This window comes from Thamnophis elegans, chromosome 12 (genome assembly GCF_009769535.1).
Source record: "Thamnophis elegans isolate rThaEle1 chromosome 12, rThaEle1.pri, whole genome shotgun sequence".
NCBI classification, from domain to species: Eukaryota; Metazoa; Chordata; class Lepidosauria; order Squamata; family Colubridae; genus Thamnophis; species Thamnophis elegans.
The window spans coordinates 498,832-564,882 of NC_045552.1; the positions used below are offsets into that span (position 1 = coordinate 498,832).

The following is a 66,051-nucleotide window of genomic DNA, read 5'->3' on the forward strand; positions in this document are numbered from 1 at the left end:
AGGAGACCCTCCCGGGAGGGGAGGAGAGGAGAGGGGCGGCTCTGGCCTACCCCCTCCCCAATCCCGGGAGAGGCGAGAAAGGAGGTGAGGCAGGGGGAAAGAGCTGGCTGAGAGAGGGGCTTCAGGCAGGGAGGTCAGAACAGAAGCCCCTGGGGCAGAAAGGGAGAAGGGCGGGGTCCTTGCAGGGACTGAGGGAGGAGCCAGAGCCCCGAGGGGGGGGGTCTCTAATCGGGCAGAAAGAAGGGCCGGCGGCTGCCCAGGGCAGGGAGGACCTTTAGGTGCAGATGGGCAGGATTCACACTCCTGGCTGCGGGCTGGCTGAGTGAAGAAAAGGAGGGAGGTTCGCTTTTGGGGGGGCTCAGCTGGAGGAGCCTCTGGGGGGGGGGCTCCTCTGATGCAGTCCCACCCCCAAAAACCAGCTGGAAGAAGCTTCTCCCTGCACAACCTGGACTCTACCTCCCCCCCACCCCCACCCGGAGCGTTTGCAGCCACTGAGGCAGGACTGAGGCCCCCTCCCCACTAACCACTCTTGCTCTCCCCCCCCTCCCGCCCTCTGCACCCCCTTCACTCTGGCTTCTCTCTGTTTTCAGGGTCACTCTTGACCCCTCTAAGCGGCAGAATTCTAACAGGTGCGTCTCGGGTGCTTCAGTGCCTCAAGGATCTAAAATCAGTAAGTGGCTGCTCTCCCCCTCCTCCCCCCCTGCTGCTGCTGCCTTTCTCGCTGCCTCCCCCCCCCCCCCGCGCTCCCTCTTGCCTGGCTAGAGCCCTCAGGGACCCCCCCCCAGGGGATGCCTCTCACCTGTGCCCGGCTGCTCCAGAGCCTCCCCCCCCACTCCCACCTGGCCGGCCTTCCAGCACTTGGGACCCTCTTCCCTCCGTCGCAGGTGGGGCCGAAGCACTCGGGGCTCCCGGGCAGCCTTTGCAGCCGAGGGGGGTGGCCTTTCTGCCTGCGGGCGGTGTGGAAACCCCATAGCAGCCCAGCCTGCTCCCCGTCCTCTGCCAGGCAGTCAGCTGGTGCCCCTGTTGCCCTGAGCAATGAGCCCCCCCCCATAGAAAGGCTGCAGGTAAGGAAGGGGGCAGAGCTGTGGCCGAGCCCTGCCCCCCTTTCTCTGGCCCCAGGGACCCCCATTTTGCAGTTCTAAATGACCCTCTCCCAGGCGGCCCCTGCCCAGGTGCCCCCTCTCCCTCGTCTCCCTGAGGAGCTGGAGAGTGGAGGAGGAGGGGGGCTCCCCCAGATGACGCTCACGGCCGCCCCCCATCTCCCCCTGGCCTTCACTGCTCCTCCTGCCTTGCCTTCCAGGGTCGCAGACGAACCTGAGAGAATCAGGGGACCTGCGCTCACAAGGTGAGTCCCTGGGTGGGGCATCTGTGGGGCAGGCTGTGGGGAGAGCTGGGAAGGCCAAAGGGGCTGGGGGTGGAGGGTCGGCTTCCTCAGCCACAGCAGGAAACCTTTGCGAGAATTGCATTGATTTTGAACAGTCCAGTTGCAGGATTCAGCTGGGGGGGGGGCATGTGGGGGATTGGGCTGCGTACAATGTGTGGGTCTGGGGTCCAGCTCAGTTGGGGATGTGGGGGTTGCAGTTACCTCTGGGAACTGGTCCGTTGTCTCCAGAGCTTGTTCCCCTATTATCTCTACAGCCTGATGGGGTTCATTTCTATTTATTTATATTGCGCCTTTATTATTTCTATGAGTAACTCATGACAGCAAACATACTTAATCCTCCTCTTTTCCTGACAACAACCCTGTGAGGTGGGAGAGGCTGAGGGAGGGGGGGAACTAAGGCAAGGCTAGAATAATCATGACCGATGTAGGTTCCCCAAGCCTTAAGCCAGGGCCACAAACCCCGACCAAGCTAAACGTGCCCCCTTGGCACCTTGGCTGGACCGGGGTCCCTCTTCTGGGCCTTTGGGGGGCATCTGGTGCCGTCTGAACGGGCTCTTGGTCCTCCTCGCCCGCAGTTGCAATCTACCTTGGCATCAAAAGGAAGCAGAACCCCGGCTGCTCCGATTTACCTGGAATGTGAAGCTGACCAGCACCCGCTCTGCCGAGGCCATCCTGGCCGCCCTCTGCCAGGCCACGGACTCTGCCAACTGCTGCCGCCGCCAGACGGAGCCCTTCGTCCTCTCCTGCACCCACGGGAAGAGCGCCAGCGAGCACTTCTGCTGCTTCGAGGTGGAGGTCTGCCGGCTGCAGCGGCTGGGAGGGCTGCACGGAGTGCTCTTCCGGCGCCAGGCTGGCACCTCCCTGGCCTTCCGCAGCCTGGTGGCCAAAATCACAGACCAGCTGCAACTCTAGGGTGGCCCGGCCTGCTCCGGCACTGACTGACCCCCTGGCTGGGGGGGGGACATGGCCCCGGGGCCCTCCCAGCTTCCCTCCGGGGCCCAGCTGCTGCGCCGCCCTGGAAGGTCCCTGCCGGCCTGTCCGTGGTGCTAGGAGGGGTACAGGGGGAGGGCAGGAGGGAGGGGAGAGGAGGGGGGCTGGCGAGGAAGGGCACTGGCCCCACCTCCGGCCCCTAATTGGGTGGGGGAAAGGCTAGCCGGCCCTCCCTTTCCCGAGCCACGCGGGGGGCACTGCAGGCGAGGCTCCCCCTCCTCCATCTCTTGTGCAAAGGGAGCCCTGCTCATGCCCCCCTCCCTCATTGCCCCCCAAACTCCAGGAGCCAAAGCGCTTTCATTTCCCCAAATGGAGGGGGGGTTGGGGGGCTTGCCCATAGTGTCCCGCCTCCCTTTCCTGGCACCCACAAAGGCTGGCACTGTCCCCCCCCCCCACCATCCCTGGCTCGACTCTGCCTAGAGAGCTGGCGAGAGGAGCTGCCGCCGCCAGGGATTCGAACTTCCTCCAGGGCAAAGGGGGGCCAAGGCGGTCTGGGCCAGCGTGGGGGTGGGGGGTGGGCGGGAGAATAGAGCAGAGTAGTTCCATTGAGCTGGGAGGGCCCACCCGACTGGCAAAGGCACCCTGGGCCTCTGCAGCACCACATCCAGCCTTGCCTTCAGTGGCAGCGCCATTCTTACCCGACTGGGCGGGCAGCTTGGGCACCGGAGGCCCTCCTGCCCAAAGGCCTGCAGGCCAGAAGGTCCTGAGCAGCGGGCAGCAGGTGGCACCCTGGCGTCTCCGTGCAGACCTCGTGACCGGAGCCAAGCCCGGGGGAAATGGGGCTGGGGCCACGACCCCGCTTGGAAGGGGCTGGTCCTCCCGAGTGGGCGGAAGGGCTGGGATTCGGACACTGCTGGCCATCTCGCTGCGGTGGCCATGAGTTGGCGATGCCCAGGCAGCTCTGCTCCAGTGCCGCCGGAGGGCAGTGCTGGGTTGTGAGTTGGCACCTCTGAACCCTGAGACCCAGCAGTGGGAAGGAGCCGCGGAGGGGGGCTGGCACGGTGGCTGAGCTGCCAGACACCCTGGGCATGGGCTGAGGGTGGGGTGTTTGGCCAGGAGAAGCTTTGGGGGGCCTCGGCGGACGGGCCCAGAGACACAGCTGCTGATGGGAGAGTGGGCCCCTTGGGTGGGGAAAGCTGCAGTGCCCCCCTCCCCCCCTCCCGGCTTCCCTTTGTTTACTGGGTGCCCCTGCTGTGACTTCCCCCCTCCCCTCCCCCCTGGCCTCTTGGGTGCCCCCCACTCTGTACAGACCCCCTGTAAATACTAGTCCCTTAGCCCCGTATCACTGGGTAGAGATATTAAGCGCCACCTTTTCACCTCTGGACGATGTAAGTTATTCCGGCCCCAAACGATGGTAGTGTCCAACCCTCAATAAACGTAGAAACTCTCCTGGCTGCGTTTGCTCCCTGCGTCCCCCGTGGAGCTGAAGGGGGGGGGCTGGCAAGGCCCTGGGTGAGAGTCCTGCCAGCCTTGGGGGCTCCTGGGGCTGCCAAAACCTCCGGGTGGGCATTGGGGAGAGGACCCCCTCCAAGGGCAGCCCTGCATTGAGAGCCAGCCAGCCAGAGCAGCCCCCTGCTCTTGGGAGACCCCCAAAGGGAGGCAAAAGTAGCCCTCTGCTGATAAAGGTAGACTGTCCCTGTGGGTGGATGCTCGGTCTTCACGGCAGAGCTGGCGGGTGGGCTCGGATCCCTTCTGAGAAAAGCCCCTTCCCCACTTAGGAGCCAGGCCTTCATTTGGAGATGACGGGGGTCTGGGAAGGGGGTGGAGGGTGCAGAGGGGCCACTCCTGGAAGACCCAGGGGACTTGGGGGCCCTACGGGAACTCGCCAGTTGCTTTCCATGGGCAGCCCTGGGTTCAAGCGCTGGAGGGCCAGATGGAGGACCCCCCCTGTCCCCAAGCACGCACAGAGAGAAGAAAGGCACGGGGCACCGGGGGGGCAGACAAGGCCCTGGGGCCGAGCGTTTGCTTTATTAACTCCGTCCACAGGGGCTCCCCGGAGGAGGAGAGCGTCCCAGCTGGCAAAGGGCAGCCGCCCCTGGCCCTCGGAGCCCCTCGCGGGGGAGAGCCGAGCGCCAGGAGCTGCCGCTCCGAGTGGCAGGGTTGGGGTCACCCCGGAGTCCAGGCCCCAGGCTGCCCGGGGGGGTCAGTGGGGCCCCTCACTTCTGGGCAGGGATCATGTCGTCGATGGCCTGGCCCTTCTCCAGCTTCTTCTCCATCTCCACCATCAGCTTCACACCGTCCACCACCAGCTGCACCTGCTCCACCTCAGAGGAGCCCAGCCGGTCCGCGTTGGAGATGTCGAACACGGCACCCACGGCCTCGGTGTCCACGCCACCTGGGGGGAGGGGAACACAGCACGCATTCAGTCCGCTGACCGCCAGCAGAGGGCCAGGCCCTCCGGACCCCTAAGCACGCTGCCCGACAACTCCAGCGGCTGGAGGCCGAGTGGGCGCACCCGGACGGATTCCTGCCCAGGACAAGGGGCACATGAGCGCCCAGCACACATGGTGGGCAAATGCCAGTGGCCCTCATTCTTGACTGGGGAAAGGGGCTGCTTTGAAGACAGAAACGAGCCCCCTGGAAAGAAGGGGGGTGAGAAGCAAATTCCCTAGAGCTCCCACCCCAGGAGGAAAGGCAGGGGGTGCTGCAGAATGCCCCCCCCCGTCCCCTCTGGTGGCATCTTTCCTGCCTGTCTGAAGACAGTCGAGGGGCCAGGACTGGCGAGATGACCCTTTGCCCAAGCCGAACCCTGGGTCCCCTCCCTGCCCCCCCACCCACCTGTGCCGCGTTTCTGCAGGCGGAGACGCTTCAGGATCTCCTCGAACTTGGGGTGCTTGCTGAGGTGGGCCAGCTTGACGTGGACGCCGCCACGCAGGCCGGTGCCCAGGTTGGAGGGGCAGGTCAGGATGTAGCCCAGGTGCTCGTTCCAGCTGAAGGGGTGGCCGTCCTGCTTGAAGATCTCCTCGATCTTTGGGGGGGGGGAGCAGAGGTCGGCAGGGGTTCGTGGCAAAGCAGGTGGCACCCACCTCTCTTTTCCTGCCCCCCCCAAAGGGCTGTTTCTCCCAGGGGGGTCTTTATGCCACTGACATGGGTGGGGAGCTCCGTCCCCCTCCCCAGCCCTTTGAGGTCGTGGCAGAGAGAGAACAGGAGCAGCCGCGGTGGCCTGCTGCCCCCTCCCACCCACCCCCCCTGACTCCCCCTCACCTTCTGCAGCCCCACGCAGAAGCGCCGGAAGACTTCCTTCATGTTGCCCCCCTTCTGCATGGAGATGACCCTCAGGTGGTCCTCCTCGTTCACCCACACCAGGAAGGTCTTGTTGTCGTTGTGCCTGGTTGGGGGAGGGAGAGCAGAGGCCTCAGGCTCCGTCGGCGCTGGGCGGGGGACCCCAAAGGGCATCGAGCCGGCCCCTCGGCTGCCCCCTCCCCACTTGCCAAGCGGCTTTCGGCAGCTCTTCTGCTGCGGGGGAGGGGGGAGATGCAGGACCCGGGTGAGGAAAGCGGGGCAGCCGGAGCAGCCTTTGGGCCGGGGAGGCTCCGAGGGGGCCGGGCAGGAGCCGCTCACCAGATGCCGCGGGCGTCGGGCCAGTCGCGGCCCATGCCGGAGGCCAGCAGCAGCGGGGAGACGGGCTTGTCGAAGAGGAAGTGGTCGTCGATCAGCTGCTGCTGCTCCTTCTCGCTCATGCTCTTCAGCGGGTAGTATTTGCCCTTGAACTCCCCGGTCAGGCTGTTCAGGGCTGGGGGGGGGAGAGCGGGAGACCCTCAGCAAAGGCTGCGCCCCCTCCCCTCCCCCCCCCAAGGCTTCTCTACAGCCCCCCCCCCTCCGAGCGGGAGGGAGAGAGGTTTACCCTCCGCACCTCCTCAGCTTCCACCCCCAAGCCCCCCCCCCGGGCTCTCCTACTGGGGCGCCTTCCCGATGGGCGCCGGGAATGTTGGGGGCTGTAGCCCCAATCCCCCCCCCCCGGAGGAGCGGCGGGGCTAGCGCCACCTGGTGGATCAGCGGGGGAGCCTCCTGGCGGGACCCCGGGCGGCGCTGCCTTCAGCCGGCCAATGGGGGCGGGGCATTCGGGCAAAGAGGGCAGCTGAGCTCCTCCAAAGTTTGGGTGGAGACCTCCAATTCTGGGCAAAGCGGCTCCCCCCCCTTCTTCCCCTCTTACCTTTGATGGACAGCCTCTCTATGGCCCGGCGCTCGGCCCGGCTGCAGTGGGGAGGCAGGGTGTAGCCCTTGATGCTACGGCCGGTCCTCACGCGGCTGCTGAGCACGTAGTTGGGGTCCAGATCATCACCGCCCTGCGGGGAAGGAGAGCCGGGGGTCCTCTCTCTGCCCTGGCTGACCAGCCCCACGCCCAGCCCCTTGGGGGAACCCTGCAATCTCCCAGACACCCGCGCAGGTACGCCTGGGAGGCACCTGCCTGGGCTACACGGAGTCTCTCTCTCTCACACACACACACTTTGGTCTTTGCACCCTTCAACGGCAAGGGCTTCCCCTAAGTTCCTCCCCCTCCCCAGCAAAGCAAGCCCCGCCCCCGCCTGCACCTTCAGGTTTTCGTGGTTCAGGTCGGTCTTGTGCTTGTCGGTGGGCTTGTAGCCTCCGTGGCGGTCATGGATGACCACGTCGAAAAGCTCTTTGAAGGTGTGATAGCATTCTTCGTCACCAGCCACGCAGCCCACCGTCATGATGAAGGGGTGACCTGCAAGGACAGGGGGCTTCAGCGGGGAGGAGACCCAGCCCCCCCTCTGTCTTACACCCCCCTCCTATGAAATGTAAGCCGCCCTGAGTCCCCTTAGGGAAAAGGGCGGCCTATAAATGTCAATAAAATGAAAATGAAATGAAAATGAAAGACAAGGGGCCGGCACACCTGGAGGCCTCCGCTCACCCCTGCCTGGCACCGGTTCTCTCGGCTGCCCCAAACACATTTGGGACCAAGCTGGGGCAGATGGGGGGGTGGGGTAGAGGGGGGGCTTGCCCACTAACCCCCAGCAGAATGTCTGGCAGGGGTCAGTTGAAGGCCAGCTAGATTCCACCCCCAGAGGCTACCCAGGCCGATGCATTTGGCCCCCTTGGACCCTGGTGACATCTGGCAAGCCTAGTTTAGCAACGCTTCTTTCCAAGCAGGCCTTCGCCTCCCCGTTTGTTCCACTCCAAAATGTTTACAAATTCCAAGGAGTAAATTAAAACCAAAACAAAATCTCCCAGAATCCCCCTGCCAGCAGAGCGATTCATAGTGAACATCTACAGCACTGTTTCTCAACCTTGGCGACTTTAAGTCCTGTGGACTTCAACTCCCAGAATCCCCCAGCCAGCGCAGCTGCACTGGCTGGGGGATTCTGGGAGTTGAAGTCCACAGGACTTAAAGTCGCCAAGGTTGAGAAGCACTGATCTAGAGTCTAGACGGAACCAACTTTTTTTAGTCCATGTCAATAATAAGACTGAGAGAAGGGATTTGATTCTTTCACCTGCTTTAGCTCTCCCCTCCCCCATGCCCAGAAGTCCGCTGTGCGCATGGTGGGCAGCACACAAGTCAAATCGATTATCGATGGATTGAGTGGATTAGACAAACAGCTAGATAGCGGGACAGAGAGGTGATATAGATGAGAGAGAGAGGAAGAAGACAGGTAGGGAGGTAGATTGTCAGGGTGCCCACAGGTGGCTGAAGAAAGGAGGAGTGGTTGGTTGTTTGGGAAAGGGGGAAGAACTTTTACTTTTCATTAGGTGTAAATCACGTCCTTTGCAGTCGGTTGCCTTGATATAGACAATAAAACTCTTCTCTAAGGGAGTTTTTGTGGGCACATTACTTGGCACCCCAACATTAAACTGACTCTCCATTGTGGCAACCCTGGAGCCTAAGAACGGCCTCAGTCAGGCCAGCTCCAGAGTTGACACAGCGAGAGAGAGAGAGAGAGGGAGGGAGGGAAGGAGAGAGGGAGAAGAGAAGAGGAGAAGAAAAGTGGAAAAAGAAAAGTAAGCCAAGCTGGGCTCTGCTCTGCCTTCTTCACCCAAAGGCAACCAGCTGCCAACTTGCTCAATGCAATGCCAGGCCCCGCCAGAGGGGGGAGCGAGCCACAGGGGAGGAGGGGGCACCGCCTGGGACAGCTTGTGCTTCGCACAGAGGGCGAGGCCAGTGGCAGCCCCCTCCGGGGCTGCTGCCAATCAAAGGGTGACCTCCTCCGACTGCTGTAGCTGGGATGAGAGGAAACGGGCAGGGGGCACGGCCGCAGGGCCCACCTGGGTTGTCCACGCCGGTCTGGATGACGTCGTCCAGGGTGCAGCCGCTGGCCGTCTCCTTGTCCCTCAGCCTCTTGTACATGTCGAGGGTGATGGCCTTGGCCATGTGGTTGTTGTGCACGGAGAGGTCGGGGTACTCTTCCTCCGCGGGGAAGTTCAACTTGCACTTGTTGTGGGTGTTTCCAAAAGGCATGGTGGCGGCTGACGGCGGGTCCTGCCAGGGGAAGACGGGCAGAGGCTGAAGCGCTTGGCGCTGCAACAGATCCAGAGCCAGGCGGGAATTTCTGGGCAGCGAGACTTGAAAGGGGCTTGTGAAAATGTACCCAGAGACGGAGCCTTATGGGACTCGGTGCCCCCCCCCCCCGAAGAGGCTGCTGGGCTTAGAAAGACGGGGAGGGGTCTTAGGGTCACTGAGAGCCTGGGAAGCTTTCCTCCCCCAGAGGGAGAAGTGGATCGGACACGGGGGGGGGGAAGGGGGAGTCAGAGGTGATCAGTTCGGTCAGATTTCGAAAAGAAAACGAACCAGGACTTCACACTGTGCCAAACTCCACCCTTTCACTGCAGGACAGGCCTGGTTTGGGGCCACTTCCTCGCATTTGGGGTGTCAGATATTGAGTAACAGAAAACATTGGGGGGCAGTCAGACCCCTATCTTAAGATTCTAAAGCCAGAACTGGCCATCTCCCCAATGTGGGGCAGCAGACGGGACCCCCTCAACCTCTGGAGATCCGAAGAGTCCTCCTTCTTGCCATTCTTCAAAAACCTGTACCCCCCCTTTTAGGAGGGGGGTCTAGCTCGGCCACCATCCGAGAAGTCACCCCACTCGCTCCACCTGCTTGGGGGCCCTCAATACCAGAGGGTACCCAGGCCTGAGCCCCTCCAGGAAGCAATGGCTGGGGGCCCAGCTCTGCAGGAGGAAGCCCTTGGCAAGGCAGGGTTTGGAGACCCTCCTCAAGACAAGCCGTTATCCTTCCCCCTTGCTCACACCCCAAAAGGCTTCCCAGGTGGGAGAGTCTTAATCCCCAGTGGCCCTCAAACCGAAATGGGGTCCCCTTCTTGAGGGTCGCTGTCAAGGTCGAGCACTAGAGATGTCAGCTGACCCAGGGGGGCCGCAGCTGTGCAGAGCGTCTTGGGTGTGGGTGCCAAGTGGGTGGGAGAGTGGGGGGGGCACAGCCTCTGCCCCTCCCCTTCAGTCCCGCCCACAGAAGGCCGGGATAATTTTAGCCTCTCAGAGGGAAGTTTATTTATAGAGGGTTCTTTTTGTCCACAAAAGGGCCCCGGTCAGCGCCTCTCGCGGCTTCTGCGCAGGGCGGCATCTTGGCCAGCGGCATTCCAGGGGCGGCTTTCGACCACTGTCAGCACTCTCTGCAGCCACGAGAGAAGCCAGGCACCCGGCCTCTGGGGTGGGGGGAGCCAGGGAAGGGGGGGCGGTTGCAGGGGGTGGAGAGGTTGAGCCTCTGCAGAAGACGGGGCTCTGTCAGCCCCCCCCCCCCCGGTCTCCAGCCTCCCTTTACCCACCCTTGACCCCCACACACACACGGCAGGGAGAGCACAAGGTCACGGCCAGATCTGTGGCCACCCTCCCCATTCACCCCCACCCCCAAATACCCACTTGAAGAGCTGCCCCTGGAGGCAAACCCAGCCCTGATTTCACGGAGGGGGCTTTGCACGAAGGGCAGCATTTTCCAAAAAGGGCCATTTAATTTCCCCCCTAAGTTGCTAGCAAAAGTCCCCCACCTGTTCCTGTCAATTCTGCCCCCACCCCGGCTGCAGATCCAGATCAGAGGGGGGGGGGGGTGTTACCTGATCAGGAGAAGCGAAGCCTGCAGAGTCCCAGGGGCTGCCTTGTCTCACTCCGGCACAATAGGTGACCCAAGAGCCCGGGCTGGGGGCTTCGGCATATAAACCCTGGCCCTCGTCCCCATTGGCTGAGCCTGGGCCAGCTGCCCAGCTGTGATTGGATGCAGCACCCTCAGCTCAACTTGAAATTGGGTGGGAGTCTCCGCTCTGGGCACTGGGCACTTTCTGGATGGGGCAGCCCCAGCGCCCTCCCTTGCCCCCTGCGAGGACCTGCCAGGAAAGGTCTGATTGGGTGATGAGGGCTCTGCCAGAGAGCTGGTGCCACACAGTTCCTGAAGGAGCATCCAAGCAGAAAGAGAGGAAACTTTGCAAAATCTGCGTGCTCGGCTGGAAGAGGCCCTCAAGGTGCCTTGAAAGGAGACAAATGGGGTGCCGAGAGCAAGGTGGGGTGGGGGCTGCTATCAGGGGCCTGAACCATGCTAGAAGCACCCTAGAGAAAGGGGGGGCATTGTCTGTGGGAGAGGAGCCCCCCTTCAGCTGCTCCAGATACATGTTGCTCCATGCACACACACCCCAATGACTCCCAGCTGAACAGGTGCAGGGCCTCCAGCAGCTGCCCAAACCGGCCCCCTCCTCATCTCAGTGCGGTAACTGGAACCCTGGCGCTGCTGGGAGGAAATGTTCCCCCCTCCGCCAGGCATTCAGGTTAGGTAGGAAGGACAAGGGGCAGAGCAGAGCCCATCATGCAGTTCCCTCACTCTGGTAAAGGGCTTTGTAGTCCAACATATGGGACACCCAGTCACTGCCAGCCGCAGGAAGAGACCCGGACTGGTTTCGCAGCCTTCTGCGCAAGCTCAGAGGACTCTTTCCTTCTGCACCTCCTAGAGAAGTGGGGGGACCCGGATTAATCTCCATGGGGAAATTCTCTGGGGCCACAGTTAGAAACACGCTCCATCCAAGAGGGTCTCCTGCAAACTGGGCCTGCCTCAGCCCCCCCCACCTCCCAGCCAGAGTGGAATCAGGTTCCTCATTCCCAGCCCCCTTTCTCTAGGGAGAAGCCTCTGTCTACAGCAGCTGCCTCTTTGGAAGGATTTATGGGAATTTGATCTCACACTCCCCCCCCCCCTCCATGCCTGCCTCCCGTCCTACAGCCTGACCAGGTGCATAGAGCTGCCCCTTTGTCCAGACTGGGGGGAGGCAGCGCATTTACCAGCCCTGAAATGGGGGAGGGAGAAAGGCTGCAGGGACCTTCCCTCGCGGATTCCCAGGCACAGGAGACCCTCCTGTTTCTTCTCAGCATGGCTCCCATCCCCCCCTGGGTCTGGCTGTGACCCCCCTTCCCTCCCCCAGCCAGCAAGGCCCCACAAAGACCGAGCTGGCCTGGGGTCACAGGGGCCTTTCTGGTGGAAGAGGAAGACGTGTCCACTTAGGGGGAGTCTGGAAGGGACGCTTGACTTTCCGTCTGGGGCACCAAAGTATCTTGGCAGGCATGCCCCCCCCCAGAGGGCAGAGCTGACTCTGCAGGCAGGTCCTGGGTTCTGGGGGTGGGTGAGGAGGCTCCCAAGCACATCTGTTTCCAGTCAGAAGCTGGGAAGTTGCTCCTGAGGGGCACAGCATCTAGCCCCCCCCCCCTTTCACAAAGGAGAGACAATTTTAGGAAATCCTGCAGAGCCTCTTAGAAATAGTTCTGCTCCTGTCCCAGGAAGGACCCCAGAAATGGGGGCGGGGGGAGAAGTTTCAAAATGTCCCTCCCTCTCTCCCTTCTCTCTCTCTCTCTCTCTCTCTCTTTCTTTCTTTCTTTCTTTTTTGCCAACGTTTTCCTCTCCCATAAATTTACTCCTATTTAGCTCCATTTATGGAGAGTTATGATTCAGCCAAAGAGCCTGGGCATCTTCTGCCTCAGTGTCTCCTTCCCTGCATGCTTCTACCCGTTTCTGCCCTTAACCGATCCCAAGCATTTCTTCTTCCCACAAGATCTGGAGGCGGGGGGGGGGGGAAGGGGGGGGATGAGTGACTGAACATGGAGGAATAATCTGATCTTTCCCAGGTGTCCCAGGTGGCACCTGAGCGAAGGCCTGCTGGTCTTCGGGTTTTCAGGAATGAAGGATGCATCCACCCAGTTCAGAGGGCAGAGAGCTGCACAATTCCACCCCTGGAGCCCAGCAAAGCCCATCATCCCCAGCTCATGCGGATGCCACCAAGGACGGCCACCCCCCTCTCCCCTAGCCTGCTTTGCTGTGCTCGGCCTGGCAGAGAAATGCCCGTGTTTAAACTCCAAACCAGGTAGACGCTCAGCCCATGCTCAGAGGCAGCCTTGTGTCCACCCCGTCCTCCCTTCAGGCTTTGGACTGGCTCAATCTGGATTCCGGCCTCAGGAACGCCTTCCTGGCAGAGGAGGCGCCTTGTCTGCACGACCAAATTGGACTGCTGAGGAGGTGGAAATCTAGCCCTTGTTGGGGGGTGGGGGGGGAAGACACATTAGAAGGAAACATGTCAGCCAGTTGAGCAATTGACCTGCAGGTGAAGAGGGAGCCCCCCCCCCAACAAGACCATGTGATGCAATTCCTCTCTGGCACAAGCCTCCCCTCCCCCCCCCCCCCCGTGTGTCTCAAGCTTGGCCACTTTAAGCGATGTGGACTTCAACTCCCAGAATTCCCCAGCCAGCTTGCTGGGAGTTGAAGTCCCCATGGCTTAAAACGGCCCCAGGCTTTCCAAGAGGGATGGGAACCAGCCCCGGATGCCAAATGCCGACTCCCATCCTGATCAGATCCCAACGGGGCTCCTCATCCCGTAGCTTGGAGGGCCAAGTTCCACCCACTCCCCATCCAGGGGCTTGGCTGGCACTTCCTTGCTGGGAACCGGGCACCCCGTCTGACGTCAGCAACCGCTGGATCAGCTCACCCAGAGGAATTCTATCGCAGGCGACTGGGGGGGGGGAGGCGAGGGGAGCTTATTTTTAGAGCCCTCCTCTCCAACCGCAGCTGTCTCTGGTTTCACACCAAAGAGAGGAAGGAAAAAGCAGGGCTGCCCACCACCCTCTCTGCCCGAAGGCTCTTGGAGAGCCCCAATTTTTATAGCCAGCTCCCCACAGCTGTCTGTTGCTTGGGTGTGAAGGGAGGGCAGAGGGTAGAAGGAGGGGGGCAGCTGGGGCTGATTTGGGGCTCAAGGCTGGGCATTGCAAGCCCCCTGCAGGTGAGAGGCCTTGATACCTCCAGAAAGGGAAGAGGTCATGCCAGGCCAGTCCCTCCCATCAGGGTTACCCCTTGGCTGGGCACGGCGGACCCCGGACAGACAGGTTTTGGAGCAGGGCAGTGCCAAGGATGGTCCTGATCCCATGAATTGGGAGGAAGGCCGACTCTTCCAGATCAGACCAGACCAGGATTCATTGTGGCCCCATCTTCTCTTGGGGGGGGGGGAAACAAGAGGTTCCTGGGAAAACAGCATGCTGGATACGGAAGCCATGGTCAAGAGTCACCAACCTCCCTGCCCGGATGCCAGCAGCCACGTGGCCTCTGGCGATGACACAATTCTTTCCACTGAGTTAAGATTCTTTGTTTCCTTCAATTGATGGGCTGCCCGCCTCCAGTTGGGTTGCTTGCCCGCTGCTCTGGGGGGGGGGGCAGTTTAGGAGCCCAAAGGCAGAAGGGGTCTGGCCACAAGGGGCAAGTTTGAGCCCCAGGCTGAGGCTTTTAGGAATGGGCAGGTGCCCGATGAGGGTGTGGGTAGGAGTGAAGCCCTCCCATTATGGGAAAGGATGCTTGTAAAAGCTACCCATTCCCCTTCCTTCCTTCCTTCCTTCCTTCCTTTTCCTTCAAGGGGGTAGGAGAAATCCTGCCCTTTTGTGGGCCAGAGCGAGGACTCTGCAATCCTCTCAGCCAGCACTTTGCCAAAGCTCTAACAAGCCTGGGATGGCACACCTGAGGGGGGGAGGGCTGTGGGGGAGAATGGCCTGGCAGGCAGATGTCCTCCATGCTAGCAAAGGGCACCAAAAGGACAGCAACGCCTCCCTGGGCTCCTGTGGGTCAGTTGGAGAGAGCCCCCCTTCTTTCACCGTCTTTCACGGGGCTGCAGCAGCTGCCTTGCCCCCCCCTCCATTTCTCAGGCCACCACTACTCTGCTCCTGCCAGGGCACGCACAGGCTGCCCTAGCCTCCTCCCCCCCCCCCCCCGCAACACTTGGCAGTCCCACCTGTTGAAGGGTCGTGAGGGACAGATGACCATGTGTGGCCAGGGTGTGTGTGTGTGGGAAGCTTGACCCTCTGCCAGCAGCAGCTGGAGCTGAGCAACAGCTGGGCAGTGAAGTGTTTTTCCAAGGGTGATTTTCCCCAAAGCTCAGACTCGGTTGTGGAAGATAGGCAGAGATTACGCAAGGAACATTGTAAAGGCACTTTGCCCATGCTCAGAGGCCCGGCCTCAAGCTTTATGTGCTGAGTGCAGATGTGGAAAGTGGGTTCTAGAGCAGAGCTGCGTGGCATCTGTAGAGGAGCCTGTGCTGTTGGTATCATCCCTGCAGTGAAATTGCCAGCTTCCAAGGACCAAAAAGCACTCTTCACATGCTCTGAGCACTCTTGACAGACTCTTCCCCTCTGCCAAATAACAGCAACACCAAAACTCGCTTTTGTAGAAATGACAAGCAGACACACTGAAAGCACCAACACCATGTTGTATTTGCGGTTCATCCCTTGGAGTCCGGAGGTGCCCTCCTTGGGCCAGGCAGGAGAAGGAGGATGGAGGACGGATGGTTCAGTAATTAATGCCATCCTCTGGTTTAACCACAGGCCCCAGGAGAGTCCTCTGTGCCAGCAGGGCTCTGCCCCACTTTCAGGAGGCTTTCTGAAAAGAGGGGCAGGGTGCTGCCGATCCCCCCCCCCCCCACTTCGCTCCTTTGGCTGGAGGCTCTCCCCCCTCCTCCAAACTCAGCGACGCCTCCTTTAAACAGAACCTGTCACTGGATCCTGTTCGAAAAGGCAACTTCTGGGCCAGGGAAGGACAGGCAGAGGGCGGCTGTCTCTGCTCCTTATTTACAACTCCTGGGCAGGTTGCAGGTAAAGGTGCTATTGAGGGCAAATCCCTCCTTGGCACAAGAGGCAGAATCAACGGCCATGGATGGAAACTAATCAAGGAGAAAAAAGCCTCCTAGAACTAAGGAGGAAGCTGATGACAGGGAGAGGAATTACTCAGTGGAAGAACGTCAAGGACTGTGGAGTAAGCTACAGCTCTCCAACCTTGGCAATAAGACTTGTGGACTAAAACTCTCAGAATTCTGGGAGTTGAAGTGCACAAGTCTTAAAAGTTCCAAAATGGGAGGGCCCTGATACAGGCTCTCCTGTCGAGCAGGGGGTTAGACTAGAAGACCTCTAAGTTCTCTTCCAACTCTCTTATTCTGTTATTCAGGAGTTCAAAAGGAGTTCCCCCATTTGGGGAGCCCCCCAGATGCTTTTCCCACTGACCTCTGCCTGCAGGGTATGGGTCCCGTATCAAGAAGGCAGAGAGAAGCCGCATTGAGTGTCCCCTCCCCCCGGTCTCTCTCCACCCCACAGCTCCTCTCTGTATCCTAGAAAAGGTCTCTCTACCTGCTGTAGCTGCTTATGGGGCAGAAGCTTCAAGGTCTAAAAATATAGGAGGTTATCAAGAGGTCAAAATATCTCTGAGCAGCTGCAGGCTCTGGAAGGGCCTCTGGGCTCTGGGCAAGTCTGGCTCCCTGGGAGCAGGTGAAGGAAGATGCCCCCCTCCCACCACCTATGCCCATAGCCTGTGCCATCTCCCAGGCCCCAAAGAGTTCAAGTCCCTGGTTGTGCAGGGGAGAGCTTGCCCTGCTTCGTCCTGTCTTCTCCAGATCCTGGGGAGGGTCTTGCTTGCTCATTCTTCCCACCATCGGATGGATTCAGGAATCCTGGCCCTGGTGGGATCCACAGATCACCTCCAGAACTGGGGTTGGTGCAGGCAGCCCACTTTGGCCATTGGCGGGTTAAGGCAGGAACCGGCCTGGTTGACATATTGCGATCTCAGTCATTAAGGAAACCTCGTTGATTGGATGTGAGTAGCCCCTTCCTCAGAAAGAGGGGGGGCTGGCCCTGGGCACAGCAGGCTCTATCGGATGCTGCTGAGGGCACACAAGGGGCACCTGCCTGTCCTGGCAGAAACAGACACCGAGGCCCACTGTGCCAGATTCCAACTCCCATCATCCACTAGATCAATGGTTCTCAATGCCGCGACCCTTTAATGCAGTTCCTCATGCTGTGGTTGCCCCCAACCATCAAATTGGTGTCTCGGTTCCTTTGAAAATATGTGTTTTCCGGTGGTCTTAGGCGACCCCTGTGAAAAGGTCCTTCGACCCCCAAAGGGGTCCCGAGCACTACACGAGATCAACTTGTTTCAACCTTGATAACAGGAAGAGATGTGGACTTCAACTCCTAAAACTCGAGCAGAGCAGGATGTAGACTGGTTGGCAGGGGAACGATGGGAACGGGACCTCCACGAAGTTGGGAAATCAGAGCATCCCTGGAGGCAAATGGGTTGCAGCCCCCACCCCCAGCATCTCCCAGCCTGCAGAACCAGCTGGTCTTTTTACCGAAGCGGCCGTGGGCTGGCAAACCGAGCGATGTCCCCACCCCCCCAGCCACACGTGATGCGCCTCCTTGGGTGTCTTCATCTGGGGTCCTCCCATCGACGGGGGTCGCACCTTCGACCGGTCTCCGCCCTTCCGCTTCACTGTCTCCGAGCCGGCATCCCTCCAACCTCCCCCTGAAGCAGCGCCAGGACCCCCTGGGCAGGGAGGTTTTCCGGGCCCCAGACAGGGAGGGGCTGGGTGGGCACGCCGCTTGGAAGAGCTGCCCATTTCGGCCGCTGGCGGGTCCGGCGTGGAAGCGCAGCGCCCTCTGGTGGCTGCTTGCAGAGCCGTAGGGCTTGGGCACAGCGGATCCGGGTGCCAGCCTTCGCCCCGGGATGAAAGCCCACCAGGCAATGCCCGGGCCGATTTCTGAAGCCGGCCGAGGGTTCCTGAGCGAGACAGCTGGCCCGCCAAGAGGCCAGATGCGATGCAGAGCAGCCGAGAGGATTTGCTCAGAATTTGCAGCCGGGAGCGGCGGAGGGCGGGGGGCTTGGCAGCGCCTCTGCAGCTTTCAGCGCTTGGCAGAGGAGCCTCCTCGCCTTGCCATCTCTTAATCTGTGCCCCCCCCCGGAATAAATGCATTTATTAAAAGCGCTGACTGGGCGGCTCTGGCGCTCTGCTTTCTTCGCGCCCCAGGATCGTCCAGGGAACCGTCCTTGTTCGGCCCGCGAGCGGCAGGAGCGAAGGGAAGGCAGCGGGGGAGGCCGGGGGCCTTTACGCGAAGGGAGCCCCCGTGGCGAGCTGTCCGGCCGGCCGGGTTCTCCTGCCTTGCTTCGAAGGACGGAAGCCTCGCTCGGCAGGAAGACGGACCAGGCCCGCCTTTCCCGGGCTGAGGTTGAATCGGGATGGGGGACCACCAGGGAGGCCCCGGCTTTAACCAGAGGCCAGGGGACGCAACCAAGAGATCCCCGCCTCCGCCTCCTCGTGGCTCTGCGGCCCTTTGTTGGGTCCTGGCACCTTGGTTTCTGCCTCCCCAGAGACGCGCCTGGCGACCCGCGGCCCCCTTAGAAAGACCCCGTGCTGGAAGGGCTCCCCGATGGGACCCGGCTGAGAAGGCCCGACTCGCTGCTCGCCCGTGGCCGAGAGGATGCGCTGGCTTGGGCCTGCACAGGGCCCAGCTCCCCCTTTGCCTTTCCCCCTCCACCATCTCTACTGCCGGCCACTCTCGAGACTGGCGTTGCCGGCCCCCCCCCCCCCCCCCGGGAAGCAGCAACTGGCCTGGCTTTGGGCCAGCGCAGCTTTCCCTGAGCTAAGCAGGGAAGCGAAGCGCCTTCCGAGCGCTTCTTATACAATATTAAAGGAACTGGAAGAGGCTCCCCCCCCCCGGCCGCCTTCCTTTCCTGCCTCTCCCGACCACGAGCGGCCTGGCAGCCCTTGCCTGCCCCTCCCTCCCCCTCCCTCTGCTGCAAAGCCCCTCGCCCCCCCCCAACCAACAGCGTCGCTTTAGCTTAGCCTTGAAAGCAAAGGGCAGAGGCCGGGCGGGGACCCTTTATTTTTGGGTGGGGGTGGGTGGAGGGAATCTCCCCCTTGAGTCCCCGAGGCACAACGGGTAGGGGAAGAAACCTGGCCGATGCTCAGAGGCGCTCCGGTTTCACTCCGCGGTCAAAGAGAGTCCCCGGGATTTAATTTCTGCAATTCGAACTTGAAGTGATAGAAGCAGCCGAAGACACGGGACTGCGTTCACACAACCACCGCACTGAACCCAGCCATTTCATGGATCAACAGAAGACAGTGACCCGTAAAGGCCGCTTCAGAGGTCAGGCCGAGCCACCCACAACCAACTGAAGTTGGCAGAAGCTGATTAAACGCGTGCAGACCCGCAATCTTTGCCGTTAGACACGTGATTCCTTCCCGCGTTCACGGGAGCGGAGCGGAGGCCCGGCCTTCTCAGGTCCTGAGATTCTTGGCTTGCTTGATCCCGTCTCTTGGGGACGCCCTGCAAGCTGCTTTCCTGAGCGCAGAGATCCAATCTTGGCCGGAGGCTGCGAAGGTTACAGAGCGCAACTCCGGGGGCGGGATTGGGTGGGGGGGGGGACCATAGGGCAGGCCGAGGTCCGGCTTCTCCATCCTTCCAATCTCGCCCCCTCCCTCCAGCTAAGGACCGGCGGGGGAGGGGCAGGGCTCGTGGGGAGGGTCTGCATGGCACCGCTTTCCCGACGGCGCGGAGCCCTGCGGTAGTCTGAAGGCCAGGCGGGGAGGGGCCCCTTTCCAACCCCTTTCCTGCCAAAGAGCCCGGGGGCTCAGCGGGCGCAGGAGGATCTTTAAAGGAGCCCCCCCCCAGGGGTCGGGCGCAGGTGAGAGGCGGGCGGCGCAGAGACGGGGCTGAGCGGGGCGCTGGGCTCCTGCGTGGAAAGGAGGCTGCGGGGGCTTTAGGGGAAAGGCGGGGGACCCCGACAGAAACGGGGGCGACCTGCTTTTGGGTTTCGGGGCGGCGCAGGGGGAGGGGCGGGGCGCCTCTGGGCACGTGCAGAGCGCCTTCCAGTCGCGGCCCAGGTAAGCCGCGGCTCCACTGGGCGGGGCAGGAGCGCCCCTCCCTCCCAGCCAGGCGCTGTGCGGAGGCTGCCGGGGCGCGGCTGGCGGATTGGGGCGCGCGGCGCGGATTCCCTCCTCCGGGCCAGGCCGGCAGGGAGGCAGGTAAGGCAGCGGCGGGCCAGGCCCTGCCCGGGAGAATCGGGCCGCGTCTTCCTGGCTGCCGGAGCTGCCTCGGCGAAGGTGATGTCCGGGAGGGGCTGCTTGGGAGAGGGGGGAGAGGAGGGTCCGCAGGGGGCTTCGGGGGCCCCTCGGGAGCCACACAGACTCCATCCCGTCTCTTGGCCGAGCTGATGCTCCGGCGCAGCGGGATCGGGCCGGCCTGCTTCTCCCGGAGTTGCTTCTTTCAGCTGCGGAGGGGCGCGAGGAGAGCCGGCCCGACCTCCAGTCGGCACTGAACCGGCTCGCTGATCGGGGTCTCCGCCGAGGAGAAGGCAGCCGCAGTGAAGAGCCGGGAGGCGCTTGTGTGTGATGGACTTACGGGGCGGGGGGGGGGGGGCTTTACCCAGAATATCTAGTTTTGTGCAGAATATTTCCTCCCCACAGAAGGGGATTGCAATGAAGTTGATTTCTTCACCGGCTAAACAGGGCCCCTCTTAGGATGTTATATGTTATGTTAGATGTTTCCAGGCTTCTGAAGGGAAATCCAGGGATCGTGGCAGCAGCTAAAGGAGAGAATATATGCAGTTCCCTCTTGAACTAGTGGGGGGTGTGTGTGTCCTGGGGGCTCTCTGATCTTGGCTGCTTCCTTGAACAAGTTTCATTATCCCCCTAGCACTGAAGATGTTCCCTAGTTGGGTCATGAACTGTCTACAAGACAACAGCCATGCTCAGAGCGCCCCCAAAGTTGAAGGGGTTTTTATACCAGGCCTTGTTCTCAGAGACAGGCTTGAGGGGGAGGGGGGCTCCCCTGGGCCAGCACTGCAGCTGTTTCCAGAGGGGGGGGAGCCCTTCTGGAAAGCATCCACAAACCAACATCCTTGCCCTGATGGCTGCAGACGTGGGAAGAGCACCTCAGTTTGATGTGACAGATGTGCAACTTGACAGATGTGGCAAGAGAGAAATGCCCTTTTGCCAGACCATGAGGAGCTCTGATTACCAGACCTCCAAAATATGTATATGTTTTTATTTCTAAAAATGTTGCAAGAAAGCAAAAGGAAGGAAGCTGGAAAGAACATGAAGGCAGGGTCTGAACTGATGCAGGGGTGAATTTTGCTTGCTTGTTGCTGTGTTATTGGCTCTGTAAAGCGCTTAGAGAGGGCTGAGAAGCAAGGTATAAGTGTAAGAGCTACGAGAACCAGGCCTTCCCAGGGCAGCCGCTCTGTGGGAGGGGGGAATGAGAGCAAAGCGGGGGCCTCTTGCCCAGGAAATCCTGGTACAGGTTGGACCCATGGGAGAAGAGCGCTGAAAGGGGGTCGGGCCCAGAGAGAAGCCCCAGGCCCAGAGGGTGCACCAGCCACACCCACTTTCGGCAGAGGGAAGGGAGCATCAAGGAGGGCTCTTCCTTGTGGGTCTCAGCCTGGGCCCAGCCCCAGAAAGCCCTGCTGCCCGGCGGCCTGATGGCCCCCCCCTCCTGTGGGGAAGGCGAGGGAGCCTGGATCCCGGCCGAAGGAGACACGGCCCAGCTTCAAAGGAGGCAAAGCCAGGCGGGCGAGGAGGCTTCCTGGGGTGACTGCAGAGAGGCTCGGCCGAGGAGCATGTTGCTGCCTGCTTTCTGGTGGTGGCATCCAGCTGGAGAGACTGGTTTGGGATTCAGCCGTGGATCCAGCAGGAAGCCTTCCCAAAGGGCCTGGGCCAGCTGGGGCGGACTCCCGGCCCCACCTGGCTGCAGTCGAAGGGCTCCTGCAACATGGAGGGAGGCATTTTACCCGGGGCCAGAAATGTCAGGGTTTTCCCCATCAACTCCTCTCCCTGATGCTCCTTCTGATTAAGAGATCCTGGGTGGAAAAAGGGTTTGAAGACCTGAAATGCCTCTGAGCGCGTGCAGAGGGCTTGGATAACCTTTGTGCCTAGGATTAAAGCGGAGAACTCCAACCTTGGGAAGTTTTAAGACTTTTGAACTTCAACTCCCAGAATTCCCTAGCCAGCACTGGCTGGGGAATTCTGGGAGTTGAAGTCCACAAGTCTTAAAGTGGCCAAGGTTGGAGAGCCTGGACTAGAGGACACGCCCCCTTCCTTGGGATGCAACTGCCAGAGCGGCCCCTCCTCCTCTGCTTTCTAGGAGACCCCCAGGGGACGCCAGGGGCTTGGAGCCCTCCTTCCTTGGGGCCAGCGTGGCCTGCCATGTCCATCATGGTGGAGAGGATGGCAGGCGATGACATCATCCTCCAGACGCGCCAGGTGATGCAGGGCCTGGAAGCCCTGCGCAGCGAGAACCGGAGCATCCGCCGCCAGCTGCAGGAGGCTCTGCTGAAGGAGCGGCAGCTGATGGACGAGCGGGAGGAGCCCTTGGCGGCCACCGAGGCCCAGGCCCTGGAGCTCCTGGAGGAGAAGCAGGACCTCGTCTGCCGGAGCCTGGAAGGCATAGAGCTGGGCATTGCCGAAGGCCAGGTACTCCGAGGGCTCGGAGGGAGGGGGCCGGGAGCTGCTCGGCTGGCTGTGATGTCATGGAGCACAAGGAGCTTTTGGGGATTCCGTGGGGATCCTGGGAGGAGGGGCTAGCAGGGGGGGCCACCCTGGCCACCAGCTCCAACCGGAAAGGTTCAGGGGCTCCACTTGTGTTGCCTCGACTGCCTTCAAGTGATGGGTTTGGTTTTCAATGTTTTATTGGCTAAGGATGGGGGGGCTTCTACTCCCAAGGCCTGCTGAAGCAGGGAAACCTCCCCCATTTCAGCATCTTCTTCAAAGCCTCCAATGAGGGAAAACCCAGAACCTCTGGAGGCAAATTGTTCTTCCTCCTTGGTCCCACTTTGCTTCTCTCCCTAATTGGGTTTCCATCTGTTGCTTCCTCTCCTGCCTTCGGGGGCCTTGGAGAAGAGGTTGATCCAATTCCAATATATTGGAATTGAATATGATGCAGCAAACACAAGCAGTAGAACATATTAAATTTATCAAGAAATTATATATATAAATTAGTTTCTCAAAATATAAAAACGTTATCTTACTCTACTGGAAGTCAATGCCCCTTTTCCCCCTTCCCTCTCTGTTCCCTTCCTATTTCTGGGAGTCGCGTGTTGGGGCCCTGCAGAGCTCTCTCGGGGTCTCCTCGGGGGCAAAGGCTGCGATGGCTGGAGCTGCCCCCCTTCCTCTCTCCGCAGATGCTGATCGCCCTCTCCTCGCACATCGGGGCGCTGGAGGCCGAGAAGCAGAAGCTGCGTGCCCAGGTGAGGCGCCTGGGCCAGGAGAACCTCTGGCTGCGGGACGAGCTGGCCGGCACCCAGCTACGGCTGCAGCACAGCGCGGAGGCCGTGGCTCAGCTGGAGGAGGAGAACAAGCACCTGCGCTTCCTGAACCAGCTCAAGCAGTACGAGCCCCAGGAGGAGCAGGTGCGGCCGGAGGAGGGGGGAGGGGGGGCTTTCCTCAGGTTGGGGGCTGGGGGGGCTATTTGGGGTGAAAGAATCCACAATTTCGAAGGTTCCTATGAACCCATTGACCCCAATCTTCCAGGGCGCTCTGGCTCAGGATGATTGGAAGTGCAGGAGGAGGCGGGGAGGGCAACATGGACCCTGCATCCCTCTCTCCAAAGCCTGTGATTAGCGGAGAGCTTTCTAAAGGGAAACAGAGAGAAGGGGGGGGCTCCCTGACTTTCCCAGCTTCTCCTTGCAGGTGGACACGGAGGAATCCTTTCTCAGCACGGAGGACGCCCGAAGGACAGGTGTGTTTCCTTGGCTCTCTCAGCCAGCTCCCAAGCGGAGCTCGGCCTGGCCAACGGCTGCCTGTCTGCCTCAGTGAGGCTGAAGCCAAGGCCCAGCCGTGGGTGGCAAGGAGCCCCCGTCATCTCCGAGGGCAGCAGGAGAAGCCCCCGGCTGGGGACGTGGGTGGGGGGCTTCAGGAGGAGCCGCTGCTTCTACCCAGCCTGGCCCCCCCAGGCTCCCTTTTCACCAGCCGGCCGTTCTTGTGCCCTGCAGAGGGGCAGAGTGTGGGTGCAGCCGCCCTGGCAGCCCAGCACGGCGGGTACGAGATCCCTGCGCGCCTGCGGACGCTGCACAACCTGGTGATCCAGTACGCCTCTCAAGGGCGCTATGAGGTGGCTGTGCCCCTTTGCAAGCAGGCCCTGGAGGACCTGGAGAAGAGCTCCGGGCACAACCACCCAGATGTGGCCACCATGCTCAATATCCTGGCCCTGGTCTACCGGTAAGGTGCCCGAGGCGCCTGGACCTCCCCCCCCCTCCGGCAGGCGCTGCTTCTGGGGAACAGACGGAAAGAGCAGGGCGGGGGTGCGATTCCAGGGGACCCTTTCGTTCTCTGCTCCCACCCCTCCCCTGGAGGCCTTGGAGCTGCAGCTGCGTCCTGGGGTTGCCCTGGCATGGCCTGCAGGCTGCCCCCTGGCGCCCCCCCCCCAAGCTCCCTGCTTCTCCTCCTGCAGGGACCAGAACAAGTACCAGGAGGCCACGGAGCTGCTCAACGATGCCCTGGACATTCGTGAGCAGGCGCTGGGCATGGAACACCCTTCCGTGAGTGCCCGGGCTGTGCAGGGGGAGGGGCTGGGGTGGTAGGGGCTGTGTGGAGGCTCCGAGGAGGAGGGAGGGGCACCCAGTTTGGTCCCGTTTCATCCTGCTTCTGAGGGTCTCCAATCTCGTTAAGCCCCCCCCCCCCCATTGTCCCTGCCAGGTGGCTGCCACCCTGAACAACCTCTCTGTGCTGTACGGCAAGCGCGGGAAGTATCAGGACGCCGAGCCTCTGTGCCAGAGAGCCCTGGAGATCCGAGAGAAGGTAGACGCGAACCCACAGGGTCCCCCATTCCGAAAGGCCGGGTCCTCCTTCGCCTCTTGAAGTGGGCTGTTTATTCATTTGCTCCCTCGTTTATGAAGAAAGATTTATTGGCTGCCCATCTTAAGAGTAACTCCGGGCATCTTTCAATAAAAGATAAAAAAACTATCTGCACTAAAAACAGAAAGAAGTTAATACAAACCAAAGGCCACTGGAGAGTGGAAGATGGGGGGGGGACAGTGCTGAAACTCGCCCCCAGCTGAGCAGGGAGGGCACCCAAGCCCACACTCCCCTCCCCCCCTTGCAGGAAATCCTGGCTAATCCCCCTTCCCTGGGGAGAGCCGGTGGGTCCCTTTCCAGCTTCTCCCGCCTTGGTGCCTGTGGGTGGTGCTGAAAGGTTGAGACCCAGAGTGGGAGGAAGAACCCCCAACCGAACTCTTCTCTCTTACCCCCCCCCCAAGCAACCTTGGCCCAGGCAGGAACAGGAGGGGGGGGGGAGAAGTCCCGAAGGCCAGAAAGGGGGGGGGGGGGCTCTGAGCTGGGCCTGACAGCCAAAGGCTGCCTGAAGACGGAGACGCCACTTGGCGCCTTGCTATGCTGAGGAATTCTGGGAGTTGAAGTCCACAAGCCACTCAGGGGCCAAGGGTGGAGGCTGGTGCTTTAAACCAGCTGGTGCCTCCTGGGGAGACGCCCGGTTTTCAGGCCTGCAAGCGGAGAGAGGAGAGGGGCACGTGTGGCCCCACCGAGCGCTGCCCGGCTGTCCAAGCGGCACCTCAGCTGAGCACCGCTGCTGCCCTTCTCCCCGCAGGTGCTGGGCCCCAACCACCCAGATGTGGCCAAGCAGCTCAACAACCTGGCCCTCCTGTGCCAAAACCAGGGCAAGTTCAAAGAGGTGGAGCGGTATTACCAGCGGGCCCTTCGCATCTACCAGGCCCAGCCGGGCCCCGGCGACTGCAACGTGGCCAAGACCAAGAACAACCTGGTAGCCTTGGAGGGGGGGGCAGAAGGGGGGGGGCTGGGAGCTTCTGGGGCTTTGAGGGCGGCTGCTGGCTCAGCGGTTCAGCCGGGGTGAATCTCTTGGGCTGAAGCGTCTTTCAGGGAGGGCAACCGATGCCAATGACGAGGCTCCCACGGACCCATAAGCCAGGATCTGTTTCAACCCTGGTATCCCAGTGGCCGGATCTCTCCCCCCCCCCCCCCCCGACAGAATTACAAGCATCCTCCCCAAAGCGGTGGCTCTTTTCCTGGGGTGGATACCTAGTTTTCCCTTGGGGGGGGGGTTGGTCCTTGGGGGGACTGGCTGCTGCCCCCCTGGGGGTTGCGTATTGGAGGAGGGGAGGGGCTCACCGCCCCGTGTGCCTCCCTCCCTCTCTCCGGCCAGGCCTCGTGTTTCGTGAAACAGGGCAAGTTCCAGGAGGCTGAGCAGCTGTACAAGGAGATCCTGTCCCTGCAGGACCAGGAGCCGAGCCCCCCCAGGGGCGGTAAGAGCAGCCCTTTCCCGGGGGGGGGGAGGGGAGGCGCCAGGGTCCTCAGCATCTGGACTCACCCCTTGGAACCCCCTCCCCTCCCCTCCAGATTATAGCTGGACAGGAGCTGGCAACACCTGGGAAGGACAGGTGAGTCCTGGGCGCTTCTCCCGCAAGCAGCTTTGGAGAGAGCTGGGGAGGGATGATGAGCCGGGGGGGGGGGGGGGGGGGGCACAGAGGAGAAAATCTTTTAAGCCGCTTCACCCTGGCACCACGGCCTCCCCCAGGCCTTCTCAGCTGAGCCGACAGAGGCAGGTGAAGAGGCTACCCCCATCTTGGAGCGCAGGTGGTTGGGGGGGGGAGCCCCCCAGGTTTTGAGTGTGTACACCCCCCCCTTTTCTCTCCAGGAGGGGATGAGGCGCAGTAGCTCCTTTTCTCGCTTCCGGGAGTCGCTCAGACGCAGCAGTGAGAAGCTGGTCTCCAAGCTCCGGGGCCCAGCAGTGGGGCAGCCGAAGGACACGGCAGCCCCCAGGTGAGCCAGGACTCCCCGGAAGCTTCTGGGCCAACTCTGGGCTTGGGGAGGCTCAGCCAGGCCGAGCGTCACCGGGCCTCTCTTCCCCAGGATGACCAGGGCCACCTCCCTCAACACGCTGCCTTTGAACGAGGCTGCAGCCGTCTCAGCCCCAAAGGTGAGTTGGGGGCCCAGAAGGACCACCACGCTCAGCAGCAGAGCCCAGGCTGCGCACAGGGGCAACGGACGGAGGCCCCTGCCAGCCCCACGGGTGGCCCCCGGCAGCTAATGGGTGGCTTGGCCAGACCGGAGGGGGCCTATGGAGGCTCCGGCCCAAGCAATGCGGGAGGGGAAGGAGAGGCCGAGTTCACACAACCGGAGCCACCAGGGACCTTCGAGTAGGGCCGTGTCCGGCTCCCACTCAGCCGAGAGCCAGTCCGATCCAGGGGCTGGAAGCAGATGGACTAGCCCCGTTCTAGGCACCGACCCTGGGCCAGTCACTTCCTTTAGCCCTGGGGAGGAGGCAATGGCCAACCGCTTGTGGAAAGCCTTGCCACAAAAAATGGCACCCAAAACCCCCCCAAACCCTTCGCGGAAGCCAGGACGGCTGGTGGGCAGCGTCTGCCAAGGCAGCTCTCGCTCCATCATCCGCTTCGCTCCGCCTGTGGCTCAGACCGGGCAGAGCCCAAGGGAAGGAGGAGGAACCGGTGCAGAGAACGTGTGGTCCATAAATCAGCCCTTCCTCCAGCACAGCCTGAAGAGGGAGGCGGCTGAGGCCAGGCCTGAGGGACCCCTCCTCTTTCCCTCCTGCAGCCCACCCGGAACCTGAGCACCAGCATCCAGGACCTCACGCATCGCCCCGCCCACTAGCCCCCCCCCCCCGCCTTCACTCTCCCTGGGTCGCCTGCTGCTTCGAGCACTTCCACTGGCCCTCCCTGGACTGACCAGGAAAGTCCTCCTGGGGGGGGAGGGGGGGCGAGCGTCCCTGCCAGTTTACAAAGGAGTCTTTCTCAGGAATGGAGCAGCTGCTGCCGTCCCAAAGCATCGGGGGGGGGGGGGCAGGGCACTCCCCCCCCCGCTATTGCCTTAAACCCCTTGGGGCAGGAGCCCCCATCCCCACCCCGGCTCTTCTGAAGCCAATCCTCAGCTTATTTATGCATCTTATTTTTCCTTAAATAAAGTCTGTTGGAAATGGAGGACGACTCTTTATTTTGGAGCAGGGGAGGGGTCTCTGCAAGCTTCATACTCCCCCCCCCCCAAAAAAAATGGCTTTGGATGAAAAGGATTACAAGCTTCCCCTGGTTCTCTCTCTCTCTCTCTCTCACACACACAGAAAATCACTTGCGTAGCAGCCCAGTAATCCCCTTTATTAAAAACACAGCCCAGAAATCTAGGATTAGTGGGGCAGGGGGGGAATCCGAGGGGGGCCCTGGGCAGTTTCTCTTCTCTGCCCCCCCCCTGAGCTCCGCAGTGAGGATGGATGGATGGATGGATGGATGGATGGATGGCCAGCCGGGGTCCCCGCCCTGCAGAGCGCGCTGGCTGGCTGGCATCCTGGGGCGCCAGTCACACCTGGTGGGCGATGTCCCGCACTCTCCGCAGGGTCTCCTCCGACTGCAGCTGCTGCAGGGTGAGCAGGGAGAGGCCCAGCTGGTCTTCCTGGAGAGAGAGCGGGAGGGTCAGGAGGCCCCCTGGCAGGACAACCAGACCCACCTCTGCCCATTACAGAGTCGCTGGCCGGAGCCCTTTGGCACGGGTGGCACATATTTAACCACAAAATAAAAGATTAGCATGGCTGCCTGGGGAACTCTTAAAGGTGCCAACGTGGCAGCCTTCTGGGCACAAGACGCCCGTGCCTGGAGCCGCCTCTTCCCACCACCGCGCTCCCCCTGCCCACACCTTGCGGAAGGGCTGGGCCATCTGGCGCAGGAAGTGCTTGGCCACCTGCACGGCCTCGTCCAGCGTCAGGTTCAGGTTGGCGTCGGTGATGTGTTCCTGGATCCAGCGAGGAAGCTTCCCCCGCTTGTCCGCCCGTGCGAAGCGCTGCAGGGGAGAGAGGCGGGGTCAGGTGCTGCCCGGCTGTCCAGGCTGCAGCCAAGAGGACCCCCCCATCTCCCCCCCACTGGACACACCTTGTCGGCAAAGATCAGGAGGCCGTAGTCGGTCTTGCCGCGAATGGCCCGTCCCACGCACTGGGCCGCGTGCCGCATGGCGTCGAAGGTCAGGAAGTCGTTTTCACGGATCTGGAACTGGTTCCTCAGGTACTCCAGCCGGGCCTGGGATGGGGGAAGGGACGCTGAGGGTCTGCCCCCCCCAGCCCCTCCCCAAGAAATCAGCACAGGTGTGGCAACGCTATGCCAGGTGCACCAGAAGTGGGTGAGAAACAGCCGGGCCAACGGTGGGTGGGAAAATGGGCTATTTCTGTCTCACAGGAGGCCCCCCCCCCCCGCAACTGAGGAGAGGGGAGGGTCCCAGATCCCCCCCCCCCGAGGAAATGAAGTCTCTGCTGCCTGAGTGAAGCGGACAGGAATAATATGGTGAGGAGGAGGAGCAGCAGCAGTCGGGGGGGGGGGGCTCACCTTCAGGATTCGGCTTTGGGTGTAAACATAGGGGACGCCAAACATGATCACGGCCCTCCCGTAGTGGTGAACTGGGGAAGGGAGAGGCAGATGGGGAAGGGGGGGGGGAGGTCAACACTGCATGTCAACAGGTCTTTTCCCAGCGATTTCAAGAATTTAAGGCCAGGCACAAACTCTGCCCCCCCCCCGGCCAGTTTCTGCCCAGAAGAGATTCCCTGGGCCCAGATCCCCCTCAGAGCTTCTGAAGGGAGGGAGGGAGGGGGGGGCACTCACCAAAGTCGATCCCTTCGGAGACCTTCCCCCTGGCCACCGACAGCAGGATGGCTCCCCGGCCGTTCTCGCAGGCCTGGGGAGGAAACCAACCCGTCCTTTTATCGCCTGCAACGGCTTTTTACCCAAAATTCAGGGGGGAAAAGTCCACGCCCTGATTCCCCACCTCAGGACTCGGCTTGGAGGGAGGAAGGTACATGGGGGGGGGGGGGAACCTGCTCAACTGAGCCCCTCCCTCCTGCAGCCAGACCCCCCCTGCCCCCTCACCTCCTGGTATTTCTCCAGGGCCACACTGGTCTCGGCTCCGTCCTGCGTCTCGATGAAGATGAGCTTGTTCCGCTGGATGTTCTCCAGGATCCCCTGGAGGAGCCGGAGAGGACAGAGGTGGAGCCCCAGCTGTGCAAAGCCCACCGTGCAGAGCTCTGCTCCTCCGTCTCTATCCCACCCACCCCCGGGTCTTCTCAGAGCATGGAGGGCAGCTGGAGGGTTTCCTGGCCTCCTTGGTATTTCCACTCCCCCCCCCCCCCCCGAGGTCCTTGAGATGTGTCTTGCTTAATGACCACAGAGGGAACCTTTGGGATCAGCTATTGAGAGATGAAGGTGGGGTCAAATGCATTGTCCGTTTGGAATCCTTATGCGGCCACAAGCAACCTAAGTCCAATCCCACCCCCTTCTATCCCCCCTGTGGAACCAACTACCCGCAGAGATCTGGACCCTTACCACTCTCCCAGCCTTCTGTAAAGGCAAGCCTGGGGCTGTTGATTAATATCCAGCCCCTCTTGGACAGAATGGATGTTGTGTTAATTTTAATATTGTATTTCTTATTTTAAATTTTTTTTAAATGTTTTTATCTTGCCTGTAAGCCACCCAGAGTCCCAATGGGAGTGGGCGGCATACAAATTTCATTAAACTAAACTAAACTAAACTTCTGCGCCCCCACCCCCCGAATTGACTTTTATCTAGGGTCAATGTGCCTTGTGAGCAGAGCAGATTCCTGGCTGCTTTCAGCTCAGTTCCTGCATCTGGAGAAGGAGAGGAGGAGGAGGAGGAGCAGTGCAAGAGGAGCTGTGGAGGCTGCAGCTCATGAGGACGGGGGGGGGGGGGGGAGGGAAACCCCTCCCCCAAATAACACAGTGGTCAGGCTGCCCTTCCGCAGGTGGGACGGAGCGCTTGACCAAGACCAAGTGGGCCAATCTGGCCTTGGACGTCCCGTTTAGAAGCCTTTGAGAGTTTTCCCCCCTTGAAATCCTGAGGGGTTTCAGGCCCACCAGGAACCTCCCCTGTTTACCGCTTTGGCCAGAGCCCGCCAAAGGCCCCGCCGAAAGCAGCCCCCAGCAGAGCCGGCCTGGCCTACCTGCTCATACCAGGAGGCCACGATGTTCTCCATGTACTGGTAGCTGGTGAAGAAGGCCACGATGCCGTCAGGGACCACGGCCGACATCTCCAGCAGGAGGTTTCCATAGTTGCGGATCACCGCTGCCGGAGAAGCACATTCCCTTCAGGCTGCCAGGCTTCCCTGCCCCTCCCCACAGGGCCGGGTGGGGAGGGCAAGGCAGGGGTCGCCCCCACAAAATCCCCCCCCCCTTCAACTGCAAGCGGGCTCAGCACTCCCCTCCCCTCCGCTAGGCAGCCTGAACGGACCAGGGCACGGATGCCCCCGGCCCCTGGGAAGGGAGGAGGCTCCAGGCTCTGCTGCCCCCTCCCCATCACAGACACTCACCAATGTCCTCGCGGGTTTCGAACTTGGAGCTGATGGCCACTTGGTCGTTCCCACGGCCCACAATCTGGAAGGGAAGCCGAGGAGAGGAAGGGCCAGGGAGCCGGTTGAGGAGAGGCCGAAATGAGCCTGGTCCCCTGGGAAGGGAAGGGGAGGGCGGGCGTCTATTCCCGGCCTCTGGCACTCACCATCGGGCAGAGGCAGGTCCGCGCAAGGGTCATGGTGAACGTGGCCATGGTCACCGGCCGGAAGTCCAGGATTTGGGGGTACATGTCAAGCGGGGAAAGGGTCTGAATGCCAGGGAGGAAAAGAGCAGGTCAAGGGTGGCAGCTCCCCACCCCTCCAGCCCCACAGAGAGGGGGTCCTGCCGATGGCCGAGCACCCCCACTGCCCCCCCCCACTCACTCCTGAGGTGATGATGACCGTCTGGAAGCGCTCAAAGACGGGCTTGATGGCGATGGAGGCGTCCATGCAGCTGGAAGAGACAGCACCGAGTTCTCTGCCGGAGGCAACTGGAAGAGGAGGCGACACAGAGGGAGGGGCGCCTCCTCCCAGCCCAGACCCCCCCCCCACTTTAGAAGGAGGGCCGAGGCAGCCAGAGAGCCTCCGTCCTCTGAAGAGCAGAGCCACAGCCAGGATTCCCGGCCAGCCAGGCCCCGGAGCCCCTCCCTCACCTGAAGTGCAGGATGGGGTTGAGGATGGTGGGCGTCCTGTCGTCAAAGGGCTCGATGAGGATGGTGAACCCTGGGGCACAAAAAAGAGAAGGGGTGCTGACGGTGGGCACAGGGCTCCCCCCCGCAGGACACCTCCGAGAAGGGCCACAGCCGCTGCCCTCAGCCAGCAGGGGAGCCCCCACTGGGGAGCTCACGAGCGAGGAGCCTCGGCTTTCTGGAGATCCAAGCATGGGGTACCAACCCTCTCCCCACACTTGAGCTGTCTCCGGAGGGTCTCAGTCCAGTCATGGCTGCCCCAAAAGCTCTCTTGCAAAAGGCAACCGGACTTCCTTGTTTTCTTCCTTTGAAAACGTTTCGCTCCTTGTCCAGGAAGCTTCCTCGATTCCCATTTCTTCCTCCTGAAGCTTCTTGGAGGAGGAGCAAAACTTTTGGAACAAAATCAAGAAAGTCCAGTTGCCTTTTGCAAAAGCTCCTTTGGGACGTATTTGTGTTGACACCCAAAGACTCCAGTGTCCATCTAAGCCAGTGTTTCCCAACCTTGGCAACTTGAAGATGTCTGGACTTCAACTCCCAGAATTCCCCAGCCAGCGAATGCTGGCTGGGGAATTCTGGGAGTTGAAGTCCGGACATCTTCAAGTTGCCAAGGTTGGGAAACACTGATCTAAGCCACGATGGTTCTCCTTTGGCCAAGAGGGCTGCTGCCTGCTTATTTCCCTCGTCCTCAGCTGGCCTCCCTGCCGATTCCCGGAAGCAGACCTGAGACTCCCCCGAGGGCCTTCCGGGTCCCTCCCAGGTTCCGCCCTGCCCATTCCCAGGGGGTGAGGCGGGTGGGAAGGAATGACGACACCCGGGAGGCCCCGAGAGGCCGGCTGGCGGAAGAGCGGAGGCCTCCTTACCCTTGGAGTAAGTGCTGACCAAGGTGGCGAAGTTGGAGATGAGGGTGATGGGCGAGAAGTCCGCGATGTCCGCGATCTCCAGCGTGCGAAGGAGGCAGCGCAGCCGCTCGGCACAGAACCTGCGGGGACCCAGGAGCTGAGGCTGGTCTGAGGAGGACCCTGGACAGCCCACTGGACCCGGCCAGGCTCTTCCTCCGGGGCCCTCCCCCTGGCTCCCGTCCTTTCCAAGCAACGCATCAATGCTCAGCCACACAGGCCTGGAGGCGGGGGAAAGTAAGGGATGAGGACGGAGAGGGTCCCCCCCCGCCCGCACTCACCGGAGGGGCTTCCGCTCGATGCAGACCTTCTCGAAGATGTCCTTCAGGAAGGACGGGGGGCTCTCCTGGACCACGTGGTGGACGCGCAGACGGGACTTCAGGTACTCCAGGAGGCGCTTTAGGAAAGCCACGAAGTGTTCTGCCGTCCGGATGTTGCCTGGCACGGCCTCTGCACAGGGGGAGAGCCAGGCAGGGCAGGGGCTCAAAGGCAGGTCTCAGGGCTGCCCCCCCCCCCGGTTCAATGAGGCCACCCGAGAGCCTCCCTCCTAAGCAGGAGCAACTGATGCCCAACGGCAGAAGAGCAGGGAGGGCACAGCAGGCATCCCTCCCGTTCCCACCAGGAACCAAGCACCAGCCCCCCCCTCCCCTGCCCACAAAGGCCCCACGGACCCTGCAGGATCTCGTCCGGCAGCACCGGGTTGGCCAAATAGACGTCTGTTTCCCGGGCGACGTTGGCATCCCTTAACCCCTGGACCAGCTGCTGATATTCCTCCTTCAGCTTCTGCGCATCCGTTTCTTTGATCCTGGAAAGGGAGCAGGGGGGGGGAGGGAAGGGGAGAGGGCTGCAGGCTTCAGGACTGGAACTCGGAGCCTGCCAGCCGCCCCCACTCAGCCGCCTTAGCAAAGGGAGATCCCTGGCCACTTGTCCTGTTCTGAGGTTTGTGGCTACAGAAGCAGCAAAGCTGAATCTGAGGTTTTCCCACACAAGGAACACAAATTCTCCTCCTCCTCCTCCTCCTCCCCGGCCATCTCCCCATTGTCCCTCAAGGCCCAATCCTGTGCTTGTATATTGCTTAGGAAACAGAGGATCGGTTCCCAGCTCTGCGGTCCTCTCACATTTTGGCCGGGTTAGCTTGGCTTCCATCCCCCCACTTCTTCCTCCCTACATTCTAATTCCCCCCCTCCCGCCCCTTGCTGACGTCAGCTCATGAAACCTGGGTAGCAGAGAGGCAGCCATGACAGAGCTGAGCCCACGGACTGCCCCTTGAATGCGCCCGTCCCATAATATAACGCAGCCTGGCATAATTCGGGGGTCCAGGCAGTTCCTTAGAGGCAGAATAACAGAGTGGGAAGGGACCTTGGAGGTCTTCTAGTCCAACTCCCTGCTCAGGAGCCCAGATTCAGTTCCCTGAACCTCTCCGCTTTCAGAACTCAAAGCAAGTTTCTAGCCCGCATGAAGTTATGCGTGCAATGATAGGCAATGCCTGCTAAGACTCCAGAGAGGAAGCTGTGCCAGGAAAGAGACTTCTTGAGGATGGATGGAAACTAATCAAGGAGAGAAGCAACTTAGAACTAAGGAGGAATTTCCTGACAGTGAGAACAATGGAGCAGTGCGACAGCTTCCCTCCAGAGGTTCTGGGTGCTCCGTCAGTGGCGGCTTGTTCGAAAGGGTAGAATGAGGATTTCCTGCTTGAGCAGGGGGTTGGACTAGAAGACCCCCGAGGCCCCTTCCAATTCTGTGTAAGCGGCCCAGAAGGTCGTCCTTTGGGGAGAGCAAAAGGCCAGGAAGGGAAGAAGGAAGGAAGGAGCGAAGCCTTGCTCACTGCTGAATGGCGGCTTGGAGGGTGGCCACATTCCCCTGGCAGCGATCCAGGATCTTCCTTGTGATGTTGACCCCCATGGAGTCAATGCAGACGTTGTCTGTGGGCGAAGGAAAAGGAGGGGGGTCTCCAAAGAAGCCCACGGCAGCAGAGGTCGACCCCCTGCCTGGACCAGACAGAGCTGTCATTTTATGTTTTTAATCCGAGAAACTCTTAGCACTGACGGTTGCGATAGTCCTCAACTTACACCAGTTCATTTAGTGGCTGTTTAAAGTTACATCATCACTGAAAAATGTGACTTATGACCATTTTCACACTTACGACCATTGTAGCATCCTCAAAGTTACGTGATCAAAATTCAGAGTTTGGCAACTGACTCATATTTACGACGGTTACCATGCCGCGGGGGTCACGTGATCCCCCTTTGCGACCTTCTGAAAAGTGGATGGGGAAGCCGGATTCACTTAACAACCAGGTCACTAACTTAACAAGTGCAGCGATTCACTTAACGATTGTGGCAAAAAACATCAAAGTGGGGCAACATTCACTTAACAACTGTCTCATCTAGCAACAAAAAATTTAGGGTCATAAGTCAAGGAGTATCTGTAATTAAGAGGAGAAAAAAAAGAAACTTATTATAAACTAAGGATAAAAAAAATCTGAACCTAGTTTCCTTACAGGCAGTTTGGCCGAGTTCTCATCCACCCAAATTAAACCGAGGGAGAGCCGAGTTAATCTCTAAAGCCGTCTTTCCGGCTGGGGAATTCCGGGACTTGAATTCCACACATTTTAAAGTTGGAAAATTTGAGAAACTCTCCTCCTCTAAGGGAAGAAACTGGACCCCAACGTATTTTTCAGACAGCCCAATTCACCTCCTGGACCAGGCGGCTCCCCGGCCCTTCTCACACCTACCGATGTTATGAGCTTCATCAAAAACCACCACCGACTTCTTGGCCAGCTCCTTGGAGACCACGTCCGCAATTTTGGGATCGAGGAGATAGTGGTAACTGTAGACCACGATGTTGGCATGGAGGATCTGTTCCACGTGGGGAGAGAAAGCAGAGCAGAGCTTGTCCACTCACCTTGGCAAGGAGGAACTTCGAAACCCCCAAACGGGAATTGGGGGCTGGGCTCCTCAAGTCATGCAGGAAACCCCCCCCCCCCCCCAAGACTTCTGGGCTGGGATCTGTTTCTGTACGGAGACGTTTCTACTCTCCAGGAAAGGACGAAAGGATCAACCCCAGTTCTATCCAGGTGCTAATAATATGCAGGGAGTCCTTGACTGACAACCAGAATTCAGCCCAAAATTTCTCTTGCTAAGCGACACAGTCGTGCGTTTTGCGCCATTTTTACCACCTTTCTTGAATCAGTGCAGTTGTTAAGTTAGTTAAAACAGTTGTGAAGTGAACCTGGCTTCCCCATTCACCTTTCTTGCGAGAAGGTCACAAAAGTGGATCACATGACCCTGGGACACTGCAAGCGTCATAAATATGAGCCAGTTACCAATTCTGATCAGATGGCCATGGGGATGCTGCTACGGTCGTTAAGTGTGAAAACGGGTCATAAGTCACTTTCCAGTAACTCCATTGTAACTTGAGTGCCCACTAAACAAATTGTTGCAAGTCACAGGAATTATCCGCATTCTTATGCACAGAATGGACTGAAATGTACGTTTTCCTCAACTGCAAAGCTTCCCAGGCAGACTCTCTCAGGACACGAGGGAACAGTGGCATTGGGAGAGTCACAGGCAATTTGAATTCGGTGCTCAACAGCAGAGAGAAAAACGTTCTGAGAAACAGGCATGGATGGTGCTGAGTCTCCCGCTGATAGAACTGCTGGATTTAGCTCACTGTGGGAGGCACAAAGCCCCCGAAAGACCCACCTTACTCGGCCCCTGTGCAGCTTCCGAGGCTCAGCATGCACCGGCTACTTCAACCCCTACGGCTATTTTTGCAACAGCAGCAACTTTCTCCTTTTGCTTCCCCCGACAACAGCTAATCTAACCAGAGAGATCCCGTAAAGGAGGATAAACGGAGAGCCAACCCCCTCTCTCCTTACTAGCGTGGATGATGCTACCTGGAGTTTGGGTAATGAAAGGTCTGCCAGAAAGCCTCAGAGAGCACAAGGATCCTTCAAGGAGACCCCTTTTGCCCTAGAAAGAGGGGAGGGGGCTTGTCTCTGCAAACAGGCCAGCCAGCTGTCTTACCGAGTAGCGGGCAAGGAAGTAGGGGCACCAGCCCTTCTGCTGACCGTAGGCCTTCAGATCATCCAGGTTATAGACGCCGTAAGGAAGAGGCACCTGGCGACCGTGGGCATCGAATTCCTGCAGGGGATCAGAGCAGGGCTGAACGGATCTCCTTGCCCCGGCCTTACGAACAAGCCAGAATGGTTCCCGGCTGCCCACCCCCCTTGCGCACCTCACCCTTACCTCAAAGAAGCGGCAAGAGGGAAGGCTGCCATCCTGCTGGTGCTGAGCCCGGATGTACGAGGCGGTCAGGCTGAAGCACTTGCTGTCCACCTCCTTCCCGAAACGGAGGCTGCTCACCTACGACAAGGAGGGGTGTGTGTGCAAGGTCTGAGCAGAAGGGGCAGGGCGCCCACATCACCCTGCTTTCCCCGCCGCCAGGGGCAAACGCTCCGCAGAGAGAGAGCGGGCTTGGAGGAAGAGACCTCCCGGCCATCCTCGCTCCTGCCACCCAGGGTTATTGGGAAAGGGAGCCCCACTCCCCCCCCAACCCCCCGCAGTGCATCTGGCTGAAGGACGAGCGGTGGTGGCCAAGAGGGATTCCCTGAGCGTCGAACGCCCCACCCCACCCTCCGGCTGGCAGAGGCACCTCGGGGTGGATGCAGAGGTTCTTCCTGGAGCTGAGGGCCAAGCCCAGGAAGGGCAGCTTCTGCCCCGTCTGCTTCTCGTGGAAGTCCACCAGCCTCCGCAGCTCCTCGACCACCTGGTGGGGGAGGGGAGAAGCCCAGTGGCTGGCAGGGGGAGGCCCCCAGGAAGGCCCCTCCCTCCCCAGCCCTGCTTCCTGGCCCTCCCCCCCCCTTTCGCCTCCCCTCCCAGCTACCTTCTCGATCTCCGGGACGGTCCTGGAGCAGTAGATGAGCTTGGTGACCTCCAGCGGGTGAGCCTGGGGGAGAGGGCGGGCTTAGAGGGCTGGGCGTGGGAGGGGAGGGGGCTCCTGGAAGAAAAGCAGGCAGAGTCGGAGGGAGGGGTCGCCCAGCCCCCCCCCTCGCCCGCCTGCGGGGTCCCTGCAGCCCCCGCCGATGCCCCCTCCCCCCGGATACTCACGCGCTGGTAGGCCAGGATGAGCGCCAGGAGGGAGACGGTCTTCCCGGTGCCCGAGGGCATCTCCAGCACCCCGTGGCCCTGCGGGGAGAAGCAGAGAGCGGGGAGGGGCAGGAGCGGCGTCAGGCTCTGAGTTCCAGTCCTGCTCCCCACACACAGACATACAGGAGACCCCCGCCCGGCCCACCTTGGCGTCCAGCGTCCGCTTGAGCTCCAGCATGTAGGAGTACTGCTCGGGGTAGATGAAGTCATGGGGGAAGAGCACCAGCAGCCCGTCGATGTTCAGCCTGCGCGGAGGGAAGGAGTGAGTGGCGGAGAGTTCCCCGGGCACGCCGCCCCTGCGCCCCCCGCCCCCCAGGTGGTATCTCCCAGAGGGCGCCCCCCCCCCCCGCCGCCGCTCACTTCATGGTCTCGTCCGCGGCCGGAGCCGCGCTTCTGCGAAGTTCTCACTCCGGTCCTCTCCAAGGAAACCCGCTCCTTCGGCCGCCTCTCCGCTTCTTCTATGGCTCCCGACCCCATTGGCTCCCCACGTTCCCCGGCGAAGGCCTGAGTGGCTGGTGGGAAAAGAGCCCGCCTCCGCCCGCCATCAGGCTTTCTGCCCAGCGTTCGGCTGCGCGGCGCGCAGGCCTCACAAGCCGCTCAAAGTACGATCGTACGGCCTCCCTGCGACAGGCTGAAGAAGTCGAATCCAGAGAGGACGGATTTCGCTCTCCCTCCTAGGCTGGAGCCTCGCAGTGGTTTTGCGCGCCTGGATGCACGTGCGCAGGCTCCGGACTGCGGGAAGGTGGCCGCAATTCACGCCGCCTTCCTCACCTGCCTTCCTTCCTTATATGCCATTTAGATGCGCTGCGTTGCAATCACTACCCCCAAAGCTCCCCCCACTCCCCAGTTCCTTAGCCAGCAACCCAACCGGAGGTTCCCTATAGCAGTGTTTCTCAACCTTGGCAACTTGAAGATGTCCGGACTTCAATTCCCAGAATTCCCCAGCCAGCATTCGCTGGCTGGGGAATTCTGGGAATTGAAGTCCGGACATCTTCAAGTTGCCAAGGTTGAGAAACACTGCCCTATAGAAATGATCCCAGGAGGAAAGCTGCTTTGGCCGACTGAAGCCACGCGTGGAACTTGAGTCCCAAACTGCCCAGCCAGCTCAAAAAGTGACACCACCACCACCACCCCGAGACCCCTCTTTATGGTCCAGCAGCCCCAGTTCACCCCCCCCCCCGATGGGGGCATTTTGCTCTTTGCAAGGGAAGGCGGGGAGATGCAAGGGGCGGGGCTGCTGTAATGGGGGGGGGGGAGGCTGCTCCAGGCGGAACTTTCGGCATCCTGTCCCCTCAAACAAGCCCAGCGTGATTGCTGCAGGGCCGTTTTGAATCCAAAGCCGCAAATCCTAACTGAATTTGCCTCATGTCAGGCTGGCTTTTTCAAACAGGAAGGAATCAGATTTTTGGGTAACTTCTTGTGTTGGATGCACATGCACTAAACCAAAGGGAGATTTTGTTTTGTGACTGAGAGCCACGTGTCAACTTCTCCAAGGTGTTTTTTATTGCAGTTTTGTGGGAACCCAGGCACAAACTGTTGCCCTCTGATTGGGGCCAGCCTTGACAGTGTCCAGCCACTTCGCTCTTTGGCTGCCCAGCTCTTTCCGACATAAACGTTTTCTCCCTTCAATTCCCCTGCAAGAGGTGGCCAAAGAAACGGGACGCAATTTTGTCTTCTAGTGATGTGTCTGGTGTTATGCGCTCCGGTGCTTGCTTGTTGGGCACCTTTGCTGTCGAAGGAAGGGCATAGGAAGTTATCACCCAGCCCTCTCCCAGAAAAATGAAATATCCTAGGAAATATTGAAAAGGCAGAATGTTTCTCTGGATGTGAAAAGAAACAAACATATTTTATAAAGAGAGAATAGCTCCCTATACAGCTTCCTGCCCATCCCCACTTTGTCAATGGGCCATTAAGAAGGCCAAGCTAGTCCACTTTACATAATAAAGAGTTCTCCCCTTCAGCTCCAGAGTGATGGGATTAAGGCATGGTAATATTGGCCCTTTACCCAACTCGCCACATGGCATCTGAGAACTCAACCAAACCTGGATTCAAAACGCAGCCTAGAGTTGCCCCTGCATGGCCCCATGGGAGTCTGACAACCAATCAGAATTCAAGATCAAAGGCCAGAGAGGGCATAGAACCAGGGACTCGGCATCTCAGGCCTCCCTTCTCTTTTTCTCCAACATTGGAGCATGTGATCACCTTTTCTGTTCAGGGCTCAAGCCACGTGGTCCTGTCCAACAATAAACCATCTTTCCAAGCAGCCTCCATGTCTCCAGTGTCTTTTTCCCCACTTGGAGCCGAACCCAGAAGGACATTTCTTTAATCACTCTGAAGTCTTTACTCGGATCATCCAGTGGGTGGATGGCATTCCACTCCACAGCCAGATGTTTCCTCCTCGTGCAGAGGCGTTAGTACCCTCCCCTCCGCATTGAACACAGCCACCACATTTGTCCAGTTAGACCATTTTATTACGGAATGCTACATTTTCCAACTAGGGCTACCAACAATACCAGGAAGGGCCCACCTGGATCCCCAGAGACCCCCCTCCCTGGATCTGAAGCCCCAACTGAAGCAGCCTTCAGATGAGGAACCTGCAGGCCACGGACCCCCAACCTGCATGGAGCTATTCCTGAAAGGCCCCACCCACTTAAAAGGCACAAAGTCACACCCCAGAAGCCCTGGGACACACCCTGGCATTAAGGCACAGCGTGAAAGGAAGGGCCCCCTCGGCCGGACGAAGCTCCCAGAGTCCCCACACTGGCTTGGCAGAGGCAGGCACAGAAACCAAGCTTTGGCACGCAAGTTGCAGCTTCTGCCCAGGCGGGCAAAAAGAAGGCACTGAGCAGAGGGCAACATCCTCCCTCCCTCCCTCCCTCCCCCCCAGGTTAAGCAGCCGAGGGCCTTCCCTTCCGCCCTGGCAGAACATCAGCTGCAACCTCAGGGAATCCAGTCCACAACAGGGTTCAACTTTAGACAGGATTTGTAAAAATGGGGGGCTTCTCTGAGGGCGAAGAGTTGGCTGATCTGAATTCAGGGGACTCTGCACCGCATTCTTAACGTTGAATCAAGATGCCGCGGGGAGCAGATCCCAGCCGTGGCGTCGCTTGAGAGTTACGCAGAGAGGTGGCAACTTGGGATCCCTTAACTCGTTTCAAAATGACGGGGCGCTTGTCAGCCCTACATGCCTTGAGTGCGGCGAGAATTTCTGAGAAGGCACTGGAGCTGAGAATAGCCCATTGAAAACTAAGTGTAGACTTATGGAGCCCAAGACTTTGAGTTCAGCTCCTGGGGGCTGCGGCCTGCCCCCACCAGAGCCCCCCCCTTCTGCACTCTGTCCTTGCACAGAGGCAGCTCACTCTTTCTCCAGGTGCCCCAAAAGAAGACGCAGAAAGAGCCAGGGGGTGCCCCGTCTTTCGTCTTCCTGCACTGTTTTGGTGAGGGTAAAAAGAAAAGATGTTTAAAGTCCCACTGACTGAGTTGGGGGCAGCAGCACCGCTGGGACCCCAAGGATGAAGTCCGGGAGGCAGCACCCAAGGCAAACTCTGCTGGGGGCTCCAGAGGAAAGTCAGCAAAACTGGGGCAGAGGAGAACTGGAGCCCCCCAGTGCAGCCCAACTCCCGATGCACTGGGCCAATTTCCAAGCCTGCATTGGCTGCAGTGAAGGCACCAAGAGCTCTCCTCCAGGTTGGTGGGGTGGGGGATTCACATAGAGAAGCAAGAAAGGCGATGGGAGGAGGGGGGTAGCATGGAAGGGTTGAGTGCCACCCCTCCCCCTCCGTTTGCGCTCTCCTGAAAGCAGCGGGTGGCCAGCAGAAGCAGGGAAAGGGCCCCTTCCCTGCGTCTCTCCGCGTGCACCGACTCCTGCTCTCCCCCTCCGGCAGCCTTGCCGTTACGTCTTCTGTTGCTGGGGCCTCACTCTGGGGAACAGCTGGGGAAGGAAGGGGGCCGTGAGGAGCAAGAAAGGCTGCGGCTGAGCAGCCCCACATGGCTGGAAAGCAGGACACTCCCCCCCCCCCCGGCTGCTCTGCCCTCAGGTCCCCGAGACTCACCCCAAAGTAATTCTTGGGCACGTAGCCCTCCTGGCCGTAGAGAGAGGCCCACCACCAGTCCTGCTCCTCCTGGCCATCCCGGCGCAGCACAGTGACCATCTCGCCCTCGCGGAAGGAGAGCTCGTCGCCGAATTCAGCACTGTAGTCCCACAGGGCGTAGACCACCCCGTTATTCATCAGCCCCATGTTCTGCTCCACCTCTGTGGCAAGAGAGACCCCCCCCCAGGGCAAAGAGTGAGAAAGCAGCCGGCCCCCGGGCTTCTGTGGCCCAGAAACATCCGTGCCGCCAGCGGGTGCCACCTGAGGACTGAGGGAGCTGGGCAAGAGGGACCCGCTGGGTGCCACTGAGCAGACTCGAAGGGCTGCCCGGTCTTTCCTGCGTCCCTGGGTGCCCGGCCGGCCGGCCTCCCTCACCTGCCAGGTAGCTGAAGCACTCGTTGTAGCCTTCTCGATATGGGTCGCACTTCTCGATGGCCAGGCTCCCGTCGCTGAACGTGGTGGCAAAGATGGCGGCCCCGTGCTTCACCAGAGCCACGCAGATGGCCGTGTCGTTGCAAGAAGCTGCACAGTGCAGGGGGGTCCTGAAGGAAGGAGGCGGCTGGCTCAGGGGAGGCTCGCATCGTGTCCGGGCAACGGGCACCCAGGGCGCTCCCCTCCCCACAGGCAGGAAGCACCTTCCTGTCCCCAGGACTCACCAGCCGTGGCTGTCTGGGGAATTGACGTTGGCCCCGATGTTGATCAGGAAGTCCACAATGCTGTAGTTGGCCCCACAGATGGCATTGTGCAGGGCGGTGATGCCCTCGTCGTTCGGCTGGCTCGGGTCGTTCAGCTGTGGCAGGACAAGGCAGAGGCTGCATAAACTCAAGGGGCAGATTTACCCCGTCTGGCTGTAACTCCCACCCACCCCGTCATCCCCTGCAGAGCTCTTGGTGCTCCGAGCTTGGCGGATTGCTTGCAGTGCGGATGTGACCCACTCTGGTAAAGAAATGTCTGCAACGCCACCGCCAAGCTCAGAGAGCACCAAGGACCCCCCAGATTAGTCCAGCTGTGGAGCTTCAGTTCCACGAATCCCCTCCTATTCCAGCTCATCGCTCCGATTCTCACACTGGGGGAGTCGCGGTTTCTGAGTCCGTCCCGTCTCGCACAGCTGCCGTTTGCTTAAGGAGAGAACCACGAACCACACATCATACCCACCACCGCAGCCGTGCACCTTCAGTCAGGGGACGGTGCCCCGTCCGAGGGCTGCCAGGCGCCAGCTCACCTCCTTCACCGCCTCCTTGACCACCTCCAGCTCTCCTGTCAGGGCCGTGTCCAGCAGCAGCACCAGGGGGTTGAGCCGCGCTTTCTTGGTCGTCCGTTTCCGGGGGGAAGAGACCTTGCGCAGCGCCGAACGCTTCTCCTGCAGAGCAGCCCAAGGAGCGATTAGACCAACCCTCCTGTACACAGAAGCTCCCCTTCCCCGCTATCGGCCCCTGGGGGCCCCTTCCAAAGCCAGGAGGAGGAAGGAGCCATCAGGGGGCTCAAGTGGGCACCGTATGCCCCCTCCTCCTCAACCACGCGAGTTGCCCTCCTTCCAGGGGCTCCTGGGTCCTTTGAGGTGGGGGGGGGCCCTCAGAGCTGCACAGAATGGCCAAAGGGCAACCCAAGAGGGAGAATTTTGCTGAGCCCCTGAGGACCCCCAGAAGAGCCCGGCCAGGGCAGGTCGGGGTCCCCCAGTCCAGCCAGATGGTTTGGGGGCGGGGGGTTGACAAGCAGAAGGCGGAGCCATTCCCCCCTCGGCCTCCTCTCTATGGAGCCCCGGAGTCCCAAGCAAGGAGGAGCCTTTGGGGCGGCAAAGGCCCCTTTCTGCTGGAGGGGGGTGGGGGGCTCCCATCCTCAGGGAAGTGGGCAAAATGGCCACCAAACGCTCCACTTACCGGGCTGGGCATTGGAGAGAGAGTGGCCGGGCTCTCTGGTGCCGGCGGGGGGGTCATGGCAGGGCTGGCGGTTGGGGTGGCCGGGGCCCCCTTCTGCTCCGTGGCCTCAATGATGGGCGAGAGGTCCGGCTGGGAGGGGGGGTTCCCCACGGGCGCAGCCACCTCCTTGCGGGGCTGCTGGTGGAAGAGGCGGCTGATGATCTGCTGGTACTGTTTCTTGTGGGGGGGCAGCAGGGCCGGGCTGGGGTTCTGCTCCATGGAGCCCCGGCGCTTCAGGGGCCGAGGCATCTCCGCCAGCACCCGGGCCACTTCCTCGAACTCGGGCACCGTCTGGGCCTCGGGGGGCAGGACCGGCTGCAGCCGGGTGGGGCTGAGGGGCCGGGCCAGGTCCTCCATCTCGGCCGGCTCACTGCCCGGCAAGAGGCTCTCCAGCTCGGGCTCCGCTTCGCTCGGCGTCAGGAGGATGGGCACGATGCGCTCAGCTGGCATCGCCGTGGCTCTTGGGCTGGCACTGCCTGGAGGGAGGGAAGTGGGAAGGTGGCGCCTTCAGCAAAAGCATTCGTGTGTGCCTAGTCCTCGACTTATGACCAGAAAAAATTGTGTTGCTAACCAAGACAGTTGTTAAGTGAGTCACCCCTCATTTTACAACCTTTCTTGCCACAGTTGTTAAGCGAATCTGGCTTCCCCGTTGACTTTGCTTGACAGAAGGCTGCAAAAGGTGATCACGTAACCCCGGGACAATGCAACTGGCGCAAGTACATGCCAGTTGCCAAGCATTTGAATTTTGTTCATGTCACCATGGATTATGCAATGGTCATAAGTGTGAAACAACTGTCAGTGACACTGTAACTTTGAATGGTCAGTAAATGAACTGTTGTAGGTCGAGAACAACTTCTATTTACTACGGGGTTAACAGCTGCCTTGCAGTCACCCACGGGGGGCCTCCGGCTGTGGTGCCAGGGAGCCCTTCCCGTTGCCCGTTCCCTCCAGTGCCGCTCACCTTCGCTGCTGAGCTGCACCGGCCGGAAGGGCCCCTGTGCTGGGGCGAACGGCTGTTGCAGCAGCTTCTGTAGGGAGCGCAGGGCCAACGGAGACCCCACTGGCCCCGGGGGCAGCCCGAGTTTGCCGCCCGCTGCGCCGGACTCCCAGAAGGCATTCTGCAGCCGGAAGATCATGGAGAGGGGCAGCGGCTTGTGGCGCCTGGGGAGGATGCCGCCCTGTGGGGCAGGTGGGGGCATGGGAATGCGGGAGATGGGCTGCCAGTTGCGGGGCAAGGTGCCAGCCTGGTTGGCAGCCAGGGAGCGGCGGAAGGAGCTGTCAGGGCGCCTCTCGCCAGCCAGGGCCGAGACCTTGTAGTTCCTGGGCAAGGTGGCACTGTTCATCCCGTAATGCTCCTCCTGAAGGGGGAGGGAAGCCGAGAGAGAGGGTCATTTGCCACCCTCCGTCCCTCCTCCTCCTCCTCCCCCTCTCAGCCCAAGGGCCTCCGGGCAGGGACACTCACCTTGCCTGCCCAGCCCCCATCCAGGCTGGACTCCTTCCAGGGAGCCAGGGGCAGCCCAGCCGCGCTCTGGCGAAGGCTTGTGTGTGCATCCACACCTGGGGGGGGAGGAAGACCATCGTCAGGGGGACCGAGTCCCTGTCTGGCCCCTCCCTCTGCCGGGGGTCTCTCCTGTGCCCAGCGATTCTCCGACAGGCACCGACATGGGGAGGGGCTTCCGAGGGACCCTCAGTCAGCAGAAGCTCACAGCCGTCGCCTGCCAGCGGGATCCCTCCGGCACACAAGGCACCAACCCTTGCGGGATCTACCAGGGGGAATCCAGGTTCTTGCTCCAGGATCCTCTGGGAAAATCTGCCCGTGGCCAGAGGGGCATTGGAGAGCCTTCTGTTGGGGCAGCCGCCCTCCGGCATGTGCCCCCCCCCATGAGTGCCAGGTCTGCTCAGGGAATTCCAGCACCCCCCACCCACCCCCCGCGCAGACTCACGCTCGTAGCCCACAGGGTGCGGCGCCTTCTTTTCGTACGCCATGTCCAGATCCGTTTCGTTCCAGCTTTTCGGGGCCCTCCTGCGCATCGCCAGGTCGTCTGCGGAAAAGAAAGAGCCAGGGTGGCGTCAGAAGGGCTTCTCCAGGTGCCTCCATCCCTGACGAGGGGAAACACCTGTGGGAAGAGCCACGCCAGCCTCGGGGGCCACTCATGGCTAGACTGCAGCAGAACCCGGATTTTGGGGGACGCCTGAACAGCTTCTTGGAGAAAAAGGTGGCCTTTGCTCCTTTGCTCTGCTCGCCTCCTTTCCTTCTAGGGCAGCTTCAGCCCCCCCCCCCCCCAGCCCTCCAGACGTTGCAGGACTACAACCACCAGCACCTGCCAGGGGGTCCTTGCTGCTTAGAAGGGGGGGGCATGCACCCAGTCCAACTAGAGATCCCCAGGTGGGAAGGGCCCTTTTGCACAAACGCTCGACTTAAATTCTGCCATTTAAAAGCCAAACTTTTATCTTGTGAAACTCTCAAATTAAGAAAAGTGGGTGTGGGGGAGGGGGGCAGTTAAAAGGAGGATAAGGGAGACGGGGGTTGTTTGCTATGAAAACCCAGGAAGGGTCTGCACTCTACGGAGGAAATTCTGCAGGTTTTCACGCCCTTCGGACGTCTCCCCTCGTTTCCCTTCCGCTCTTCCATTCCTCTTTCAGCCGCACAAAGAGGGGAAGGGAAGATAGGAGCAACCCTGGCTCCCCTCCCCCCCCCAGAAACCTGGCCGAGCCAAGGTGGCCCCCAGCACCCCTCCAGTCCTGCCCAAACAGGCCTCGGCAGCCTCCTAGGAGCTGGAAACTTGATATCCGGAGCTCGGGTTCCTTGGGCGAGGACATTCCAGCCCCCCTCGGCTGACACACCCCGCTCCCTGCGCCCTGAATGCAGCCCATAATAAGCCTCTTGAGCAACACCTGGAGAGATCCAGGTGCTGTGCAGCTGCAGGGCAGCCTAAGGGTCTGGCAGGCACTTACCTTGGGCCCAGAAGGAGCCTGGTGCCGAAGGATACAGGCTGTGGCTCTCGTAGGGGGGCGGGAGAGGGGGGCGCGGAGAGGGTCCTCGCTCTGGGAAGAAGGCCTGGGACATGGCGCTTTCTCCGGGCAGCCGCGGAGAGCCGGCCCGGCCCCCCCACCCGCCGGTGGCAGCAAACGGACGGTAGTCAAACTGGCGCTCCGGAAGGCCGGCAGGTCGGAGGGAGCGAGGGGAGCCGCCGTGGGCCCCGGGGCCAGGCAGGCCCTCATAAGGGACGGCCATGACTTTGGGCCTGGAGGGGCTCCAGTCCACCTCTGACTGCAGGAAGAAGGAAGGCCGGGGGGAGGAGGGGCGCCCCAGGGTGGGCTTGGGGGCCAGAAGCTGGCTGGGCGAGGAGCTGTAGGGGGACAAGCTGGGCTCCGTGAGGTCCCAGGTGGGGCTCTTCCGCAGGTGCAGGGGGGAGGCAGCCCGGACGTCCATCGTCAGCAGGTCCGGGGAGGAGAGGGAGCTGTACCTGTCGGCCACCTGCCAAGCAAAGTGGGGGGAGAATCAGCCCTCCATGCCCCCTTCCAGGCAGAGGAAAGGCAGCCTTCAGGGGGGGGGCTTTGCCAAGGACTGCAGCCGTCTCCCTGGTGGCAGGGAGGGCCCCATCTCCCAGTCCCCGTCTTCCGACATGAAAGGACACGTCTGTTTATTCAAGGAGGAAAGGGAGGATTGGGAGACCCCCGGAGGGCTTCCGACTTCTCTGCCTGCGGAGAAGATCCAGGGAGCAGCCTGGCCACCCTCCAGAGGAAGGCTCAGCCCCTTCCCCAAAATTGCTTGGCACCGGAGGAGGCTGAGTGGAAGGACCAGTTTCCCATGAATAACACCCCCCGTTCGGCTCCCAGGACCTCCGAGCAATGCCCAGCTAACCTGGAAGTGCTTAATGGAGCCCCCTTGAACAGCCCGGCAGGCCCCGCCCTGCCCCACCCAAGCCCAGGTGGCCCTGCCCCCCTCCTCTGCCTCACCAGGGATGGCAGGACAGGCGGCCCGGGATGGTCCGTCCAGAGTGACTCCAGCTGCTTGGAGAGCTCGTCCACTTTGGCCGCGGCCGTGTCCAGCTCCAGCTGCTTGAGGTCCATGTGCTTGCAAGCCAGAGCTGTGGGGAAGAGCAGCAGGTGAGGAGGGGCAGGGCTCCCCCCTCCCACCCGGAGACCTTTAGGAGCAACCTCGACACCCATTATCCTTGGCCAGGATAGGATGATGGGAATCAAAGTCCAAGGCAAGGAACGGGAGCTCCCACGAGGAGCCCCTTTTCTGCCTCTGGGAATGAAGACGGAGAGCCCGGCTTTCTCTGGCTCCTTCTTGCATTGCAGCCAAAACTGGCCCTGGAAAGGATTCCTGCAGCTCAGGGGTCTCCAAGCTGAAGACCCTTTAGGCCTTGAGGAGTTCAACTCCCAGAATTCCCCAGCTAGCAGGATGGCAGGGGCCAAGGAAATGGGGGGGGAGTGAAACGGCTCCCCTTGGCCTTTCTCAAGAAGGGGAGTCTGCTCGAGGAAAGAAGAAAGTAGAGAAGGGAGGGAGGGGGAGAAAGGAAGAGAGGAGAGGAAGGGAAGGGAAGGAAGATAGAGAGGAGGAGAGGAAGATGGAAGGGAGAAGGAGAGAAAGAGAGAAGGAGAGAGGGTAGGAAGGGGAAGAGGAAGAGAGGAGGAGGGGAGAGGTAAGGGAAGAAGGAAGGGAAAGGAGGTTGACAAAGGCTGATCATGGATGGTTTAGGGAATCTGCTGCTGTCAAAACTGAGCTTGGGGAGGCCTCCAACACGGAGCTCAAACTCGGCTTTCTTGGAAGAACAAAGGGGGAGGGAGGGAGGGAGGGAGGGGTCCAAGCAGAGCTGCCCAGTGTGGCCCCTTCCAAAGCTCTCTCTCTCTCTCTCTCGCTGAGCCCATGCCTGCCCCCCTCCTGCCTCCCCTCAACTCACATTGGAAGGTGAGATCCAGGAGCTCCTGGGCGCTGCTGGTGAGGTCTTGGCTGGCCATGGCGAGCAACCTGGGTTTCCCCACTGGCAGCTACCAGCGCTCTGAGGGTCTCGGCGACCTGGGAAGAGGAAGCATCTCTGTAAATGGCACCCAGCAACTCCCCCTGCTGCCCTGCCCCAGGGTGGCACTTCCATGCCTACTGCTGGCACCCGTGCCCTGCCCAGGACAGCTCTGCAGCTGCCAAGGAATCAGCCCTCCCCGTCTCCTGCTAGCAAGTTGGCACCGGAGCAGCTTTTCCAGGGAGGGGCCAAGAACCAAGCAGAGCTCTTGATCCTGGCAGGACCTGGAAGGGCTGCACCATCACAGAGCCCAGCGTCAGAGGGTGGGTGGGGCCGAAAGCGGAGAAGCCCCAGGATTCCCCCCCAGTGTGGCCTCTTCCGGGCCAGGCCAGCTGGGAAGTAAACAGCTCCCCAAAACAAGCCTCTTGCTGGCTTGCAGGATCGTTCTGGGGCCTTAGCTTCAGGCTTGCACAGGGTTCTAGTCCTCATGAAGGGGCCAAAGTCATGTCAAGCAAAGAGGTAGGAGATTGGATGGACTCCCTTGCTCCTTCGCTCAGTGGTCAAAGCAGCCTTTTTAGAGCCAGCTTTGGAAAAAACGACACCAGGAATCCAATTAAGCAAGGAGAAAAATGCGTCTGACTTCCCTTCCTCCATCCAGGGAGCCCAGCAGAGGCCCTTTCACCACCCACTGCCCTCTAGGCCTGCTTGACCCACAGCTGGAGACTTCCATGGGGGGGGGGGGTAATTTATCCTCAGCCCTGCGTCCTCCCAGCCCCGAGCCTGCAAGGACGTCCTGTTCCTAGAAAAGGTGGTTTCCATCCTTCCTCAATGCCTCTGCATGCCCAAGAAGACCGAATCCCTCTTGCAAGGGAGTTCACCTCCTGCCAGCCTTAAGCCAGCTTCCCACGACTTTCTTTCCCAGCTTCCAGTTCCAGCTCAGGGAAAGAGCACAGCAGGACGGCATCCTCCCCTCCCCTCCCCCCCCTCTCCAGGCTCACGAGGGGCTTCGGTCTCCTTAACTCTGCCCCAAAGACCCCTGTAAACTTCCGTAGAGAGAGCCCCTTTTCAGGAAATGCCTGAAGAAGGAAGCCGCTTCCTTCTAGCCAGAAATATCCTGGGTTGGGCTGCCAATAAACCACGTTAAAGTGCTCCTGGAAGCTCCCTTCAGCTGCTTGGAGTTGCCTGGGCTGAGATCAGCTGTTTAGGCATTGGATGGGAGGCCACCCAGGATCCCAAGTCTCCCGGCAAGGCTGGGAAGCGAAACCAGACACAGGGAAGCAAACCAACCCCGCATTGTTAAGGAAATAACACAGGTTGTAAGTCACCAGGCATGACTTCACCCCACGGAATTCCTGCCCATTTCACAACGGGCCAGTTTCACAAGCGAAATGACCAGGTAAGAGCATTCAAGGCCAGGCCACTCACTGGTCAAGCTGCCAATTACCCCCTTGGAAACGAGAGCAAAGACTAAAAATATTTACCCTCATTTACATGCAGGATGCAATCCGCCCTTGCGAGGAACAGAGGGTGCCCTTCTGTCACCCTGCCAACCCAGACATGCCAGCCTCAACCCAGCCCTGCGGGGCAGGCGCCAACCCTTTGCCCGTGCCAAAAATACACTCCCTCCAAAGTGTCCCCAACAAGGATGAAGGGCACGAGGCCCCCGTGTGCCCTCTGCCTCGGCATCACCAAGCAAGAAGGCAAAAGCTCTCTGCTCATGCTCAGAGGCACTCCTCCCTCATTCTGAAGGGGGGGGCTGAGGCTGGGACCCCCAAAACATTGAGTTCAGATCACTTTAAGGTGCCATATTCAGCTGTAAGCCAGAAGATTCTTTCCCACTTTTTACTCTCAACAATCGAAGACAAAGCAAGGAATTTCTAAGCCAGGAGTGTCTGGGTCAATTTTTAAGACTTGTGGACTTCATTCCCCCCAAATTCCTTAGCCAGCTTTCCTGCCTGGGAATTCTGGGAGCTGGAAGTCCGCAGGTCTTAAAGTTGGCCTGCTCAAAGTTTTAAATAAAGGGCTGCAATGTAAATCAGACACACACACACACACACCAGTGCATTTTAAACAGCCAGTGGCTCAACAGGCATTTTTCCAGCCCTGCCATGGGCTACGAGAATAATCTTGGGGAGAAGACGGCCAAGGAAAGATGAAGAGAAATCGGGATCCAAAGGAGGGAGAGGATTCAGAAGGGAGCCCCTCCCCATATTCTCTGGGAAGCAGAGGCGGGGAGGAGGGAAGGCTCCCAGGCTTGCAAAGGCTGACGTCAGATGTTTGAGCTAGTCCAGGCAGGAAACCAAAACGGTGGCGATTAACTCTACCTTTATTGTAAGACTCTTGCAAGTCTGGAGTCCTTGCCCTGCGGAAGAGTAAACAAGAAGGAGTTTCTGAGCATGAGCAGAGTTTGTGGAACCAATAAGGAGCAGCTCTCTCAGCATCTGCAGCCACTTCAGCCTAGCGGTTAGGGCACCAGGCCAGGAAGCGGAAGGCCATGAGTTCAAGTCCTGCCTTAGACATGAAAGCCAGACGGGTGACTTTGGGCCAGTTACGCTCTCTCAGCCTAACCCACCTTTCAGGGTTGTTGTTGTGGGGAAGGGAGGAGGAGGAGGAGGAGGAGGAGGAAGGTCCCCTGGCTATGTTTGCTGCCTTGAATTATTTTTAAAACTCATAAAGGAAGGATGCAGATCAAAACCAAAACCCCTGAGCCTTTGATTCAAACGCCATGGATCCCTGGCAGAGCCCCACAGCAGGGTGGGGCCACGGGACCCTCCTCCCAGTCCACATCCATTGGGCCGATGATGGGAGTTGGAGTCCAGCACATCTGGATGGCACTAGGCTGGGGAAGGCCAGTCTACGCACTTCTGCCTCCTCTTCCTCAGAAGGGTGCAGAAAAGGCGGTGAGCAGGAAGCCCCACGCAGGAAATCCTCAACTTACGGCCCAGAATTTCTGCTGCTAAGCAAGACAGTTGTTAAATGGGCTTTGCCCCACTTTATAACCTTTCCTACCACAGTTGGTAAGTGAATAACTGCCATTAAGTGAGTCCCATGGCTAAGTGACTCTCCATTGACTTTGCTTGTCAGAAGGTCGCAAAAGTGGATCACTGATCCCCAGACACGGCAGCCGTCGTAAATACATGCCAGTTGTCAAGTGATCTTAAAGGATCTTAAGTTGCTCCAGCCTGGAAGCTAAAATGAGTTCCTCTCAATCCCGACTTCTCAAACTGAGCAAGGAGAAAAATGACTTTTCCTCCCATGCCACATGTTGCCTCTGCATCTGTACAGGATGGTTGCGGGGCCCATCCCAGTTTTTCCCAACCAGGCCCAGCACAACTGGTTAGACTGGGTGTTTCTCAACATCCGTCACTTTAAGACAGATGGACTCCAACTCCCAGAATTCCCTGGCCTGCCGACTGAGGAATTCTGGGAGTTGAAGCCCCCCCCCCCAATCTTAAAGTGGCTGAGGTGGAGTTAGCTTAAAATCCCCCACCAGCCCAAACAGGCTCCAGTTGTGAGGAAACGGCAGCACATCTGGAAGGCAACAGTTTCACAAAACAACCCAGTTTACTCCGAGTGGGAAGCATTGTGTAACATTGTCACGGCAACTTCTCATTTATCCTATTTTGCAAGGAAGCCGAAAGCCACCTATTAAGCCACCCAACCACATTTTTCCCTAATCCATTATTGACATGATTAATACAATAACTTCTTTTCTTTTTGCTCCCGGACCAAGAAGCAGCACAAGAACGTCGGTTCAAACTCCCCTGCACTTAGGAGCCACCATAGAGAGTGGTTAGACTTAAATCCATTTTTCAAATGTTAAATGGATCTTTGGCAATTTCCAAAGTTCGTCTTAAAAGTCTCAGATGGAGACTTTATTTATTCCCAAGGGGCAAACAGTTCTGCTCCTTCAGGGCTGCCCCTAATGGTTTGAAGCAGAATCTGGATTCCTCTCTTAGCTGGTCAGCATTAATCACCCTGTAAGCCACTGATGACACGTCTATTAGGAGGCAAAAAGCCATAAATAAATAGCCACATCTCTGCACTTGGTGCTGGTTTTTTCCACATTATAATTGCACGGGAAGAGAGCAAAACCCAAAAGATTAACAGGCTTCATTTCATTCTATCTGGGCAGCTCTTTGGCTCAATGGCTGGCACAGAAGGTTGTTGCAGGAGCCCAACAGTGCCAGGATGTGCAGCCTTCCAGAGGTTGCAGCCCCAACACCCGGGACCAATGGGATCCTGGGATCCTTGGATCTGCAGTTCAGGAATATCCAGAGAGCTACGGGTCACATACACCTGATCTCAGGCGGTTCTGGCTGAAAGAGCAAAAGGCGACCACTGGCGCTTGAGAGATTTTGGGAGACCAAAAGCGGACTGGCCCAGGGCATCAGCAGGGGCCCTCGGGGCCTGGCTCAGGGGCTTTTCCCCAATAGCACTCTGGCTGCTCCAGAGGCCAACTAGCAGCTGGCCCAGAAGGTGCCCGGAGTGCCAATGGTCTCAGCCGATGCAGGAAGCAGCCAGGCACCTTGTGTGGCCGTGAGCCTGAGGGGAGGAACCTGCTCCACCCCAAAGACTTCCCACCCAGGGACAGGCAGGCAGACAAACAGCCGTGGCAAAGAGCCTGGAATAGCTGCAGGCTGACGTGTTGATGGTTGGGCTGAAAAGGTCGCCTGATAAAGCAGGGCAGGTTTAGCAGAAGTGCATTCTCTCTCGCTGGCTCACTCATCCCCTTTCAAGCTGTTCCCCCCCCCCACAGACACACACACCCCAAAGGCTCCCAGAGAGCTGGAGAGGCTGAGCCAGCTGTGGAAGGGCCATCCAGCAGCAGCCCCTGGCCAGGAGAGCAGTGGAGCCTCCCTGAACAGGAGCAGCGTATCTCTGGATACTGGGGATCAGGAAGAAGGGGAAGGTGGCCTTTGAGTGGGTGTCCTGCTAGAATCAGCGGCAGAGATGGAGGCAGCTGCTCCAGGCAAGGGCCTGCGGGGCATCCAGCTCCCTAGAGATGGGGGGGGAGGCCCTCCCTGCCCTCCCGCCTGGCTCCTTCCAGGAGGAGATGCCCGTGGGGTCTGCAGGGGGAGGCAGACAAGGGCCACCGCGGGCGCTGCCGGCTGAGGCTGACATTCTGGCCCGCAGCGCAAGGCCTCCAGACCCCTCCCCTGCTCTGGCTCCCACACCGGCCTCCGCTGGGAAGGATCGCAGCTCCCATAATGCTCCGCCAGGGAGGGGCTGGCACTGCCCTCGGGCTTCTCTGGAGGGTGGGGGGGGCTCTTCGAGGGGCCGCAATCCTGGCTTCCCCGGAAAGGCCACGAACCCCCGACCCCCCCCCGGGGAAGACCCAGCTGCGCGAGGGGAGGGGCGCCCACGCGGACCTGCTCAGGGGCTTCGCTCGCCGCTTCTGCCGCCGGGAAGGGAGCGGAGCCGAGCCCAGCTCTTCGCTCGCACCGGAGGGCAGGCGGGCGGGCGCCGACCCCGAACGCCGCCCTCACAGCCAGCTCCCCTCGCCGGAGCGTGGCTGCTCCCCGGGCAGCCGCTCGGCCTCCGCGGGCTCCTCGGCGAAGCCCCTCGCGCCCCCAGCCGGGACCCAGGACCTCCCCGCCCCTCCTCCGCCTGCCCGGCACCCACCTGCGGGGAGCTGAGCTGCGGCCGCGCCTGCCGGGACCCTCCGCTCCGCCGCTGCTCTGCCTCCGCTAGACTTGCCGCCGCCGCCGAGCCCCGCCCCGCCCGCAGGTAGCCGCGCTGCCCCCTGGGAGCTGCAGTCCGCGCCGCCTCCGCGCCAGAGCCCGCCCCCCAGCCAGGTGAGCCGGCGCCTGGTGCGGGCGGCGCTGGGAAGCTGCTCCGCCAGCGCCGTCGCGGCTTCCGCCTGGGCGATCGGTCGGGGACCGCCGTGGCCTCGGAAGGGACCCGAAGCGGAGCCGGCTCGGAAGGGGCGCGCGGGGGAAAGCGGGGCGCGCACCTGGAGCGGGGATGGCGCCGCACTACAACTCCCGGCGGCCCCCGCGCTCCCCGCGTGACGCACCTCTCTGGAATGCCCCCCCCGCCCCGCCCCTCCTTTGCCCGCCGCCCCTGCCTCGCCCTGCCCCAGAGCGGAGTGGCGGCCTCTGAGCCGGTGCAGAGTGCAGTGACCGAGCGACTCCGCCCCGCCTCCTTCCCCCCTCCCCGGGTGCCACCCCCCCCCCGCCCTTTTTCCGAGCCGGCCCCGAAGGCTGGGCTGCGTCTGGAGGGGGGGAACGGGACTGAAGGCGCCACTAGGGGGCAGCACTCGAGGATCCGCCGGGGGAGGGGGGGACGCTGGATGGTGGGGCGGGGGGGGGGACTGAATGGGTTTCGCCTTTGTCGCTGGGATGCCAAGTAAACCGAGATACGTCCGATCCGCTAATTCCCGCCCTTCAAGTCCGAGGATTTCGGGCGGCTCTGCTTGCAACCCACGAGGACATCCAGACGTTCCTCTGAAGGGCGGCGGCCCCGCTGCAAGAGTACAGGGAGTCCTCGACTTACAACGGTTCCTTTGGAGACCGTTCATAGTTACAGCGGCATTGGAGAAAGTGGCTTACGGCCGCTTTTCAGAGTTACGGCCTTTGCAGCAGCCTCTTGATCACACGATCAAAATTCAGAGCCTTGGCAACTGGCTCATACTTACGACGGTTGCTGGGTCCCAAGGTCACGTGGCTCCCTTTTGCAACCACCTGATGAGCAAAGTCAATGGGGAGATTCATTTAACAACGGTGTTACTAACTTATCAGCTGCAGTGATTCACTGAACAGCCCTTGCAAGAAAGGTCATAACATGGGGACAGACTCATTCAACAACTGTCTCACTTAACAGAAATTTGGGCTCAATTGCAGTCGGAAGTCGAGCACTACCTGTACAATGTTCAAACGTGCAGACGCATTCTCACGTGAAAGCTTTGAAGCACATAATGCCCCTCGGTGGAACCATTTGAAACCCTCTAAGCCAGTGTTTCTCAACCTTGGCCACTTGAAGATGTCCGGACTTCAACTCCCAGAATTCCCCAGCCAGCATTCGCTGGCTGGGGAATTCTGGGAGTTGAAGTCCGGACATCTTCAAGTGGCCAAGGTTGAGAAACTCTGTCCTAAGTACATAAACTGGGCTCTGGGTTCAAGCCTTGTAGGTTAAGAACACGCTTAAGAACTGGCAATCCTTATAGAACAGCGCCACCTGTTGTACATTGAGAGGAAAGCAAGGAAGCCGCATGCGTTTTACTCCGTTTATTCCAAGGCTCTGTAAAAACCACGCAGATCCAGACGGGGCTAAAAGACATAATTCTGCATTCTTTAAAAGAAGCTAAATGTTTTTCCCCCCCAGATCCCCTGATGGGGCGCCAGGAGAAGTACTATTATAGAGACTAACTTGATTTTGTATTTAATAACGGCAGAAAGACTGTTGGTGGCGCAATACTGGAAGAAGAAAGATTTGCCTACTATTCAAGAATGGACATTAAAAGTAACAAACCTAGCAGAGATGGCTAAAATATCAGCATATCTTAAGGACCACTCAAATGAGAGATATAAACTGGAGTGGAGAAGATGGATTGACTATACTCAAAATAAATACGGGACTAAGAAATTCCAGATAGTTTATGACTGAAGAAACAAGGAATGATATAATCTGTTTAGAGTTAGCCTAACAAAGAGGAGTTAAAGCTCAAATGAAAGAGGATATTAATCTTTTTTTAAAGTTTGTTTTAGAATACCTTTGTTAAAGATTTATACCCTGTATTTGTTCTGGGAAGTGGGGTGGGGGGAGGTTGGGGGGTTTGGGTGGGGAGGGAAGGGAAGGGGGGAGGTAAATATTTGCAAAAGTTTTTTTCTTTCTAAAAATTTTCAATAAAAAAAAGAGATGACTGGGGGATTTTTTGTGGGGGGGGGCGGTGTGGTTGGAAGAAATCTGTGTGGTCACTAAGCATCGGCTCTGACTTGATAACCCATCATCCAGAGCGTTTGAGGATGAGTGATCTTGATGTGGATGGGAAGGCTGAAGCTCCAGGTATCCCACCCTCCTCCATCTGTCCTTTAAGCCTGTGCAAAGGTTGATTTACAGGATGGGCCCAGCCTTTCCCAGGAAACAGCAGCTGGAGCTGGGGAAAATGATGGGAGAGAAAAGGCTTCACAGGCCGTTCTGCACAGGGCTGAGGAAGGGGAAGTCTGAGGCCACGTGATGAAGTGCAGGAAGAGGAACAGAATGAGAGAGTTGGAGGGGCTTCTGGTCCAACCCTCTGCTCAAGCAGGAGACCCTAGACCAGGGGTGTCCAACCTTGCTACTCTAGGACTTCTAGACTTCAACTCCCAGGAGCTGGCTGGGGAATTCTGGGAGTCAAAGACCGCAAGTCTTAAAAGTTCCCAAGTTGGACATCCAGAGTCTACAGATGAAATGTAACTCTGCAGAAGTCGGAGGGAGGGCGAGATGGGCAGAGGTGGCAAAGGCAGCTGACCACCTGACCACGCCTGGGAAGATGGAAGACCAGACTCAGCCAGGTGCCTCTCACCCTGTCTGGGCAGTAGGGTGGCCTTTGCACCAGCCCTGGGAACCCCCCAAAGCCCCATCAGCTGTTGGGGTTTCCCAGGGCTGCGGGAGGACATGTGTGTCTCCCCCATTTGAGATGGGGTCCCCCATTTGCTGGTCTTGATTTCCCAGCCCTGGTCCTTCTACCTTCCTTTCTACAAAATCCAAAAAGTGACCAATGGTCGTTTTCACACTTATGACCATTGCAGCATCTCCATGGTCACGTGATTTGCATTTGGATGCTTAGCAACTGACTCCCTTTATGACAGGATCTTCTTCAAACATTATGGGGAGAGAGAAAGGGGGGAGAGAGGGGGAAGGGGGGAGAGGGGGAGAGAGAGAGGGGGGGGGAATTAAAATGTTTTGGTCTTTGGTTGTGTGACAAAAGGAGACCCTTATTAAAAACACCTTTGTTTAATGAAATATAAATGAAACTAAATAAAAAATCACTTTTTGACATCTATTTATTCTTGGTCTGCCTCTTTTTTTACGACATGGCCGTAACACAAAGTCTTTGTCTACAAAATTGTGCTTTTTTGCTTTAGAGATGGATAGATAAAGGTAGATTAGATAGATTAGATGTAGACAGGAGAGGGAGGGAGGGAGGGAAGGAGAGGTTGCAACTTTCTGCCAAGCAAAGTCAATGGGGAAGCCCGATTCACTTAACAACCGTGTTATTTAAGAACTGCAGTGATTTACTTAACAAATTTTGGCCTAATTGTGGTTGTAAGTTGAGGACTATACTGTACTATAGTATAAAGATGATTTTCAGGGTCCATGGTTTCTCTCTCTCACACACACACAAACACAAAGACACACACACACGAGAGAGGAAGCGTCCTTGTCCTGGGCATTCTGCTTGGCGGGCATCCAGATTTCTCCAGCGCTGCCCGCTTCTCCACAGCCCCCTCCCCGTCTTGGAAGCGGCCCGTACCCTCCGGCAAAGTGGCTCCCCTCCATGGCTTCCTTCATGCTGGAGCGCCTGGGCTGCCCGAGGGCACAGCTGTCCGTTCCGGCCTCCAAAGGGCCGCTTTGCGGAGCGCCTTCCCTCCCCCGATTTCTCCAAAAGGCTCGGACCGCATCGCCCACAGCCAGCCGTGCATTCCCATGCTCAGAAGGCCAGGCCTCCGGGGAGCCGGGCGGACAGTAATTCACACGACACGAACTGGAGGGAGGAGACCCGAGTTTGCCTCGCTCTCCGGCCGCCTGACAAGGAAAGGGTGCGAAGGGAGGCCGGGCCCTGCCCGTCGACGGCCTCCGGGTAGACTGCCCCTACCCAAGGAGGCTCTGTGCGGCATGACGCGGCTGACGTTCCTGGCGCTGCTTTTTTTAGCTCCCCGGACCAGCTGGGCGACGGGCACCGACGCCACCAGCCCCTCCTCGGCCGAGGTCGGCTTTTACCTCACCGGTGACTCATCCGAGACCGGGAGGCGTGTTCTCCGCGTCACTTGTGAATGTACCCGGGGGGGGCGGGGGGGGCGGGCGGAGAGACGTGCGCGCCTCCACGCTGAGATGCGCGTGAAGCCGGAGCGCGGCCGGGCGGCGCAAGGCAGGAGGGGCGGCGCAATGCCGTCAGCCGCGGCGGCGGCGGCGGACTCGATCCGGCGGGCTCCTCGGGCGAGCGCGCGCGCCAGGCGCAGGGCTATGAATAGCGCGGCTGACGCGCGGCGCGCAAGAGGGAGCAGCGCCCTATTTTTAGAGCCGCCGCTCCAGAAATAGCATCCTCGGGAGCCGCGGCCCGGCCTGGATGACGCGGGCGCCGGCGCAGCGGCTGAATCAGAGGCCGGCGGGGCTCAGGCGGCCCGGAATGGCCCGGCAGCCTCTGCCCCCCGCGGGTCGGGGCTAGCGAGGACGCCACAGCCGGAGCAGAGCCCCGGGACCCTCGACCCGAAGACCCGCGTCCTTCGCCCGCCGCCTTCCGCGAGGAGGACTCGCTCCTTCCCCGCCGAGCCCTCGGCAACCGCGCGGCCGGAGGGAAGAGAGGCTTGCGCGCTTGGTCCGAGGGCTCCGTCGCCCTTCTGCAGCCGCTCCGACCGGAGCCGACGTCTCCGCCAGAGGACGCCCCAGGCCCGCGCTCCTCCGACCCAGCTGAACGCCCGAAGGAATGCGCGGCGAGGGTCAGCCACATATGTCGCTGCTGACTGCTCGGTGGGACTCTGGAGCAGCTCTCCGAGAAGGCTCCTGCGGGGGCTCCGAGCCCCTCAGCCCCCTCCCCGTTCCCTGCCCTTAGCTCGGCCCCTTCGGGCATCCCATGGCCTGTTGAGCTTTGCCTACTGACCATCCCGAAGGAGCGGCCAGAACAAGGACTGACTCTCCCTACAGTCCACAGGACTCGGCCTCAGGACACCCCCCTCCCCCCCAGGAAGTGTTGCAAAAGTGGGCTGATGGAGGGGGCCTGCACAGGGAAGAGCACCACACTTAGGAATGGCAGCTTTTGAAGCACACACAGGACACACGGTGTGGTCCAAACCTCACTGCCTGCTGGAAGCCGCCTCAACAGGAAGCCACAAGGAACATCCATCCTTCCCTTCCCCACCATCCAGTCAGAGCTGAAGAAGCTTCTTGGAAGAGAAGCAAAACATCTTCAAAGAAAAACAAAGTCCAGTTGCCTCTTTGGGACCTGAATAGAAAGGGTTTTGGGGGGGAGGGGTGTTGAGGGAAGTTCTGATACCCAGAGAGACACAGCCAGGCGGCCCCTTTGCAGGCAGCATAACCCCCTGCCCCCAAATTGCAGTTTGCTGCCAGCTAATCCCTCCAGCCAAGCCTTCCAATCACTATCCTGGGTCTCCTACTGGCCCCATCAATGCCTTTGCAGGTCTGGCTCAGGACAAAGCTGCTCACACACACACACACACCACACACAGGACGTGTTGGCGGCTTCCCTGAGCCTGCCTGCACCTCTGAGCAGCACTGCAACCCTCGGGCCCAGTCCCCCCCCCTCCTGGGAGTAGAAGGCCCACTCTGCCTGAAGATAAATTCCCTCTTTTGCTCCCTCTTTCCTAGCAGATGTGCTTCCTTTGGGGACTCAGGAAGAAATCCAGCCACAGCTGTAGAAAATGGAACCACCGATGCCTGGTTGGGGAGGGATGAATGCCTTTCTCCCACGTGCTGCCCATTGCAGGTCCTGGAAAGGGAAAAGGGAGAGAGAGCAGGTGGGTGGGAGCACTGGGTGGTCTTCTGAATGTCCGGAAGGCACAGCTCTCGCTAACCGGGGTGTCTGGAGGGGCCTCCTTGGAAGGACCAGGCTACAGTTCAGGGGCCAGCCTGCTATCGGCTCTGAAATCTTCTTTTCAAAACAATACCTGGGTATGTGGTGTGGCTGGGATTTTGCTTCCTCACAGCTGACTGAAATCCTGACCATGTGACCTTGGACTGGGGAAGGTGGTTCTATTGTTCCTTTTCCCTGTTTTTTGCCTTCTTTTCTGAAAAGGGGCTTCAGCTGCCTATTGGCTCTTTTTCTGCAACTTTTGGGCTGCGCAGTATCTTCCCCCTTCCTTACAGAGACACCGCAGGACAGCTGGAAACTTTGAGACAAAGGGATGCCGATTTGCAATTGCTTGTAAAATCCCCCCATCCCTGCAGCCAGAGACCCACTTCCTCTTGCTGGTCCTAACGATTTAGCAGCTGTCGAGATCGACAGCACGTCGATTCCCCAAACGAGAGAGGAATGAAAATGAATTAAAATGAGATGTTATGAGGGGGGGGGGAATTAGGGAAAGCTGGGGGTTAGCTCTGGGAACCTCAAACTCCCCACCCACCCCGCCTCGTGCAAATCAGGCATTTTGCTCACCACCATTCTCCATCAGATCAAGATCCTAGTCCTCATCGTGCACCCAGCATTCTCAAACGTGGCAGTGCCAGGCTGAGGCCAGGAATCTATTTCTGGGGGCCCAGGTGGCTCTCCACGGAGGGTCCTTCCCTGGGCCGGAGCTTTGCAATCATAACATGCAGGTAAAGGTTTCTCCTTTCTTGCCATGCCTAACACTGGGGGGACGTTGCTTCCTGACCGAGGGAGCCAGCATTGTCCGAAGACACTTTCCATGGTCACGTGGCCAGCATGGCTGTACGCTGAGGCACGTGGCACCAACTTATCCACTTGGGTTCCACCACAAAACCGCGTTCGACTAAAGCGCGCTCGACGAAACCGCGTAGCTGACATCAACAGGGCGACAACAGTGCGGAGACAGCACGCTGTAAACGCTAAACCTAAAATTAACCCCTAAACCTAACCCCCCTAAACCTAATCCTAACCCTTAACCTAACCCTAAACCTTAACCTAACCCTAAAGCTAACCCTTACCTTAAGTTGAATCGGCTTGCTTTCAAAGCGCTATTTAAAGCGCCCTTCTTTCTCCGCGCTGGCTGTTGTCGCCCTGTTGATGACGTCAGCGACACGGTTTAATCAGGCACGGCTTAGTCGAGCGTGGTTTTGTCGTGCCATGATCCACTTGAACTGCTAGGTGGGCAGGAGCTGGAGCAAGGCATAGGAGCTCATCACATGGCACTCAGGTCTCGAACCTGGGCTGTCAGCTCTCCAGCTGACAAGTCTTTAACCACTGAGGCATGACACAAACACCCCCCCAAGAAAGATGCAGGCCTGGTGTTACATGAATGGCCTTGGCACCATGCAGGAATCCCAGAGGGTACAGGAGGCAGAAAGGCAGGGAGAGGAAGCTGCAGGACAGGCATGGAAATGGGCGGGGCGGTGGCAGGATTACCCCAAGGGGGAGGGTGTGTACTAAGCAGCATTTTGACCATGGGCAGGAAAAGAACCAGGGTCAGGGAGGAAAAAACAGCTGTAAGGCCCACTGAGGCAGGAAAGGCAGAACAGAGGGGCGGGGGTTGTCTGCTGTGCAACAATTTATTATTCTAATTTATTTATTTTTTTATTTAACACAATTTTTAAATTGCCCAATAGCAGAAGCTGTCTGGGTGGCTTACTCTAAACGCACCGAAGAAGAAACGAGACAACTCCAGCTGAAATATACTAACATCATCAAATAAAAGGCAAAATCAAGTACAACATTGACCACGGCCAGACAGATGTCAAACTCTAAAGTAGGCCTGTCCAGCAACCGGCACGTGGCCCCTGGACCATTAGTAATGTGGCCCCGCAAGATAAAAAGAAAAAATATTAGAAAAATAAAAGTTTGTTAGTTTTATACACTCTATATCAGTGTTTCTCAACCTTGGCAACTTGAAGATGTCCGGACTTCAACTCCCAGAATTCCCCAGCATTCGCTGGCTGGGGAATTCTGGGAGTTGAAGTCCGGACATCTTCAAGTTGCCAAGATTGAGAAACACTGGTCTACATCCTTTTATCTGCAGCCCAAGACAATTCCTCTTCACTCGGTGCGGCTTAGGCAAGCCAAAATGTTGGACAACCACAATCTAAAGCAATACCACTAGAATAGATGGAAAAAGACTTGGGGGAAAAATTTGAGCTTTTTATGTTATATATGTTGATGGCAGCAAAATCACTTTATGCGCAAAAATGGAAGATCACTTTGATTCCCACAATGGAGGAACGGCTGCAAAAGTTGATGGAGTTGGCAGAGATGGCAAAACCAACAGCTTTGATTTTAAAAAAAACCATAACTACTTTTCTTCTACTTGGAAAGCACTTCTGGACTTTGTGCTTGAGGTGGGGAAAAATGAAACTTTGCTTTTTGGGTTTGACCAAATAGCTACGTTTGTTGTTGTTATGTAAAAGTAAAAACTTGAGGTTTGATGTTTATTATCTTATTCTACTGCACCAAACGGAGTTGAAAGCCTTTTCTTTATTTTTTTCCATTCTCCCTTCCATTTTTCCTATTATTTTCTTTTGTATTTTTGTATTTTATATTATGAACTAATAAAAATAAATAAGGCAATGCCACTAGAACAGTGTTTCTCAACCTTGGCGACTTTAAGTCCTGTGGACTTCAACTCCCAGAATCCCCCAGCCAGCTGGCTGGGGGATTCTGGGAGTTGAAGTTCACAGGACTTAAAGTCGCCAAGGTTGAGAAACACTGCACTAGAATGCAACTTAAAGGTTTTCCCTGGTGCCAAAATGATGCCATTTGGGCACTAAAGGAGTCTCTTTGGGGAAGGGATTCCAGCAGCCCCCCCCCCCCATTTTACTCTGCCCTCCTCCTGAGACCTACTTGCCCCTTTGTTTCTCCCTCTGTCCCCCTACCCCCCATTCTCAGCCCGGAGCAAAACATCTCTTAGCAACACATTTTGGCTTCCAATTCTGACTGTTGTTGTTTACAGAGGCCAGAGGCCAAATTCTTCTGGACGGGGGCCAGAGCCCACAGCCCAGTGGGGAAAAGCTGGGATGCTGCTGCCAGCAGTTCCTGGCACGCAAGGCAGGCGGGGAATGTTGGAATGCGCAGCGCATGCAGTCACCTTTCACACACAAAAAGCTCTCTGACACACTTACCCAGATAAGGAGTCCTGTTCCTGCCCCTAGGCTGCAAATCTCCCCCCCCCTCTTCTCTCTGGTACACACACAGGAGATGCAGCTTGCTTCCCCCTCCCCCATCCCAGCCCCATTCCTGGATGCTGAGTGTTTCCAGAAACCCTACACGCATTGTTTACGCACCAGCTGTTGCAATGAGATTTGTTTACACCAGTGCAGTCATACATGTGCCAAGGATGACACAACTGGAAGACTTTGTGTGGTGGGCGGAGCATCATGTGCTGGGATGGGAAGGTTGTGTGAAGAGCCCATTCAATTCATGGGGCAATTTTTTTTTTTAAATAAGATTTTATTAGTAAAAAGAAAATACAACATCCACAACTTGTATGAAACAATACAACTACATTTCGAGATATTCCCATACTATCAAATCATTATAAACATCAAAGGTTAGGTACCTTATTCCTTCCCTCCCTCTTCTCTTCCCTCATTTCTTCTTTTCCATACCCTTTTCTTCCCTCCCCCCTTACTTCCTTCTCCCCTGCCTTCCCTCCTTTCTTTCCTCCTTTCCTTCCCCCTCTTTTCCCTCCCTCGATCCCCCCCTCCTTCTCACATACCTTCCCTCCTTCCCTTCCTCTTTCCCTCCTCCTTCCTTTTCTCTTAATCTCCCTCCTTTCCTCCCTCCTTCCTTCCTTCCTTTCAACTCTCCTTCTCTCTTTCTTTCCCTCCCTCTTTCCCTCTTTACTACCCTCCCCTCTTCCCTCCCTCCTTCCTCCCCCAGTTTCTTCTCTTTCTTCTCTCCTTCTTTCTTCCCACCTCCTTTCCATGGGGCAATTTTGGTCTTGCTGAAAAAAAGGACAACTTTTTAGTTTAGAGATCCCCACGGCCAGATCAAACTCCAAACCCTAAACCAGGGGAGGCACAATCTGGGCTGGCAGCATCTCCTTGGTCTTAGTCCAGCACAGTTGCTCTGAACCGACTGGCCAGAAGGTCTGCTTCACCTCTAGGGCAGTGTTTCTCTCAACCTTGGCAGCTTCGTGGACTTCAACTCCCAGAATTCCCTGGCCAGCAAAGCAAAGCTGGCTGGGGAAATTCTGGGAGTTGAAGTCCGCACCTCCTTAAGTGGCCAAGGGTTGAGGAACAGTGTTCTGGGTTCAGAACATGGAACCGTTGTCCTCAGCCATGGAAACTCAGAGGTAGCCTTGGGCCAGAGCAACCCAGCCACACAGATGAGAACAAAAACCAGAGAACGGAGTGCGAAATACACGAGTTTCAGCTCCAGAAGGAAAAGCAAGCTAGACAGCTAACAAGGGATTGTATATTTGGGGCAATTTTTCATTTTTAAGGTAACAAACCTGGAAAGCCATTAAAATGCAAACACATTATTAAATGCAATCAGATTTCGTTTGTCCTCACCCCATGCTGTCCCACGCCCAAGAACGGTGGGCTCTTAAGAAACACAGCCCCTTTGCCAAGCCGAGGTGGTGCAGTGGTTAGGGTGCAGTACTGCAGGCTACTTCAGCTGACTGATATCTGCAGTTCAGCGGTTCAAATCTCACCGGCTCAGGGTTGACTCAGCCTTCCATCCTTCCGAGGTGGGTAAAATGAGAACCCAGATTGTTGTTGGGGGCGATATGCTGACTCTGTAAACCGCTTAGAGAGGGCTGAAAGCCCTACGAAGCGGTATATAAGTCTAACTGCTATTACTATTGTGTTCTGCTGCCCCCCTCCTTTTGGCCAGGGGGTTCTGGAAAAGATGGGTGGGGGCACAGTTCATTGCTGAAGGTCTTCCATCAAGCTAGTATCACTCCTCCCCCCCCCCATTTTCCTTGTGAATTTTTCGGGCTAGGAAGATAAAGCTGCCCCTTTCCCCTCTTTGCATTGGGTTGGCGTTGCCTGTTGACAGGCCCTTCTGTTTTCAAAATAACTTTAAAATCCTCCATTTTTTTTCACCTTCAAGAAAACTGCAGGTGGACCTCGGCTTACGACCTCAATTGAGCCCCAAATTTATTTGGCTAAGAGAGACATTTGCTGTTTACCTTTCTTGCCACCGTTAAGTGAATCACCGCAGTTCTTAAGTTAGTAACCCTGTCGTTAAGTGGATCCGGCTTCCCCATTGACTTTGCTTGTTAAAAGGTCTCGCAAAGGGGGGGGTCACGGGACCCCAGGAGGCTGCGACCGTCATAAATACGAAGCAGTTGCCAAGCATCTGAATTTGACCATGCGACCATGGAGAGGCTGCAAAGGTCGTGTGAAAAACCGTCACTTTTTGCAATGCTCTGAATTCTTATTACCTAATGCAGTGTTTCTCAACCTTGGCGACTTTAAGTCCTGTGGACTTCAACTCCCAGAATCCCCCAGCCAGCGAATGCTGGCTGGGGGATTCTGGGAGTTGAAGTCCACAGGACTTAAAGTCACCAAGGTTGAGAAACACTGACCTAATGTCTGCTT

The 66,051-nt window shown here is 59.0% G+C and overlaps 5 protein-coding genes across 8 annotated transcripts in view; 2 read left to right on the forward strand and 3 right to left on the reverse strand.

Moving 5' to 3' along the window:
• MARK4 (microtubule affinity regulating kinase 4) overlaps positions 1 to 3,763 on the forward strand; it is a 23,855-nt gene extending 20,092 nt beyond the window's left edge. For all 3 annotated transcript variants that reach the window (XM_032228205.1, XM_032228207.1, XM_032228206.1), the window contains exons 16-17: positions 1,301 to 1,345; positions 1,960 to 3,763. In XM_032228205.1, the coding sequence (XP_032084096.1) occupies positions 1,301 to 1,345; positions 1,960 to 2,296 (382 nt within the window). In that variant the 3' untranslated portion in view covers positions 2,297 to 3,763. The remainder of the gene's footprint in view (positions 1 to 1,300; positions 1,346 to 1,959) is intronic.
• Positions 3,764 to 4,340: 577 nt separating this feature from the next.
• CKM (creatine kinase, M-type) lies at positions 4,341 to 10,463 on the reverse strand. Its single transcript, XM_032228208.1, has 8 exons — positions 10,399 to 10,463; positions 8,597 to 8,810; positions 6,901 to 7,061; positions 6,528 to 6,723; positions 5,936 to 6,107; positions 5,579 to 5,702; positions 5,153 to 5,342; positions 4,341 to 4,709 (listed from the first exon to the last, which is right to left on the reverse strand). The coding sequence occupies exons 2-8, from the start codon at positions 8,787 to 8,789 to the stop codon at positions 4,531 to 4,533; spliced, it is 1,215 nt and encodes a 404-aa protein (XP_032084099.1). The 5' UTR covers positions 8,790 to 8,810; positions 10,399 to 10,463; the 3' UTR covers positions 4,341 to 4,530.
• Positions 10,464 to 21,816: 11,353 nt separating this feature from the next.
• KLC3 (kinesin light chain 3) lies at positions 21,817 to 26,404 on the forward strand. The gene is made up of 8 exons (XM_032227638.1): positions 21,817 to 22,083; positions 22,791 to 23,018; positions 23,483 to 23,826; positions 24,059 to 24,146; positions 24,304 to 24,405; positions 25,211 to 25,384; positions 25,784 to 25,927; positions 26,276 to 26,404. Exons 1-8 carry the CDS (start codon positions 21,817 to 21,819, stop codon positions 26,402 to 26,404), a joined length of 1,476 nt encoding a protein of 491 aa, XP_032083529.1.
• Positions 26,405 to 27,725: 1,321 nt separating this feature from the next.
• ERCC2 (ERCC excision repair 2, TFIIH core complex helicase subunit) lies at positions 27,726 to 38,218 on the reverse strand. 2 transcript variants are annotated; one of them, XM_032228254.1, is made up of 23 exons: positions 38,062 to 38,208; positions 37,847 to 37,946; positions 37,663 to 37,740; positions 37,439 to 37,501; positions 37,208 to 37,321; positions 36,802 to 36,918; positions 36,580 to 36,696; positions 35,286 to 35,409; positions 34,377 to 34,473; positions 33,223 to 33,356; positions 32,833 to 33,001; positions 32,516 to 32,634; positions 31,620 to 31,689; positions 31,351 to 31,420; positions 31,134 to 31,235; positions 30,949 to 31,012; positions 30,583 to 30,704; positions 29,496 to 29,588; positions 29,232 to 29,304; positions 28,959 to 29,029; positions 28,512 to 28,655; positions 28,279 to 28,422; positions 27,726 to 28,038 (listed from the first exon to the last, which is right to left on the reverse strand). In XM_032228254.1, the coding sequence occupies exons 1-23, from the start codon at positions 38,064 to 38,066 to the stop codon at positions 27,946 to 27,948; spliced, it is 2,283 nt and encodes a 760-aa protein (XP_032084145.1). In that variant the 5' UTR covers positions 38,067 to 38,208; the 3' UTR covers positions 27,726 to 27,945. The 2 variants fall into 2 exon arrangements, with proteins under 2 accessions (XP_032084145.1, XP_032084146.1); XM_032228255.1 differs by lacking the exons at positions 27,726 to 28,038; positions 28,279 to 28,422; positions 28,512 to 28,655; ... (3 more) ...; positions 30,583 to 30,704; positions 30,949 to 31,012 and having other exon boundaries at positions 31,144 to 31,235; positions 31,351 to 31,457; positions 38,062 to 38,218.
• A 1,942-nt stretch (positions 38,219 to 40,160) lies between these two features.
• PPP1R13L (protein phosphatase 1 regulatory subunit 13 like) lies at positions 40,161 to 54,407 on the reverse strand. The gene is made up of 13 exons (XM_032228222.1): positions 54,301 to 54,407; positions 48,619 to 48,734; positions 47,669 to 47,799; positions 46,664 to 47,186; positions 45,652 to 45,750; positions 45,171 to 45,265; positions 44,670 to 45,066; positions 43,670 to 44,184; positions 43,015 to 43,152; positions 42,449 to 42,582; positions 42,168 to 42,334; positions 41,754 to 41,953; positions 40,161 to 41,632 (listed from the first exon to the last, which is right to left on the reverse strand). The coding sequence occupies exons 2-13, from the start codon at positions 48,674 to 48,676 to the stop codon at positions 41,594 to 41,596; spliced, it is 2,496 nt and encodes an 831-aa protein (XP_032084113.1). The 5' UTR covers positions 48,677 to 48,734; positions 54,301 to 54,407; the 3' UTR covers positions 40,161 to 41,593.
• Positions 54,408 to 66,051: the final 11,644 nt, after the last annotated feature.

Bases quoted from the DNA above. Each gene is read 5' to 3' on its own strand.
- CKM (XM_032228208.1), bottom strand. From the start codon at position 8,789: ATGCCTTTTGGAAACACCCACAACAAGTGCAAGTTGAACTTCCCCGCG. The intron at 6,724-6,900 runs GCGGGGGCGGGG...GGTTCCCCCAAG, and splicing joins ACGAAAACCTGAAGGTGCAG to GGGCTGGGCGTGGGGCTGGT. The intron at 5,343-5,578 runs GTGAGGGGGAGT...CCCCCCCCAAAG, and splicing joins TCTGCGTGGGGCTGCAGAAG to ATCGAGGAGATCTTCAAGCA.
- KLC3 (XM_032227638.1), top strand. From the start codon at position 21,817: ATGTCCATCATGGTGGAGAGGATGGCAGGCGATGACATCATCCTCCAG. The intron at 23,019-23,482 runs GTGCGGCCGGAG...CTCCGAGGGCAG, and splicing joins ACGAGCCCCAGGAGGAGCAG to CAGGAGAAGCCCCCGGCTGG. The intron at 25,385-25,783 runs GTAGCCTTGGAG...CTCTCCGGCCAG, and splicing joins CCAAGACCAAGAACAACCTG to GCCTCGTGTTTCGTGAAACA.
- ERCC2 (XM_032228254.1), bottom strand. The intron at 37,741-37,846 runs GTGGGCCGGGCG...TTCTCCCCGCAG, and splicing joins AGCGGACGCTGGACGCCAAG to GGCCACGGGGTGCTGGAGAT. The intron at 29,305-29,495 runs GTGAGGGGGCAG...TTTCCTCCCCAG, and splicing joins CCCTGGAGAAATACCAGGAG to GCCTGCGAGAACGGCCGGGG.
- PPP1R13L (XM_032228222.1), bottom strand. From the start codon at position 48,676: ATGGCCAGCCAAGACCTCACCAGCAGCGCCCAGGAGCTCCTGGATCTC. The intron at 45,751-46,663 runs GTAAGTGCCTGC...TCTTTTCCGCAG, and splicing joins AGGCTCCTTCTGGGCCCAAG to ACGACCTGGCGATGCGCAGG. The intron at 44,185-44,669 runs GTGAGCGGCACT...CCCTCCCTCCAG, and splicing joins GGTGCAGCTCAGCAGCGAAG to GCAGTGCCAGCCCAAGAGCC.